General features: G+C 41.8%; 1 protein-coding gene across 1 annotated transcript; it reads left to right on the top strand.

The window, feature by feature from the left end:
- Nucleotides 1-22,621: 22,621 nt before the first annotated feature.
- Nucleotides 22,622-59,902, top strand: LOC141134061 (uncharacterized). Its single transcript, XM_073623646.1, has 2 exons — nt 22,622-23,342; nt 59,016-59,902. Exons 1-2 carry the CDS (start codon nt 22,622-22,624, stop codon nt 59,900-59,902), a joined length of 1,608 nt encoding a protein of 535 aa, XP_073479747.1.
- Nucleotides 59,903-72,089: the final 12,187 nt, after the last annotated feature.

Here is a 72,089-nt window from a genome sequence, read left to right as displayed (position 1 = left end):
AGCGCTGTACAACAAACTGCAATGCAACCGGAGTTAACCGTATGATGATAGAAAACAACCCTGTGTTATAAACGGTTGCAGTACAGCAGAAACATAGCAAAACATGCGGTGACAAAGTGTGGCAGTGGGCCATAGATTCCGTCTCTTACATTTTCCTTTTTCTATGAAATAATAGAAACCTGAGAAGATAGCGGTATTAGATGAAGAGAGAAATATAAATTCAGAGGGCTAGTGAGATCAGAAAGTAGTAGGAAGAGAAGAAAAAAAAGGGGAGGGAGGGAGCATGGGGGAAGGAGCGGGGGGTGACTATGCATATGGGTTTGTAGAATGGGTAGTGTGGCAGTGGGCCATAGATTGCGTCTCTTACATTTTCCTTTTTCTACGAAATAATAGAAACCTGAGACGATAGCGGTATTAGATGAAGAGAGAAATATAAATGCGGAGGGCTAGTGAGATCAGAAAGTAGTAGGAAGAGAAGAAAAAAAGGGGGTGGAGAGGGAGCATGGGGGAAGGTGCTGGGGGGGGGGGTGACTATGCATATGGGTTTGTAGAATGGGTAGGGGGTGCCATTTCCAGTGAAATTTTCATATGGGTAGAGAGTCAAAAGGTAGTGTCACTAGAATCATAACCCTAGAGTGCCTGTCCCTCGTCAGAGTATTTAAACATGTTCCATACAGTTCATGTCTTGGAGTATTGGTCCTGTCGGTGTGTGGGTGTGAGGATGAGGACTTCCATTTTGTTTATTTCCTCAACCTTATGCATCCAGAGGCTTATGGCCGGTGCCCATGGGGATTTCCACAGAATGCATGCTTTTGCAGCATCGAGGAGGTGGCGTATCACCGATTTCTTATAGATTTTCTCTGGTGTGGTAGAGGCGTGAAGGAGAAAAAAGGCTGGGTCATCCGGGATATGACGTTCTGTAAATTTCTGTGTGATTTGACTTCCTCCCTCCTCCTCGCATTGCCAGCATTGTTCTGACGTTGAGGGAAAGAATTGATGTATTCGAGTGGGGATGCGATACCACCGTGTTCAACAGGGTCATGTATTTACAATTCTTGATCTAATATTTCACAGCAGGGCCCTGTGAGGGCTTACAGTGTTGTGGCCACAACAACACCTAAAGCCCAAATTTCTGCTGAGTATATAGGGCAGGCCCCTACTTTCAAACATCCAACTTACAAACGACTCCTACTTGCAAACGGAAGGAGACAACAGGAAGTGAGATGAAATCTACCCCTAGGAAGGGAAATTCTCTCCTGTAATAGGGCGTACACACGGTCGGACTTTGTTCGGACATTCCGACAACAAAATCCTAGGATTTTTTCAGACGGATGTTGGCTCAAACTTGTTTTGTCTACACACGGTCGCACAAAGTTGTCGGAAAATCCGATCGTTCTAAACGCGGTGATGTAAAACGCGTACGTCGGGACTATAAACGGGGCAGTGGCCAATAGCTTTCATCTCTTTATTTATTCTGAGCATGCGTGGCACTTTGTCCGTCGGATTTGTGTACACACGATCGGAATTTCCGACAACGGATTTTGTTGTCGGAAAATTTTATCTCCTGCTCTCCAACTTTGTGTGTCGGAAAATCCGATGGAAAATGTCCGATGGAGCCCACACACGGTCGGAATTTCCGACAACACGCTCCGATCGGACATTTTCCATCGGAAAATCCGACCATGTGTACGGGGCATAAGAGTTAATATGGGAAAAACGTTTCTCCTTTCCACTGATGCTTTATCACCAATCCTTGTTTCACAAAAACCCCAAATTTTCAAAAAACATTTGTCATTGGGAAAAAAAAATAGGTGAAATCTTCTGAAGAGGAGCACAGACAGCAAAACAAATGTCACAGGGGTGAAATGTTTTCCAAAAAGCTTAAAATAGATTTTTTGGCTGCAGCTAAACACGTTAAAAATGTACCCGTTCAAAATTACAAACAGATTCTACTTAACAACAAACCTACAGTCCCTGTCTTGTTTGCACCGCCTGTATATTGCTGTTCAGAGTATATAGGGCCTGGTGGCCCCACGCCTTTCCTTTTTTTGATTTAGGTGCGGGGTTCCCCTTAATATCCATACAAGACCCAAAGGGCCTGGTAATGGACTGGGGGGTACCCATGCTGTTTGTCTCACTGATTTTCATCCATATTGCCAGGACCCGACATTACATTAAAGCCGCAAGCAGTTTTATATGACTTTTTTTCCTTTAAAAATGACATTTTGTGCAGGGACTGTTCTAAGCACGGGAAACACGTGCCACTTTACAGGCATACTATAGACACCCCCCAGGTACGATATTTAAAGGAATATTTCACTTTTTTTTTTTTTAACTTTAAGCATCATTAAAATCACTGCTCCCAAAAAAACGTCAGTTTTTAAAAGTTTTTTTTGCATTGATACATGTCCCCTGGGGAAGGACCCGGGTCCCCAAACCCTTTTTAGGACAATACCATGCAAATTAGCCTTTAAAATGAGCACTTTTGATTTTGAACGTTCGAGTCCCATAGACGTCAATGGGGTTCTAACGTTCGTGCGAATTTTCGCTCCGTTCGCAGGTTCTGGTGCGAACCGAACCGGGGGTGTTCGGCTCATCCCTATCGACAAGTATGAAAGTTATGCGGTTATTGATTTCAAGATAACATAAATTTAGCTAAACCTGAAAAAACGCATGTTTCATTATAAATTAATTTAAGCCCAGGGGGATGCATATATAGATCTTGAGTAGTCGAATAACAGCTGCCTGAAGTGTACAAAGAGATCACATACTTCAGATGTATATCAAATACAGACAAAAAAATATATAAATATAGTTGGGCCCTAATTATGCGACTATTAATTGCTATGCAGCATTTTTAGCAAGCAGTCGCATATATCACTATGAATTGATTAGGGCTGAAGGACTGTATATGTATATGCAAAGGTTATAGCATCCACAAGCTATGGGATATATTTATGGAATTTTTATTTTTTTTTGTCCTAGTAATGGCGGCAATCAGCAACTTATAGCGGGACTGCGACATTGCAGTGCACAATCCAGATACTAAGTGACACTTTTGACACTTTTTTGAAAACCAGTGACACCAATACAGCGATCAGTGATGAAATAATGCACTTTCACTGTATTAATGACACTGGCTGGGAAAAGGTTAACATCAGGGGCGATCAAAGAGGTTAAATGTGTGCCTAAAATGTGCTTGGTTACTGTGGGGGTGGTGCTTATACTAATGGGAAGGCAGAGATCCATATTCCTGCTTTGCAGAAACGCAGTATTGCTACTTTCCCTACTGACAAAATGGCAGTCTGCCTGTTTACATCATTCTGCTTGTGGGACAAATGGTCTGCGAGTGTCAGCTGACATCTTACATACTGGACCTGCTGATTGGCTCCTGCTGTAGTCCTGCTGATTGGCTCCAGTATGTAATCCTGCAGAGGAGAGCCGCCTTGCCGTCATATATGTACAGCATATGGTGGGCAAGCGATTAAAAGAAGATTTTGTTGTCAATGCGTGTCCACACAAGCCTTATCATAAATTAAATAAGGATGGTGTTTTACTCAGGTAAGCTACACAGTCATATGACTAAAAGATGGAATATTCAAACTCTTGCGGCCCCTTTTAATGCATTTGAATACAGTGTAAAACATTTGAACAGCCAGTACATTTTTCATGTTTCATTTTTATCCACTTTTCCAATAAGGACGTAGGAGGAGATCTGTGTGAAATATTTGCCTTCTTTAGTGTTTGGCTGCTTCTCAGTTTGAAAACTTTGAGTAAAATAGCTGTAAAAATTCAATCCCAAAAAAAAAGAAAAGATTGTGGGGTGTCTTATGAATAATTTCACCCAAGATTCACATAATTTTTTCAACCAACAATTACACATTTTCAGACAACATTCAAATGTGTGCATTCAATTTATTTATCACAGTGGTTTTTTCCCATTTTCAAACCAGATTTACTCAATATACACTGGGGAGAATAGAATAAAACAACTTTTAACAATGTATACCACATCTTTTTTCCAATGGAAGAAGTGCTTTTTTGTATTATTCATCCTATTTATCACTTAGGGGATGTAGATTTGTTAGAAAATTGACCCAACATTAATTTTTTTTCCTTGTGCAGTATCCATACTCCTTTGTGGTTTGAGGTGGGGGGTCATGCATTTTTAAGTGCTTTCTGCTCTGGAGCTGTGTTTTATCTCTCATCAATTGGAAGTGTGAAACCTGTGCTTTTTCTAACAAGAGATTTAGCAATTTTTATATTTACATTTTTTATATTTTTTTTTATTTTATTTTTTACATGTCCTGCCCCCGCCCCAGAGCTAAGCAGCCCTGTGTGCCAGGCATGTAAGCTTGTATCCCCATAGCAACAGAGCAGTGAGCACAGCCCCCTCTACTACCAGCCCCTAATACCAGCCCTCAATTTCATTTCCATCTGACCGCCTCATAGAGAAAATCAAGCTGTGTCCGCTCTGCATCAGCGGAATGGACATGGACCTGTCATCCGCCTGCTCAGCGGGGATCAGCAGACAGATCCCCCGCTTAGCAGGCGGATCTGCTTGACAGTTTGCTCCATGTGAAAGGGGTCTTATCAGGAGCAGCTGGTCCATTAGGGGTGCTGGGGCGCCACTCCCCTGCTTCGGACTCCTTTTTTTTTTTTCAAGCCACATGATTAGAGCCTGAAGCTCTAATTGGTTCGAAAAAAGTTGGTCTCGGGGCACAGAGCATTGCACCCCAAACCCACCCACTTGTGAGTTGTGACAATAGCAAATTAATATTTGATATCATCTTCCGGCTTCTCCTCTTGGCCAATCAGGATGGATTGTGTTGGCTGGGAGGAGAAGCTGAGGTATCCATGGAGGGGTGAGTGCGGGGGGGGGGGGGGCGTCACCATGGAGGGGTGTGTGTGGGTGGACCTGGGGGGGTCTTACTAGGGTTTGTTTTTTTTTTTGGTCTTTTTATTTTTTTGGGGGGGTCTTTGGTGAAATATCAGAGGTCTAAACAGACCCCCATATCACTTTTTGTAAGACAGAGAAAGGGACTGAAGATACAGTAATCCCTTTTTCTCTGCAGTACTTTACTTGAATGAATGAGAACTCTGTATAGAGATTCCATTTCATTCGGAAAATGACTGTCGGATGCATTGCAACACTTGCGGTTACGATATATCATCTGTCAGTGGGCATATAGCAGCGATCAGTAGTGATCGCTGCATGTGCCCTCTCTTCTACGGGGGGAGATTAGTAAACGCATGTTTACTAACCCCCCCAAGCCCCAACTTTACCCCCACCTGCACCGCTCCCCCATCTCCCCCCGCTGCACTCTCCAAGCTGACAAATCATGGAGATCTGTGCAGGGAGCAGCTGCAGGTGGGGGCAGGGAAGGAGAGATGCCGCTCAGAACGGCAATGAATTGGTGGTGCGGAGCAGTTGGGGAGATGATCTGACCTGCGGGGGGGACACATCTGGACCCCAGCCCCATGCAGCACCTGAAGCCAGCGGGAGCGGCAGAGGAGGGATGCCGGCTAATGATGGTGGCTGCAGGGAGTGAGTTTGCAGGAGCATCAGATCGGGTGTAGGGCGGTAATTAGTGCTGGGGGTGAAGGGGATGGGAGAAGGGAGTGGGGGCAGTTTTAGATGGAAAGGAGCTGCGGGGGTGGAGAGGCAGGGGACAGGGAAGTGGCGGCATGGGTGGGGGGGTCAAATTAAGGGTTAATAACTCTGATCAGCGGGTTGTAATCCACTGATTAGAGTTATAGAATTGTTCAGAAGAGTCTGCTGAACAATTCTGATATAAGCTTATGGTCAATGAAATGACCATAAGCTTATAGGAGAGGGAGAAAAAGGTCCGTATGCCATACTGACCTGGCCACCTGCAGGCACTTCTGTAGGTCCGTATGGCGTACGGACTTGGCAGTGAAAGGGTTAAAGCAGATTATTACATCTGGATAAAACAAGAAAAACAACATCACAGTATCATGTTTTTTTTATTGAAAAAAAAAGTTTTTTTGTGTTAAAAAATAAAGCATTTGTACAGTCATAACATTTGTACATGTACTGAGCATAATGAATTCAACTGTAAGTATAACAAATTAAACCATTAGAGTTGTCGATAACGGTTGTCTCAACGTGAGAAACATGTGTGGTATCTAATCTTAGATGAGGTATGATGTGATGATCAGCCGATCGTTATTCTATAGAGTTAAATTATGTACAGTTAATTAAAATTCCTTTGTCGTGGTGACCCTTTTTTATATTACCATTTTGTTTGTTTAGAAGAATCTGTTTGTGTCTTCTGTATATTGAATGGAATAGTACTCCCACCATTGTTATGTATCAACACCCCTGATCCCCCTACTGGGGGGTTTCTGCACCATTCACCTATTCCATTTAGTGGGACATACATGTGTTAAAGGGAGCAGAACATGTAAATGTACAATATATACATATATAACCATTCATTATGTTTGTATGTAGAGAGATGTTTACTATATAAAAGTTATTGCAGTACTTGACATGTTGTTTTTAATTCCGGTTAATTTTAAAGTGTTTTATTATAGAATATAGAAAAGTAGTTTCAAATGTTATCTTTTTTTATAAATAACAATTTTTAATGATTTTTCAATTCAAAGAAGGAAAGAGTAACAAACAATATACATTATACAGGGCCGGCATCAGACCAGTATATAGAACACAATGGGTCAAAAGGACAAAAGGGTGCAACAACCAAATGACTTCAGACAGTGTTTGTAGAAATAGCAACTTCAGATTTGTCCAACACAGAGAGATAGCTAACCGCAGCTTAACTCACAAGGGTTAGGTCCAGCAAAGAGCCCTATGAAAGCATCCACAAAGCAACAGGAGAAAAAGATAGGGAAAGAAAGAAAGGAGAGAGAACAAAATTGTGTAAAATCCTGAGCATGTCACTCCTGGGAACAGAACTTTAGTTAGGTGGGTAGCAATGGATATAGAGGCCTCATGAGGAGCAAATGTTACTCTTAAAGGACTGTAATGTACATGGGAAGCGCTTTATACCCACTTGGTAAAAATTGTAAGATAACTGCAGCACACAAACTAACAATTAGTGCCCATTCACACCTTTTCAGCACAGTGCATTGCAGTAAGGCACGCTTTAAGGTGCATGTTACTGCAATGCATGTTAGCTCATGTTGAATGATACCTCAATGCTCAAAGGTTACACAACTCCAATGCACATAGTTTGCAGTGCAAAAGTATGTGGTGTGCTGCATTGCCAGAAGTGGTGCATGTCTTTTTGTTGCACATTTTGCCACCCAATTATGTTGCAAAAAAGCACACATTAACAGACCTGTGTTAATGCAATGCACTCAGGCTTCAAGGTCTTGAAGGGCCCTTAACCATTAAGTGTGTATGTATGTATGTATGTATGTATATGTATATGTATGTATATGTATATGTGTGTTTATGTATGTATATATATATATATATATATATATATCCCAAAATAAATATGAGTGTAGATGACATATTCAATATGAGACACCTGTTCTAGTAAAAACTAGGGGAGATATAATTTCTCCTCACTTTAGAGAAGTTTTCTTTCACTTACCTTTTCTTGCATTATTTTAACCACTTAAGGACCGCCTAACGCCGATTTACGTCGGCAAGGCGGCACGGGCAGGCAAAATCACGTACATGTACGTGATTTGCCTCTCGCGGGTGGGGGGTCCGATCGGACCCCCCCCCGGTGCCCGAAGCGGTCCCGTTCTGTTCCCCGGCGATCCGAGATGAGGGGGAGGCCATCCGTTCGTGGCCCCCCCCTCGCGATCGCCGCCGGCCAATGGGAACACTCCTTTGCTGCTGTATGCTAAACAGCAGCAAAGGAAATGATGTCATCTCCCCTCGGCTCGGTATTTTCCGTTCCAGCGCCGAGGGGAGAAGACATCAATGTGAGTGCACAACACACTACACACACAGTAGAACATGCCAGGCATACAAAACACCCCGATCCCCCCCCCGATCGCCCCCCGATCCCCCCCCAATCACCCCCCCCCCTGTCACAAACTGACACCAGCAGGTTTTTTTTTTTTTTTTTTTTTTTTTTTTCTGATTACTGCATAGTGTCAGTTTGTGACAGTTACAGTGTTGGGACAGTGAATATTACCCCCCTTTAGGTCTAGGGTACCCCCCTAACCCCCCCTAATAAAGTTTTAACCCCTTGATCACCCCCTGTCACCAGTGTTGCTAAGCGATCATTTTTCTGATCGCTGTATTAGTGTCGCTGGTGACGCTAGTTAGTGAGGTAAATATTTAGGTTCGCCGTCAGCGTTTTATAGTGACAGGGACCCCCATATACTACCTAATAAATGTTTTAACCCCTTGATTGCCCCCTAGTTAACCCTTTCACCACTGATCACCGTATAACCGTTACGGGTGACGCAGGTTAGTTCGTTTATTTTTTATAGTGTCAGGGCACCCGCCGTTTATTACCTAATAAAGGTTTAGCCCCCTGATCGCCCGGCGGTGATATGCGTCGCCCCAGGCAGCGTCAGATTAGCGCCAGTACCGCTAACACCCACGCACGCAGCATGCGCCTCCCTTAGTGGTATAGTATCTGAACGGATCGATATCTGATCTGATCAGATCTATACTAGCGTCCCCAGCAGTTTAGGGTTCCCAAAAACACAGTGTTAGCGGGATCAGCCCAGATACCCGCTAGCACCTGCGTTTTGCCCCTCCGCCCAGCCCACCCAAGTGCAGTATCGATCGATCACTGTCACTTACAAAACACTAAACGCATAACTGCAGCGTTCGCAGAGTCAGGCCTGATCCCTGCGATCGCTAACAGTTTTTTTGGTAGCATTTTGGTGAACTGGCAAGCAAGCACCAGGCAGCGTCAGGTTAGCGCCAGTACCGCTAACACCCACGCACGCACCGTACACCTCCCTTAGTGGTATAGTATCTGATCGGATCAATATCTGATCCGATCAGATCTATACTAGCGTCCCCAGCAGTTTAGGGTTCCCAAAAACGCAGTGTTAGCGGGATCAGCCCAGATACCTGCTAGCACCTGCGTTGTGCCCCTCCGCCCGGCCCAGCCCAGCCCACCCAAGTGCAGTATTGATCGATCACTGACACTTACAAGGCACTAAACGCATAACTGCAGCGTTCGCAGAGTCAGGCCTGATCCCTGCGATCGCTAACAGTTTTTTTGGTAGCATTTTGGTGAACTAGCAAGCACCGGCCCCAGGCAGCGTCAGGTTAGCGCCAGTACCGCTAACACCCACGCACGCAGCATACGCCTCCTTTAGTGGTATAGTATCTGAACGGATCAATATCTGATCCGATCAGATCAGATCTATACTAGCGTCCCCAGCAGTTTAGGGTTCCCAAAAACGCAGTGTTAGCGGGATCAACCCAGATACCTGCTAGCACCTGCGTTTTGCCCCTCCGCCCGGCCCAGTCCAGCCCACCCAAGTGCAGTATCGATCGATCACTGTCACTTACAAAACACTAAACGCATAACTGCAGCGTTCGCAGAGTCAGGCCTGATCCCTGCGATCGCTAACAGTTTTTTTGGAAGCTTTTTATTGAACTGGCAAGCACCAGCGGCCTAGTACACCCCGGTCGTAGTCAAACCAGCACTGCAGTAACACTTGGTGACGTGGCGAGTCCCATAAGTGCAGTTCAAGCTGGTGAGGTGACAAGCACAAGTAGTGTCCCGCTGCCACCAAAAAGACAAACACAGGCCCGTCGTGCCCATAGTGCCCTTCCTGCTGCATTCGCCAATCCTAATTGGGAACCCACCACTTCTGCAGCGCCCGTACTTCCCCCATTCACATCCCCCAACGAAATGCAGTCGGCTGCATGAGAGGCATTTTTATGTGCTCCCGAGTACCCCTACCCAACGAACCCCCCCCAAAAAGATGTTGTGTCTGCAGCAAACGCGGATATAGGCGTGACACCCGCTATTATTGTCCCTTCTGTCCTGACAATCCTGGTCTTTGCATTGGTGAATGTTTTGAACGCTACCATACACTAGTTGAGTATTAGCGTAGGGTACAGCATTGCACAGACTAGGCACACTTTCACAGGGTCTCCCAAGATGCCATCGCATTTTGAGAGACCCGAACCTGGAACCGGTTACAGTTATAAAAGTTAGTTACAAAAAAAGTGTAAAAAAAAAAATATATATATAAAATAAAAAAAAATAGTTGTCGTTTTATTGTTCTCTCTCTCTATTCTCTCTCTCTATTGTTCTGCTCTTTTTTTACTGTATTCTATTCTGCAGTGTTTTATTGTTATTGTTATTGTTATTGTTATTATGTTTTATCATGTTTGTTTTTCAGGTATGTAATTATTTATACTTTATTGTTTACTGTGCTTTATTGTTAACCATTTTTTTGTCTTCAGGTACGCCATTCACAACTTTGAGTGGTTATACCAGAATGATGCCTGCAGGTTTAGGTATCATCTTGGTATCATTCTTTTCAGCCAGCGGTCGGCTTTCATGTAAAAGCAATCCTAGCGGCTAATTAGCCTCTAGACTGCCTTTACAAGCCGTGGGAGGGAATGCCCCCCCCCCCCCCACCGTCTTCCGTGTTTTTCTCTGGCTCTCCTGTCTCAACAGGGAACCTGAGAATGCAGCCGGTGATTCAGCCAGCTGACCATAGAGCTGATCAGAGACAAGAGTGGCTCCAAACATCTCTATGGCCTAAGAAACCGGAAGCTACGAGCATTTTATGACTTAGATTTCGCCGGATGTAAATAGCGCCATTGGGAAATTGGGGAAGCATTTTATCACACCGATCTTGGTGTGGTCAGATGCTTTGAGGGCAGAGGAGAGATCTAGGGTCTAATAGACCCCAATTTTTTCAAAAAAGAGTACCTGTCACTACCTATTGCTATCATAAGGGATATTTACATTCCCCGAGATAACAATAAAAATGATTTAAAAAAAAAAAAAATGAAAGGAACAGTTTAAAAATAAGATAAAAAAGCAAAAAAATAATAAAGAAAAAAAAAAAAAAAAAAAAAAGCACCCCTGTCGCCCCCTGCTCTTGCGCTAAGGCGAACGCAAGCGGCGGTCTGTCGTCAAACGTAAACAGCAATTGCACCATGCATGTGAGGTATCGCCGCGAAGGTCAGATCGAGGGCAGTAATTTTTGCAGTAGACCTCCTCTGTAGATCTAAAGTGGTAACCTGTAAAGGCTTTTAAAGGCTTTTAAAAATGTATTTATTTTGTTGCCACTGCACGTTTGTGCGCAATTGTAAAGCATGTCATGTTTGGTATCCATGTACTCGGTCTAAGATCATCTTTTTTATTTCATCAAACATTTGGGCAATATAGTGTGTTTTAGTGCATTAAAATTGAAAAAAGTGTGTTTTTTCCCCAAAAAATGCGTTTGAAAAATCGCTGCGCAAATACTGTGTGAAAAAAAAAAATGAAACACCCACCATTTTAATCTGTAGGGCATTTGCTTTAAAAAAATATATAATGTTTGGGGGTTCAAAGTAATTTTCTTGCAAAAAAAAAAAAACTTTTTCATGTAAAAAATAAGTGTCAGAAAGGGCTTTGTCTTCAAGTGGTTAGAAGAGTGAGTGATGTGTGACATAAGCTTCTAAATGTTGTGCATAAAATGCCAGGACAGTTCAAAACCCCCCCAAATGACCCCATTTTGGAAAGTAGACACCCCAAGCTATTTGCTGAGAGGCATGTCGAGTCCATGGAATATTTTATATTGCGACACAAGTTGCGGGAAAGAGACAAATTTTTTTTTTTTTTTTTTTTTTTTTGCACAAAGTTGTCACTAAATGATATATTGCTCAAACATGCCATGGGAATATGTGAAATTACACCCCAAAATACATTCTGCTGCTTCTCCTGAGTACGGGGATACCACATGTGTGAGACTTTTTGGGAGCCTAGCCGTGTACGGGACCCCGAAAACCAAGCACCGCCTTCAGGCTTTCTAAGGGGCGTGAATTTTTGATTTCACTCTTCACTGCCTATCACAGTTTCGGAGGCCATGGAATGCCCAGGTTGCAAAAAACCCCCCCAAATGACCCCATTTTGGAAAGTAGACACCCCAAGCTATTTGATGAGAGGTATAGTGAGTATTTTGCAGACCTCACTTTTTGTCACAAAGTTTTGAAATTTGAAAAAAGAAAAAAAAAAAAGTTTTTTCTTGTCTTTCTTCATTTTCAAAAACAAATGAGAGCTTCAAAATACTCACCATGCCTCTCAGCAAATAGCTTGGGGTGTCTACTTTCCAAAATGGGGTCATTTGGGGGGGGTTTGTGCCACCTGGGCATTCCATGGCCTCCGAAACGGTGTTAGGCAGTGAAGAGTAAAATCAAAAATTCACGCCCTTAAAAACGCTGAAGGCGGTGATTGGATTTCGGGGCCCCGTACGCGGCTAGGCTCCCAAAAAGTCCCACACATGTGGTATCCCCATACTCAGGAGAAGCAGCTAAATGTATTTTGGGGTGCAATTCCACATAGGCCCATGGCCTGTGTGAGCAATATATCATTTAGTGACAACTTTGTGCAAAAAAAAAAAAAAAAAAAAAAAAAGTGTCACTTTCCCGCAACTTGTGTCAAAATATAAAATATTCCATGGACTCAATATGCCTCTCAGCAAATAGCTTGGGGTGTCTACTTTCCAAAATGGGGTCATTTGGGGGGGGGTTGTGCCACCTGGGCATTCCATGGCCTCCGAAACTGTGATAGGCAGTGAAGAGTGAAATCAAAAAGTTACACCCTTAGAAATCCTGAAGGCGGTGATTGGTTTTCGGGGTCCCATACGCGGCTAGGCTCCCAAAAAGTCCCACACATGTGGTATCCCCGTACTCAGGAGAAGTAGCTGAATATATTTTGGGGTGCAATTCCACATAGGCCCATGGCCTGTGTGAGCAATATATCATTTAGTGACAACTTTTTGTAAATATTTTTTTTTTTTTTTTTTTTTGTCATTATTCAATCACTTGGGACAAAAAAAATAAATATTCAATGGGTTCAACATGCCTATCAGCAATTTCCTTGGGGTGTCTACTTTCCAAAATGGGGTCATTTGGGGGGGTTTTGTACTGCCCTGCCATTTTAGCACCTCAAGAAATGACATAGGCAGTCATAAACTAAAAGCTGTGTAAATTCCAGAAAATGTACCCTAGTTTGTAGACGCTATAACTTTTGCGCAAACCAATAAATATACGCTTATTGACATTTTTTTTACCAAAGACATGTGGCCGAATACATTTTGGCCTAAATGTATGACTAAAATTGAGTTTATTGGATTTTTTTTATAACAAAAAGTAGAAAATATCATTTTTTTTCAAAATTTTCGGTCTTTTTCCGTTTATAGCGCAAAAAATAAAAACTGCAGAAGTGATCAAATACCATCAAAAGAAAGCTCTATTTGTGGGAAGAAAAGGACGCAAATTTCGTTTGGGTACAGCATTGCATAACCGCGCAATTAGCAGTTAAAGCGACGCAGTGCCAAATTGGAAAAAGACCTCTGGTCCTTAGGCAGCATAATGGTCCGGGGCTCAAGTGGTTAATGACAAAAAACAAAGTGTAAAAAAAACAGTGTGCACCTAAACTTCTACACGTTATATCACTTACATACACCACACCCATTATCCCCATATGTAAAACAAAAGTTACACCAGTATAAAAATAAACCAATTAGCCATAGTATCCCTGATTACAACTGTCCTGATGGTCAATTTTACACTGCTGTATCCTCTGCAGTATCGTAATTCTTGTAGTAAAGCCCCAGCCAGTGCCCTTTGTCTCTTGTAAATTTGGGCCCAGCCTTGCTATTTCTAATTGTCTTGCTGCTGACCTGTTTTACACTGCCGTGTCATCTGCTTTATCTTAATTCTTGTAGTAAAACACCTCCTTGTATTCTTTTTTCTCTAGTACAAATCAGCCAATTATCCCTTAATAAAAATGAATTGCTGCTAGCCAATTGTACACTGCTGTATCATCTGCGGTCTTTAAATTCTTATTGAGAGTTTGATATAAATTGTCTGACAGGACAGTTTTGCATTAGGGACAAGAGGGGCAGCTTCAACAGACTAAAGGTAAACTTCTATCTGCTGGACAAAATAGGTCTAATTATTATTTTATGAATAAACACGTCTCACTACTACCGGAAAAAAAAACTTATTTTTTTTAAACAGAAATTATTCCGATTGAGCTGCTGTAATATGTAGGGCAAGCCAATTGTAAATGAAGAAAAAAACAATTCCACTGCCATTGTATGCTGTTGCTGTGTACTGTACTGTAACACCACATATAGCTTTAAGGCATCTCACAAGCATATTACTGTACTTAGGGCATTCCTGTATTTTAAATATTGCCCATGGCAATGTCCAGCTACCCATTTCATTTTGTACAGTAGTTTGCAAATTGGTTCTACAAATAGCCAGATTTTACTACCAGGATTCACCCTCCACTGACTGGGATTTGCCACTAAGGTTGGGTTTACTGAATTGAACCAAAACAGATCCCCCTATACCAAATGGTCAGCTAACTGGTACTAATTTAATTTCTCTGCAGGCAGTTGATCTGATTTTATTTTTTATGTTGTGCAAACCAAGCTGATAGTTTGATATTTAATTTTAAAAATAAATTTAGCATTACAAATGGCTGCCTAAGTAGACATTTATCTGCAGAGACAGAACAGTATGGTTACACAACTTATGGGATCATGTCACTGAATCTTAATGAGGATCACAAAACATTGCTTTACCATCTCCAGTCCCTTTTGTCATTGATAATATATGTCTAGTGTCAACTGTTTGTGTTAATGATGGGAGACAGCAGCCATTCATTTTCAATGAAGGTACACACCTATAGTCTTCCCTCCACATATTAGAATGTTAATGAACTTGTTCTGGCTGTGATTGTGATGGAGAGCTGAAACAAAGAGAAGCTGAAACTATCTATGTAGACTGTGAAGATGCCTTTTGTTAAGTAGATCACACCTTTTTAACCAATGGGAAGCGAGCACATGTTAGTGAATGGTGGTGAAATAAATAAAAGGTAAAGCTGGGCTCAGTCACTTACAAGAACTGCTGGTGAAGGGAAATACTAAGGAAGCTACTAAGGGATCCTATACTTCTGATAACTACATTATACCAGGTGGGTATACTTTTTATGATTGTACACTTGTACGGTTTAGATGATTGTATACGTTTATCTATGACCATTGAACCTGTGATCTATGGTGTCAGCAGGTGGACTACATTGTAGCACTTTTTTTTTCTGCTGGGTTTCAATACAAAAAAATCCAAGCAACATATGCAATCAAATTGTACAGTATATACTTCACATAATAGGATTGTTATTTTTAAAATAGAAGTTTCTATACAGCAACATTTCATAACATACCATATATACTCGAGTATAAGTCAAATTTTTCAGCACATTTTTTTGTGCTGAAAGTACCCCCCTCGACTTATACTCGAGTCAAGCACTTTTCTGCAGCAAAAAATTTCATTTTCCGAACTGACTTTGGGGCCCCGTATCTCAGGGCCACTTGGTGCTAAGAACCCCACATTTTGTGTGCTAACCCAGTGGAACTGGGTCCACAACATATCCAAAGCTGGAGTTCCTAGCACCAAGTAGCCCAGAGATACGGGGCCCCAAAATAGGTTCGGAAAATGTCATTCTCTGCTGCAGAAGTGCTTGACATTTTCTGAACCAATTTTGGGGCCCCGTATCTCAGGGACACTTGGTGCTAAGAACCCCACATTTTGTATGCTAACCCAGTGGAACTGGGTCCACAACATATCCAAAGCTGGAGTTCCTAGCACCAAGTAGCCCCAAGATACGGGGCCCCAAATTAGGTTCGGAAAATGTCATTCTCTGCTGCAGAAAAGTGCTTGAGATTTTCTGAACCGATTTTTTGGGCCCTGTATCTCGGGGCCTCTTGTTGCTAGAAACCCCAGCTTTGGATATTTTATGGTGCTAGTTCCACTGGGTTTGCACACTAAATGCACGAGATACGGGGCCCCAAAGTCGGTCAACTGTGTCCATCTGCAGCAATGTCATTTCGGGACCCTTTGGGTTCAGAGACCCCAAATTTTGGCTGCAGCTAGGGGGCATCTAGGAACCCTTAACTACCGAGTTTGAAGTTCGGGGGACCTATGGCTGCAAATGGGCACAGTGAGGCATGCAAATGGGCACGGTGAGGTTGCAAATGGGCATTGTTGACCCTCTTTTCCACTTACAGTATCTGTGCATTTCTCACCCTCGTCTTATACTCGGGTCAAAAAGTTTTTCCCATTTTTTTGTGGTAAATTAGGGCCTCGACTTATACTCGGAACGACTTATACTCGAGTATATACGGTATGTAGTTTTTTCATATTAAAACTGGAAAAGTATTAACTCTTTAAATATATTTGTGACCATTTCATCTTGATCATTTTGCTGTCTTTTGATACACTTCTTGTTTGTATGACACCCAAATATTACATTTATCATTTGTGCATCAATACGCATTCATGGGTTCTCTCATCAGATATATTTTTATATTTATTCACCATCATTTTCTAATGACATTTATTCATACTGGAACTTGTGATGGTTTTGTCATGTATTTCACAGGTAACTCTGATTTATAAGGACCAACAGTCTTCTCAAATTTGTTTTGCACGTTACTTGGTAATTGAAGTAACATTCATACAACTTATTAGGTGACAATTATCAAGTATTTCAGTAAAGCAGCCTCACTGTATCAGTGTTATCATTTTTGTATACTATTATCTTCGCTCATATAACATTGTATCACATTAGATGTAGCATTCATATGTTAGAAAGTTATACATCACTGTTTATCATGATCTTGCCCCTCACCTTTATACTTTTTCATTTTACAAGCATACTCTGGGGGTTATTTACGAAAGGCAAATCCACTTTGCACTGCAAGTGCACTTGGAAGTGCAGTCACTCTAAATCTGAGGGGTAGATCTGAAATGAGTGGAAGCTCTGCTGATTTTATCATCCAATCATGTGCAAGCTAAAATGCTGTTTTTTTTCCCCTTGCATGTCCCCCTCAGATCTACAGTGACGTTACTTCCAAGTGCACTTTTAGTGCACTTTCAAGTGCACTTGCAGTGCAAAGTGGATTTGCCTTTAGTAAATAACCGCCTCTGTCTATTAGGTCTCAGCTGTAAGAATAATATAATGTATAGAGTATATTGTAAAATGGGTAAACCAGGAGCTCAACCAAATATATACCAGTCCCCATGAAATACGTATAAATACTGAGACAAGGTGGTGATGGAGCGAGAGATTGGGAGTAAAAAAATCCATTGTCCATTTAGAAGGGTTTGAAAAGATCACTATACAGTTCCTCTAAATTTATACAGTATATGAAACTATCTCTCTTAGGATCTAAGATTTGTGATTTTGTTCATATACCATATTTATCGGCGTATAACACGCACCGGCGTATAACACGCACCCCAATTTAGGAGGGAATTTTAAGGAAAAAAAAACTTTTAGGAGGGAAGTTGAAGGGAAAAAAACTTACATTTAAGTGCCCATCATTGCAGCCTTCTCAGTGCAGCCTTGCCCCAGTGCAGCCATGTCAGTGCAGCCTTCCCCAGTGCAGCCTTGTCGGTGCAGCCTTGTCGGTGCAGCCATGTCAGTGCAGCCTTGTCAGTGCAGCCATGTCAGTGCAGCCATGTCAGTGCAGCCTTCTCAGTGCAGCCATGTCAGTGCAGCCATGTCAGTGCAGCCATGTCAGTGCAGCCTTGTCAGTGCAGCCTTCCCCAGTGCAGCCTTCCCCAGTGCAGCCTTGTCAGTGCAGCCTTCCCCAGTGCAGCCTTCCCCAGTGCAGCCTTCCCCAGTGCAGCCTTGTCAGTGCAGCCTTCCCCAGTGCAGCCTTGCCCCAGTGCAGCCTTCCCCAGTGCAGCCTTGCCCCAGTGCAGCCTTCGATCCCCTGTCCCTGCCATCCTGGGCTTCAAAATCGCCGACTGCAATTTGAAAATGGTGCCGCCGGCGCAGAAATACACAGAGCCGGTCCTCGGCTCTTTCCGGCGGCTCTCGTTCACTTTCGGCTCCACTCGTAGTCCCGAGCGGAGCTATCCGAGTAGGTTCGGATAGCTCCACTCGGGACTACGAGTGGAGCCGAAAGTAAACGAGAGCCGCCGGAAAGAGCCGAGGACCGGCTCTGTGTATTTCGGCGCCGGCGGCGCCATTTTCAAATCGCGGTCGGCGATTTTGAAGTTTTGACAGCTCGGGATCGCAGGGGATCGGCGTATAACACGCACCTGCGACTTTCCCCTGATTTTAAGGGGAAAAAGGTACGGTAAATATTACAGCTGTCTTAAGGCGCAGTTAACTGATTACTTTTTGATACATACAGCAAGTAAAATAAGTATTGAACACGTCACCATTTTCCTAGGTAAATCTATTTGTAAATGTGCTATTGACATGAAATTTTCACCACATGTCGGTAACAACCCATGAAATCCATACATACAAAAACAAAAAAATAAGTTCACAAGTTATGTGTAATATCCTGGAATGACACAGGGAAATAGTATTGAACATGCTAACTGAAATGTATTTAATAATTGGTACAAAATAATTTGTTGGTAATGACAGCTTCGAGATGGCTCCTGTATGGACAAACTAGTCGCATGCATTGCTTAGGTGTAATTTTGACGCATTCTTCTACAGTCTCCAGATCTTGAAGGTTCCGTGGGCCTCTTCTATGAACTCTGAAATTTAGTTCTCTCCATAGATTTCGGATTCAGGTCAGGTGATTGGCTGGGCCATTCTAGCAGCTTTATTTATTTTCTTTGAAACCAATTGAGTTTCCTTGGCTTTGTTTGGGATCATTCTCTTGCTGAAATGTCCACCCATGTTTCATCTTCATCATCCTGGTAGATGGCAGATTTTTATCAAGAATGTATTGGTGCATTTTTCATTCATCCTTCCTTCAATGATATGTAGTTTTACAGTACTGTATACTGAAAAACAACCCCATACCATGATGTTCCCACCTCCAAACTTCACTGTTGGTATGGGAGTGTTTTTGGGGTGATGTGCAGTGCCATTTGGCCTCCAGACATGGTGTATATTATGGCATCCAAAGAGTTCTATTTTGGTCTCATTTGACCAGACCATATTCTCCCAATATTTCACAGGCTTGTCTAAATGTTGTGCAGCAAACTTTAATTAATTTTCAACATGCTTTTTCTTCAGCAATGGAGTCTTACTTGGTGAGCGTGCATATAGGCCATGGTGGTTGAGTGCGTTACTTATTTTCTTTGAAACAATTTTACCTGCTAATTTCTTCTCTTCTGATAATCATTTTCACTCCTCTGTCTGAAATCTTGCGAAGAGCACCTGGTCATGGCCGGTTTATGGTGAAATATGTTTCCAGATTATGGACCCAACAGTGCTCAATGGAACATTGAGCAATTTAGAAATCCTTCTGTAACCAATGCCATCAGTATGTTTTGCAACAATAGGTTTGCAAAGGTCTTGAGAGAGCTCTTTGCTTTTACTCATCATGAGATGTTTCTTGTGTGACACCTTGCTTAGGAGATACCTTTTATTGGTCATCAGTTGAGATTGAACCAGCTGATATTAATTTCCACTGACAAGAAATAGGATTGCTTTCTAATTACTGATAGATTACAGCTGGTGTCTTGGCTTGCCACGCCTTTTTTGAACCTCGTTTACTTAATGTGTTTAATACTTTTTCCCTGTGTTATTCCATTTTATTACACATAACTTAATTTTTGAACTTATTTCGCGAGTAGTTTTAAATGGGTTTTTTCCTTCGAAATGTCATTTTGCTGTCAGACTGTTCTAAACACGGGAAACATGCGCCCCTTTACAGGCATACTATAGACACCCCCCAGCTACGAAATTTAAAGGGATATTACACTTTTATTGTTTGACTTTAAGCATTTAATTTTATTATTATTATAATTGTACAGGATTTATATAGTGCCAACAGTTTACGCAGCGCTTTACAATATAAAAGGGAGACAATACAGTTATAATACAATAAGATACAAGAGGATTAAGAGGGACCTGCTCAGAAGAGCTTACAATCTAATAGGGTGGGACAGGTGGTACAAAAGGTTGAACTGTGGGGAATGAGCTGATGGAAGTGGTAAAAGATTAGTTAGAGACGTTATAGGCTTTCCTGAAGAGATGAGTTTTCAGGGATCGCCCAAAGGTAGCAAGAGTAGGGGATAGCCGGACAGGTGGAGGTAGCGAGTTCCAGAGGATGGGAGAGGCTCTGGAGAAATCCTGGAGACGAGCATGAGAGGAGGAGCCGAGAGAGCTTGAGAGTAGGAGGTCTTGAGAAGAGCAGAGAGGACAATTTGGGTGATATTTGGGGACAAGATTGGTGATGTAGCTTGGGGCAGAGTTGTGAATGGCTTTGTATGTTGTGGTTAGTATTTTGAATTTAATTCGTTGGGTGATTGCAAGCCAGTGTAGGGATTGGAGGAGAGGGTTGGCAGACACTGAGCAGTTGGTAAGGTGGATAAGTCTGGCAGCAGCATTCATGATAGACTGAAGAAGGGATAGCCTATGGAGAGCAGGCCCATGAGAAGGGAGTTGCAATAGTCAAGGCGAGAGATAATGAGGGAGTGAATGAGGAGCTTGGTGGTTTCATTTGTTAAAAATGGGCGAATTTTAGAGATGTTACAGAGGTGAATTCTACAAACTTTTGACAACGATTGGATTTGAGGCTGAAATGACAAGTCAGAGTCTAGGATTACACCTACTACCCTGGCGTGAGGGGAGGGACTGATAGTTGCATTGTTGATTTTGATGCAAAAGTCATGGAGGGATTACCATCTAATGATTGGTAATCTGAAATATATATTTAATTTTTGGTTTGGGGTTTAAAACTGCCAATACATATTGGCATAAATTTCTGAAGACATTTTATTTTGACTTTTTTTTGGATGTGTTTTGTATTTTTTTTCAATTTTTTTTTTTTATAGTGCAAAGAATAAAAACTGTCTAGGTGATCAAATACCACCAAAAGAAAGCTCTATATGGTAAAAAAAGGAATTACATATTATTTGGGTACAATGTCGCATGACCACGCAAATGTCAGTTAAACGAATGCAGTGCTGTATCGCAAAAAATTACGTGGCCATGAAGGGGGTAAATCTTCCGGAGGGCAAGTGGATAAAGTCCATTCCAAAATTAAACGTTAAAATCTTGAATGTTCTGACAATTTTTGTACGAATTTTCATTTTGAAATACTACTAGTGTATGTCCAGCTTTTTTTTTTTTTTTTTAATCCACATCAGTGAGCACCACCAACTGGCCTAATCAGCGTAATAATCATTTATTGTCGCCAACTTAGATTCACATCATTGTGGTTTTCTTTGTTTATTTATTTATTTATTTTCCTTCTTACTTTTATCAATGTCCAGCTTTACTTTGAAATAATTTGCTCGTGAACTTGATGAAGGTCAGTCACCAGAAATTGTAGCTCCTCATAATGATAACTTGTGCATACATTTCCAGTAAAGAGCATTGCAAAACTAGTTAATGATGTGTATGTATGTGTAAATACATATATATAATAATATATATAATTTATATATATACACACACACACTATATTGTCAAAAGTATTGTGACGCCTGCCTTTACACGCACATGGCCTCCCAGTCTTAGTCCGTAGGATTCAATACTGAATTGGCCCACCCTTTACAGCTATAACAGCTTCAACTCTTCCGGGAAGGTTATCCACAAGGTTTAGGAGTTTTTCTATGGGAATGCTTGACCATTCTTCCAGAAACGCATTTGTGCACTAGTGCGAAGTCATGTTGGAACAGGAAAAGGCCATCCGCAAACAAAGTTAGGAGCATGAAATCATCTAAAATGTTTTGGTTTGCTGACGCCTTAAGAGTTCCTTTCACTGAAATGAAGGGGCCAAGCCCAACTCCTATAAAACAACCCCACTCCATAATCCCCTCATGACAAAATAATTTGTATCAGTGCACAAAGCAAGATCCATAAGCACATAGATAAATGAGTTTGGGATGAAGGAACTTGACTGGCCTGCACAGAATCCTGACCTCAACCCTATAGAACACCTTTGGGATGAAGTAGAGCAGAGACTGTGAGCCAGGCTTTCTTGTCCAACATCAGTCCCTGACCTCACAAATGCTCTTCTGGAAGAATGGTCAAACATTCCCATAGACACACTCCTAAACCTTGTGGACAGCCTTCCCAGAAAATTTGAAGCTGTTATATCTGCAAAGGGTGGGCCAACTCAATATTGAACCTAAGACGCCATTAAAGTTCATGAGTAAAGGCAGGTGTCCCAATACTTTTGACAATATAGTGTATATACATTTGTAATGTGAATAAATTCTGGTTTAGAATTCCATAATGTTCTTCCCAAATTGATAGTCATCTGTATTCAATATTTGTTCCATAACCATTTATTTTCATTTTCCTATAGATCTTAATTGGCGCAATATGATCCATGAGAAATCCGTCAGCAAAGCTCAGTAATCATCAGAGAATTAACACAGGAGAGAGAATTTTTTCAATACTCAGAATTTAACAAGTGCTTTTCAGAGAAGACATTTTTTTTGCCACCAGAAGAAAATTCAAGTAGGGAAAACATGTTTAAATGTTTGAAATGTGATAAGAATTTCTCAAGGAAGGCAAATTTTATTATACACATGAGGAGTCATACAGGAGAGAAGCCATTTGAATGCTCAGAATGTTTTAAGTGTTTCCCGGTAAAGGGAAGTCTTACTAGACACCAGAGAATTCACACAGGAGAGAAACCATATAGATGTTCAGAATGTACTGAGAGCTTCTTACGATCGGCATCTCTTTCTTACCACCAGAAGAAGATTCACCAAGGAGAAAATACATTTAAGTGCCCAGAATGTGACATGTGTTTCTATAGAAAGTCACATCTTATTCCTCATCAAATGAGTCACACAGGAGAGAAGCCATTCAGATGTTCAGAATGTGACAAATGTTTTGCTGAAAAATCTAAACTTGAGCAACACCAAAGAATTCACACTGGAGAAAGGCCATTTATGTGCCCAGAATGTGACCAATGTTTTAAACAAAGTATTCATCTTATAAACCACAAGAAGATTCACACTGGAGAGAAGCCATTTAGATGTTCAGAATGTGACAAATGCTTTGCGCAAAAATTTTATCTTATTGAACACCAAAGAGTTCACACAGGAGAGAAGCCATATAGATGTTCAGAATGTGACAAATGCTTTGTAAAAAAACAGTACTTAACTCAACACCAAAAAGTTCACACTGGAGAGAAGCCGTATAGATGTCCAGAATGTGACAAATGCTTTGCGCAAAAATCTCATCTTACTCAACACCAAAAAGTTCACACAGGAGAAAAACCATTCAAATGTTTGGAGTGTGACACGTGTTTTAATCAAAATTCAAGTCTTACTCGACACCAGAGGATTCACAAAGGAAAAGAAGCTGATTCATTTAGTTAAATATGAATGTTATAAATATTTCAGATGTTGTATATATCTGCTTAAAGCTGATCTCCAGCTTTTATTTAATTAACATATTTAATTTGGAGCAAGCTGGTCCAAACAAACTATTCATTTCACTAAGATATGCATTAGGCACTTCTCAACCACTTACAGACAACTTTGTATTTTCTGAATGAATGCAAAGCTTCCTCTGACTGGCTGAGGCATAGAATTTGATATCATCTGCCCACCTCTCCACCTTAGTCAATCAGAGGAAGCTTTGTATTCCTTCAGAAAATGCAAAGCTTCCTGTGAATGGCTGAGAAGCTTTTGTTCTTGGTGTGGGACAGGAAGATCCCATCTCTTTTCCAGAACACAGCACTTTATCCTGTATGTAGCTGAGGATACATGCAGCGCTAAGAGCAGCTGCATGTCTTAGTGATGCAAATAGTTTGTTACACCCAGTTCCAACAAACTATTTAAACATCACTAAAAGCAGGAGATCACCTTTAAATACAACAAGGACCACAAAAGAGAAAATCCCTTTGCAGAATGTATGTGATATGACTCTTTTCAAAATATTATTAGATTTTGTGCTCTAATTAGATAAAGATTATTCATAATGCTTTATGTGTACATTTCATACTTGCATGCGAGAACATTTGTTTTCTGTTTAAACATCTTTTTTTGTATTTTTTTTTCATTTCATAATAAAATGCATGAATACAAAAACATGAGTTTACAAAAGTGTGAGAACATAAAAATACATCTATGGTGTTTGTACTTTTCTACATTGCCTATAATCTGTGAATGAGGCATTGCTAAATGATTTACATGTAAAAATGAAATAAGTTTTTTTTTTTTTCAAATTTTTTATTTATTCAAAAGACAAAATCCATAAAACCAACAAGGTGTAGATCACATAAAAAACATATGAACACACTGGCATACCATACAGCGCTGTACAACAAACTGCAATGCAACCGGGGTTAACCGTATGATGATGGAAAACAACCCTGTGTTATAAATGGTTGCAGTACAGTAGAAACATAGCAAAACATGCAGTGTCAAAGTGTGGCGGTGGGCCATAGATTCCGTCTCTTACATTTTCCTTTTTCTATGAAATAATAGAAACCTGAGAAGATAGCGGTATTAGATGAAGAGAGAAATATAAATTAAGAGGGCTAGCGAGATCAAAAAGTAGTAGGAAGAGAAGAAAAAAAAGGGGAGGGAGGGAGCATGGGGAAAGGAGCGGGGGGGGGTGACTATGCATATGGGTTTGTAGAATGGGTAGTGTGGCAGTGGGCCATAGATTGCGTCTCTTACATTTTCCTTTTTCTATGAAATAATAGAAACCTGAGAAGATAGCGGTATTAGATGAAGAGAGAAATATAAATGCAGAGGGCTAGTGAGATCAGAAAGTAGTAGGAAGAGAAGAAAAAAGGGGGTGGAGAGGGAGCATGGGGGAAGGAGCTGGGGGGGGGGGTGACTATGCATATGGGTTTGTAGAATGCGTAGGGGGTGCCATTTCCAGTGAAATTTTCATATGGGTAGAGAGTCAAAAGGTAGCGTCACTAGAATCATAACCCTAGAGTGCCTGTTCCTCGTCAAAGTATTTAAACATGTTCCATACGGTTCATGTCTTGGAGTATTGGTCCTGTCGGTGTGTGGGTGTGAGGATGAGGACTTCCATTTTGTTTATCTCCTCAACGTTATGCATCCAGAGGCTTATGGCCGGTGCCCATGGGGATTTCCACAGAATGCATGCTTTTGCAGCATCGAGGAGGTGGTGTATCACCGATTTCTTATAGACTTTCTCTGGTGTGGTAGAGGCGTGAAGGAGAAAAAAGGCCGGGTCATCCGTGATATGACGTTCTGTAAATTTCTGTGTGATTTGACTTCCTCCCTCCTCCTCGCATTGCCAGCATAGTTCTGACGTTGAGGGAAAGAATTTATGTAGTCACGTGGGGGTGCGATACCACCGTGTCAGTAGCTTATAATTAGTTTCCTGTATTTTCTCACAGATGGTGGATCTGTGTGTGAATCGGAGAATGCGGTGTCATTGGTGCGGGCTAAATTGCCGGTGCAAGTCCCTTTCCCAACTGAGCAGGCTTGGTGGTTCGTAGTCTGCTGGCGGGATGATCAGCATGTGATATGTTAGGGACAGTGCGTGCGGGAGGACACCAGTGTCCGAGCAATATTATTCTTGAGGTGAGAGGTTGTTGGGCGGCACTATAGTTTTTAAGAAATGGCGTAGCTGAAACGCTCTCCAGGAATGCAACTGGAAAGGACCCAAGGGGTCTGTAAGTTCCGGCATGGGCCTCCACCTCCCCGCAGTCCTAAAGTGAGAGGTTTGAAAGCGGTCGGTGTTACTCAAGTTCTGGAAGACAGCATCGTTGACTCCTAGCGGAAACGCCGGGTTCCCCAATACGGGGAATAAAGGTGAGCTCCAGGAAGAGAGCGATGCTTTGGGAAATAGGTGGGTGCATATACGTGTAGTGGAACCAATAAGGGGGTGTCTCTTTAGGTTGGCTGGAAGTGATGCATAACACCAGGGAGCTCGCCTGAGGGGGATGTCACTTTTAGCTTGCTCCAACTGGGTCCATAATTTGGTGTCCCGGTGATGGCACCAGTCTACAAGTCTGCTTAAATGTGTTGCGTAATAGTATATGTGGACGTCTGGCATTGCCAGGCCTCCAGATTTTTTGGGTAGGGAGAGTAATTTCCTGTTTAGGCGTGGTCTCTTTTTGGCACAGATGAAATCAATGAACAGGGAATGTGTCTGCCTAAAATAACTCATTGGGATGGAGATGGGAAAGGTCTGAAAGAGGTATAAGAACTTAGGGAGAATGCTCATTTTAAGTATACAGCGGCTGAACCACGAATGAAACCCCGTGTGCCATGTATTGAGAAGGGACTTGACCGTTTTCAGTAGTGGGGGGAAGTTTAGTTCAAAAATCTTTGAGAGCTTAGGGGGGATGAGCGTGCCCAAGTATTTCAGAGCGGTCTTCATCCATTTCAATCTAAAGCTGGCTTGTAACTGTGAAATGAGGTGTTGTTGTATGCCCACCCTCATTGTCTCGGATTTGGTAAAATTAATTTTCAGATTGGACAGTGCTCCATATGTTTCAAATTCACGCAACAAGTAAGGGATTGAAATCCAGGGGTTTGTAAGTAGACATGTGCACACTGAAATATTTCGTTTCGGAATTTCGTTTTCGTCCGAAAAATAAATTTATTTAGTTACTCCCGAAATTTGTTTTTATTTATTTTGTTTTTCGTTAAAAATTGCAATCATCCGAAAATCCAAATTAAGGTTGAATCTGTCATTGAAGGCTTATTGTGTCTGTCGAATGTTCAAAGAAGATTCGACGGAGCAGCTAAACTGTACGACGCTGTATAGTTTACCTGCCCGTCGAATCTTCTTAGAACTTTCGACACCATAAGCCAAAGTACGTGTGTACTTAGTTCTAGCTATTTTACTGCTCCTCCTCTTTGGTTACAATCAGCCAATAACATTCATCATCATCATTATTTTTATTCATCTTTTCTCCCCTACGTCGAATCTTTTCTCCCCTACGTCGAATCTTTTCTCCCCTACGTCAAATCTTTTCTCTCTATGTAGAATAATCTTGGACTAATAGAGTTAAGGTTAGGCACAATCGACCACAGGTTTGATGGACACAGATTGTTATTGTCATCATCATGTCGAATCTCCTATCTATATCGAACTGTTGTAGCAACGAAAATAAAGCATTTGTTTATGTCGGATCTTTCGTTTTTCGGATTCTGAACTTTCGTTATCGTTTATTAAAACGATAACGAAAATACCTGAAATTCAGACGAAAATGCATTCGGACGAAAACGAATGCACATGTCTACTTGTAAGTGTGAATATCATTTTAACAGCGTAAGCTGACACTTTTTGTTGGGATTCCCCCACTGTGATGCCAGTGATGTCGTGATTTAGACGTAAATGGCTTAGGAAGGGTTCCAGTGTTAGGGCAAACAAGAGAGGTGACAGGGGGCAGCTCTGCATCGTTCCGCTGTTGAGTGCAAAGGGATCCGACAGAACTCCATTGACCTTAACCCTGGCTGTTGGGTTCGAGTAGATGGAGGATATCCAGTGGAGCATGGTGCGTCCCAGCCCTGCATGCTGCAGGACCGAGAACATAAAAAGCCAGTGGACCCAGTTGAATGCCCTCTCTGCGTCTGTCCCCAGGAAGGCACATGGGTCATTCATGGTGTTGGCAACATGTAAGAGATTGAGGACTTTGGTGTTGTCCCTGGATGGAACAAAGCCCACTTGGTCCAAGTGGACCAGGTGGGGCAAGTGTTTCTGCAGTCTGGTCGCTATAATTTTGGTAAATAGTTTGAGATCAGTGTTCAGTAGGGATATGGGCCGGTAACTCCCACATGAGTTCGGATCCTTGCCCTCCTTTGGGATCACCGAGATGTGCGCCTGGAGGGTGTTCTCATGAAAGGAGATCCCTGTGCCCAGATCATTGAAAAATTCCATGTGAGTTCCTAGTGAGGGGAGAAGAGTTTTGTAGTACTGGATCGTGAGGCCGTCCGGCCCCGGTGCTTTCCTTGGTTTGGTATGCCCTAAGGCTAGTTGAAGCTCCGGTATGATAATGGGGTCGTCTAAGAGTGTACAGACGTCTGCAGGCAGGGAAGGCATCTGTGAAGAGGAAATGTAGTCTGCAATGCAGTTTTGGGAAGGGGATGCTGTTTGTAGGTTGTAAAGAGATTCATAGATTAATTTAAATTCTCGTGAGATATGGGCTGGTAAGGTGGATTTATTGGCTTTGAAGTGCAGTAGATCAGTGATTTGTTTATGAACGGTGTTCAGTTTGCGTTCCAGAGGTGGTGACGGCACGTGATTGTGGCAGCTTCAATGTTATGTAGGTCTCTTATTAGGGAGGTCAGTTGTAATGTGCATTGCCGCTTAATTCTGGATCCATGTTTAATAAGGACCCCCCTTATTACCGCCTTGTGGGCTTCCCAGATAGTGCCTTTGGCACAGTCAGGAGTGGTGTTGTTGTTGAAGTAGCTCTCTAGCTCTTTGACTACATCGGCCAGTACTTCCCCATCCTGAAGAAGGCTCTCATTCAGTCTCCGTGGTCTATTTGGAATCATGGAGTTACCAGTGAGGGAAAAGGTCAGTCCCACCAGAGCATGATCCGACCATGTTATGGAGCTTATAAAGGTGTCTTGGACAGTATGTAGTTGGGCATATGGGACAAGGAAGAAGTCAATGCGCGAGTATGTTTTATGTGGCGGGGAGTAAGGTATAGTCTCATTCCCCATGGTGGAATTTGCGCCATACGTCTACCAATTGGGCATTGTGTAGTGATTTTGCAATTCGCCTACGGGAGCCAGGAGGAGTTGAGGAAGAGCCCACTGAAGTGTCTTCCGCAGGGATCAGAGGGGTATTAAAATCCCCACCTAGGATTAATTGACCTTCGGCAAATTCCAACAGTTTCTCAATATGTCGGCAGAGGAAAAGGTCTTGTTGGCTGTTGGGGACATAAAGCTTGGCCAGTGTCTCACTCTGATGTCACCAATCTTGCCTTTTTAGAAACAGAAATCTGCTCGCAGGGTCTGTAACCATATCGAGATATACCCAGGGCACCCGAGCGGCCATTAAAAATGGAGACACCTTGTGCCTTCGCCTCTGGATATGTAGAGTGATATGCCTTAGGGAAGTATTTGTTTCTAAGGATCGGTAGTTTGTCATTTCTAAAATATGTCTCTTGTACAAAAGTGATCTGCGCAGTCTGTGCATGTCATGTAGGTACATCCGTCTCTTTTCCGGGATATTCAAACCTTTAGCATTTAGTGAGATCACCCTGAGAACATCCATGGTTTAGAGGACGTCAAGGGGGGGGCGGAGGTGAGATGGAGCGGGGAGGGGTATTAGGGATGGGGGAGGTAAGACGGAGAAGAAATGCAGAGTAGAACAGAAAAAACTGTGAAGAAAATCAGAGTACCAAAGGCCAGGCGGCCGTGGCAAAGCACAGCGACCTTAAGCTAAACTAAAATTGTGGCAATATTTGCCAAGATGCTCGCCAGCAAATGGCTGGGGATTGAGCGCAAGACCTATGTAGGGGAGCGGCTAAACAGAACCAAGGGGGAGCCCCTGGTCCGCCCCGCCCACCCCAGCAATATGTAGTGATCAGTATAATATAACAACATGAAAACAGAACTTATAGTGCAAAACATGTTAACATGGGAGAATGGCTACATCAATTTGCAGGTTCAAAAACCAGCATAGGTATGAGCATGAGTCCCCCCAGACCTCCCAGGTACCATGTTGCAACGGTATCCATGCCGCTCCTCAAGAGCAGCCCGGGTTCCCCGCATACCACTTTGGGTCCCCCCTGCGGGCAACAGGCGAGGCATGCCTGGCTCGCAGCCGCGGGTGACAGTCCCCCAACTCTCCAGTGTTCATCTAGAAACTCATTCCTTCCCCGGGACAGCTCAGCTATACTTGTCATCTTATTCAAATGAGGAGGAAAGGCAGCAGGTTGGTAATTGCCCGGAAACCCTTTTCACGGTAGTCGTCTCAGAGGGGTGTTTGCATCTCCCACCTCCCTCCCTTCCGCAGTGGTAGGGGATGGCATCTCCAGCCCCCCTCATCCCAGGCTTGCCACTAGGGTTAGTACGTATCTATGTCAGTACCCACGATGTGTTCTTATTTTAGGACCACATGGAGGGCAGTCTAGCCTAGCAGCTAGAGGGGACCATAAAAACAGGAGATGATAGGTGGAGCGCATCCCTCCACCCACCCAGAGTCCCCCATGGTCGCCCTCTGACCACTCTGCATGTTAAATTACACCATCACCATTCAGGTACCGAAAACAGGGGTAGGCAGTTCTATACTGAACAGATTGTCGCTTCAGCGTATCACATAGAGCTCACAGAAAAGTAAGGTCCAGTGGCAACTTATGGGTCCCGAGCTTCTGAGGTGTATAGCGATGTGCACCTGTGACAGTGATGTCTGTAGTCCGATAACTGCAAGTACATAATTGCGGTGCAAGTAAGAAGGAGGGTGGCAAACAGGGCAACTCGGCGTGTGAACGAGGGGGCTGGTCCCCCTGTAGATCGGGCAGTGAGTTTAGTGGGAAGCCAGAGACAGTTCAGGATGGGGGGAAGTGGTGCCTCGAGGGAGGGTTCCGCAGCCGCCTGCCAGCAGCAAACAGGCAACAGGGTGAACAACGGCCACGTGGGGACCAAAGACATGGGGTGGCATGGGGATAGCTCACAGAGGGTAGCGGCAGACATAGGACTCATTGGGTTGATCCAGGGAGGATGCCCGGGACCTTCTCTGTACTCTCAGCGGGCGGGCTGACATAGGACCTCGACTCACAGATGTGCCCGATCTGCCGGTAGGTCTTGGGAGGTACTGGAGCCAGTCAGGGACCTGAATGGGAGCTGTGCCCAGGAAGGAGAACAAAGCTGGTAGGTCTGCCTTTGTGTGGAGTGTGAAAGAGGTAGAATCCCTTCTAATCATGACTGCCAGTGGATACCCCCAGCGATAAGTGCAGTCATGCTGTCTCACCAGCTCCAGGACCGGGCGAAGGAGTGCTCTGTGGCGCAGTGTAGCTCTGGAGAGGTCCGGTAAGATCCTAATTCGGGCCCCATCGAAATATACTTCTCCATGTTCCCAGGCTCTGCGTCAGATCTCCTCTTTTTTGCGTATATCGGTGGAGTCCACAGACCACATCTCGGTCTGGATCGTTGGATTTCAGGCCCAAAGCCCTATGCACTCTGTCAAGTTCCAGCGAGGGCGGCGGGGTATCCATGACCATGTGAAAGATGGCTGTAACAGTAGCCCCCAGGTCCTCCGGGATGACTCTTCACCTCCGTCCCCAGCCCATCGGCCTCATCAACCTGCCTCTCAGGGACCCTGGCCACCTTCAGACCAGAGCTGTCGGCATCCCTGCATCCACCATGTACAGGTCAGCTAGACCAAGACATCCGTGCCCTGATGCAAGCCCTCCCCACCAAAACGGAGATCGAGGCCCCGATCCTCCGACACCATCGGAGGGACATTCAGGAAGTGAGAGATGAGGTTCATGGGCTCCCGGATAGGATGACTGTGGGAGAAACTTCTCTCTCCACTTTGGAACAGAGAGTAATGGCCCTGGAGCGATCCCAAGATACACACACAGACACGTCCAGGGAGCTACAACTACACCTGGATGACCGGAGCCGCTGGTTGTCCTGGCGGCTCCGGTCCTCAATGTCTTCCAGGTGTAGTTGTAGCTCCCTGGACGCGTCTGTGTGTGTATCTTGGGATCGCTCCAGGGCCATTACTCTCTGTTCCAAAGTGGAGAGAGAAGTTTCTCCCGCAGTCATCATATCCGGGAGCCCATGAACCTCATCTCTCACTTCCTGAATGTCCCTCCAATGGTTCTCCTCCAGCCAGAGGATCAGGGCCTCGATCTCCGTTTTGGTGGGGAGGGCTTGCAGCAGGGCATGGATGTCTTGGTCTAGCTGACCTGTACATGGTGGATGCAGGGATGCCGACGGCTTTGGTCTGAAGGCTGCCGGGGTCCCTGAGAGGCAAGTTGATGAGGCAGAGGGGCTGGGGGACGGAGGTGAAGAGTGTAAGGACGGGGCCTCGTGGGGAGAGCCACGTGCGGCCGCCATTGTAGTACCTGGAGAGTTTCTGGAGCTGCGAGAAGAAGTGCTGGATGTCACTCCAGGAGATGCTGGAGCGGGTAGCTCTAGTTGTAGCTCTAGTTCTGTGTCTTTTTGCCGAGCTCATACCGGTGATAATAGAGTAAAAAAGCTAGGGTAGGCAGGGGGAGGCCAGGAGCTCACCAGAAATGCGACCTTACTCAGCAATGTCCAGGCCACGCCCCTCGAAAAAAGTTTTTTTTTACTTGTGTAATAAAAAGTTCAAACACTTAGGGGTTCATTTACTAAAACTGGACAGTGCAAAATCTGGTGCAGCTGTGCATGGTAGCCAGTTTCTAACTTCAGCTTGCTCATTTAAGCTTTGAAAAAAAGCTTAAAAAAGTTGAAGCTGCATTACATTTTGCACTCTCCAGTTTTAGTAAAGCAACCCTTTAACCCTTTCTCTGCCAGGTCCATACGTCTTGCGGACCTGACAGCAGGGGGTTTAGCACACAATTCTGCAGCCACTGAGATTGTGTGTGAAACTGACAGGCAGACTTTTGAATGAATGTCAGGTGAAAGCATTCAGGCGGCAGCGCTATCGCTCAATTGCTCACTAAACCCGGTACTGGTGCCCCCCCATGTGCAACCCCTGCAATGCTTTCTGGGCTTCGCTTGCCTATCTGCAGGAGCGGCGGCTGGGGGGGAAGCAGAAGAGAGGACACATATCTGCTCAACGTCCATCACTTCCAGGTCAGCATCTAGGTTTCCCCCATCTAGTTAGCCATGAAGTAATGTTTTGGAATGCAGATCGCGAGTCCAAATGAGACATGCAGGGTCTTTTAGGCCTTGCATATCTCTAAAGAGAACCTGTCACCTATAAATCATCACATTGGGGACTTTTTGTCCCCATGTGATGAAAACAAAAGTTGCGAAAACATTTTTGCAAAAAAAGAAGTTACTCCCAAGCACATAAAATCCCCCCCAAAAAATGTTGAGGCCCCCTACCTCCACATATACACACATATGAACGTAAATACATGTGTCGGGCGCCTCTACATGAAAAGATCGATTGCATCACACTTGTTACATAATGCCATGCATGCCGGAGTTAGAGCAATAATTCTTGCATAAGACCTCCTCTGTAACACGAAACAGATACTTATAGGGGGCTTTCGAAACGTCACTTATAGATAATATATGGTACTGAAGTTTGTCGCCATTTCACAGTTACAAACAAATTTTAAGGTTTGGCATGTTGGGTAACGCATTATTCGGCACAACCTAATATTTTACCAAAACTTTGGATAATTCATTGCATTTGTTTGCCCTAAAATTTACTTTAGTGTTTTTTTACTGAAAGTTTGCATTTCCTAGACCTTTTGCGGTAATATCGTGTGACATAAAAATTAGAACTACCACTATTTTTTTCTATAGGGTGTCTGCTTTCAGAAAATTTAACATGTTTGGGGGTTTTACATCATCTTTAGAGCTAAAATAATTTTTTAAACATTCAGTAGATGTCCTGAAATCTTTGTGGAATTTCAGCACCATTGGTGCCGGTTTCCTTATAACCCCGGTAACGTTTTTTGTAGCCAGTGTGCGGCCTTCTCATCAAACCATTCTGAGCAGCTCATGAGCCGCCAAAATGGTTTCCAAAGCAGTGGGAGGGGATGTCCCCCCCACTCTCCAGAAATATTTGAGTTTTTCCCCAGATCTCTCCATAAAGAGGACCCATCATCATTACCCTTCTATTAAAATACATTATTAAAGGGAAAGTGTAAAACTAAAAGGTGAAATAAATAATAATAAAAAAATGTAAACCCCCATCACTCTGTGCTCACGCACATAAGCGAACACTTATGTAAATCAGTCACATATATGTAAACGGTATTCACACCACACATGTGAGGTATGGCTGTAAACATTAGAGCAAGAGCAATAATTTTATCACTAGACCTCCTCTGTATCCAGTAACCTGTAAAGGCGTTTAAAGTATTGCCTATAGAAATTTTTAAGTACCGTAGTTTGTCACTATTCCACGAGTGTGTGCAGTTTTAAAGCATGCCATTTTAGGTATTTATTTATGCGGCGTAACATCATCTTTCACATTATAAAAAAATAGGGGTAAATATTGTATTTGTTTGTTTTTTAATCATTAAAGTCTATTTTTTCTGCTGTGCAAGTACCATGTGAGGTAAAAAATTGCAATGATGGCCATCTATTTCCCTAGGGTCTCTGCTAAAAAAAATGTATAATGTTTGGGTGTTATAAGTAATTTTCTAGAATAAAATATTGATTTAAAGTTATAAACAAAAAGTGTCAGAAAAGTCTGGTCGGCAAGTGGTTAAAAAAATGCCTCCCTCGCAGAGTTAAGCAGACCTGAAAGCCAGCATGCAAGCTTGTATTCATAGAGCAAGAGAGCAGTGAAAGTGCAGCGCCCTACTATTTGTATACCAGCCCTCATGTCCTGCAGCTTTGGGGGTTGCTTAGAGAGGAGTAAACAGAAATGAGTTGAAATAACCCTTTTAGTGAAAAAAGTACCCAGCCTGTTCCATAGATTTCAGGTTTTGATGAGTCTTCCATTCCACCCCTTCCACACAATGCATGTTAAATTTATGAAAGGGATACTTCAAAACCTTAAGGTAAAATGTTACATAATATGGACAATCACCTGTAAAGAAGCTAAATATCCATTATGATGTCACTTTCGGAACTACTGTATCTTCTGTGATGAGAAAAAAGGATATTAGATATGGGATAAGAATGATATGAAATGTGCACCTTTTCATATTGATGCTATTTGGGGCAGTGTAGAAAGAGAGCTCTGTAACACAGACCCTACAAGCAAAGTTGAACATAATTTGCAAAATGTTAGGTATAAAGTTGTTATAGTTGCGCAAAAGGGCCCTAAAAAATGCAACACAAACTTTGCACTTTTTTAGTGGGTGCCCTTTAATAAGAGAGACCAGGGACGGTCGATTCATTGTGGGTGCACGGACACCGCCACCCTATCCCTGGTGCCGCCCTCCCCCTACCAGGACGTCGGGTGCATAAATTCCTGTGGCGGGGATGGGTGGGGTCTAAGGCTCTAATAGGCTTCAAAATAGGGTGGGCCCAGGGCACAGAGAATTGCATCTGGAGCCCACCCAGGTGTGTTGCAACAGCGAATGAATATTCACTGTTGCAATACTGATCCTCCTCCTAGCCAATCGGGAGGCGGGTCTGATACCTGTCACCCAATAGGACAGGCGAGCCTATTGGATGCCTAGGAGGAGGGGAGGAGACACACAGAAAAGCGGGAATGAGAAGACATGGGAGACGCTAGCCGATGCCTGGATGCCCACCGCAGCCTGTTCGCTGCCTGATCCTTGCCACTCCTCGGATGCCCACTGATGCCCAATCCCCACCGCTGCCTGGTGCCACGATGCCCGATCCCCACCGATGCCCGCCGACCAGAAAAGGTAAGTGCCGGTGGATTTACCGGCAGACAGTGGTGAGGGGGTTTGGGTTGTCGCAGGGGGGGAGTTTGGGTTGTTGCCGGGGGGCTGGTTGTGTGCCGCTCCCCAAAAAAAAACCCACCAGCCACCACTGAGAGACTAATATCTTAACCTCCCTGGCGGTATGAGTATTTCAGCTTTTTGTTGCACAAAGCAGTACTATTCTTTTGCATGGAAATTTGGCATTTTATATTGTAGGCCTGTAATTCTTAGAAATAAAACACTTAAATCTGTCCAAACAAGAGTCTAGTAGACATCCCGGGTATGATAAAGTTTGAAACACGAAATCATAAATTATAATATAATAAATAACTATAAATAATTATAACAAATAATAATATAATAATAATAAAAATTATTCAATAATGTAATCAAATCAAAAACACTGAAATTTGTCGCTGTCATTACTTTTAGTGTTTGACGATGCATTTCCCCACAAATCACTATCACTCAATTCTGCAAGTGATTCTAATTTATTATCACTGTTTTCTAGCTGGTCTAAAACCGCTTTTGATGTAAAGGGACGGTTTTGGTTGCTATGGACGATCTCCAGTGTTCCAGGCAGAAAGAACAGTATTTATAATATAAAACTGCATGCAGGGCACTGGACAAACCACTAGGGACAAAAGGGATGTGAAATTATTTGATACAGTAATGTAATCTGTAAGATTACAGTGTACTGTATGTGTTGAGTGTGTATTTCACTTTTTGAATTTGGCGCCCTGCTCCGTCCCCGTGTGTCGCAACGCTCGCAGGGAACGGAGCTCAGCTCTGTGATACATCGAGCGGAGACACAGCCGCTGCACGCAGCGGGGAGACAACGCAGGATCCTGGGGACAAGGTAAGTAACTGTACCTGGATCCTGCAATGCAATCCCGAGTGTGGCTCGGGGATACCGATTTTGGTACTTAAAATCCACCCCGAGCCACACTCGGGAATACTGTCAGGGAGGTTAAACTACTGTAGTTAAGGTTGCATAAAGCAGATTATAACATGGATAAAACAAGAAAAAACACCATAGTATAAAGTAAATCTATATACAGTAAAATATAATTATTTTGTGATGTTGATCTTTTGGATTTAGATTTTCTTTATTTAGAGGGTCTGTTTTTGCATCATGCATAAAGCATGCAAAGTATATTTGTAGAGCGGGTGAACCTCATTCACACCTTTATGTACTATCATTCCAAGCTGAGTTTCTACACCATAACTTCATTGCATTTAGTGAGCTGTACATATTTTAACCACTTCAGCCCCAGAAGGTTTCACCCCCTTCATAATCAGGTCATTTCTTGCAATACGACACTACGTTGTTTTAACTGACAATTGTGTGTACATGTGACGCTGTGCCCAAACAAAATGTATGTCCTTTTTTTTCCCCACAAATAGAGCTTTCTTTTGGTGGCATTTGATCACTTTTGTAGTTTTTATTTTTTGTGCTATCAACAAAAAAAGTCTGACAATTTTGAAGAAAAAAAATATATTTCTTTCTTTCTGTTATAAAGCATATCCAATTAAAAAAAATGTAAAAATTCACCAATTTAGGCCAATATGTATTCTGCTACATGTTTTTGGTAAAAAAAATCTCAATAAGTGTATATGGATTGGTTTGTGCAAAAGTTATCGCGTCTACAAACTATGGGGTATTTTTATGGCATGTTTATTTTTATTTTTTCTAGTAATGGCGGCGATCAGCAATTTTTAGTGGGACTGCGACATTTGGGACTGTGACACAAATTGGACACTAAGGCCCCTTTCACACGGGACGGATCCGTGTTGATCCGCCCCGTGTTTATCCGCTGCTCAGCGGGGATCGCTCCGTTTTCCCCAGCTGAGCAGGCAGATGACAGGGCGGGACCCGCACACTGTGCAGGGACCGCCCTGTCAGATCTCCGCTCTCCCCTATGGGGGATCGGAGGAACACGGACCGTCTGTCCGTGTTCATCCGATCCGCTCTGCAGACGGATAGAAAAATAGGATTTTCTTCCGTCCGCAGAATCGGACGAGAGCGGAGCCGGACAACATCGGGTGTTAGCGGATGTACATCCGCTGACACCCGCTATCCCATAGGGATGCATGTATGTCCGTATTTCATCCGAAAACGGATAGATGAAATACGGACATACTGTCCGCATGTGTGAAAGGGGCCTTAGGGGTTGATTTACTAAAACTGAAGAGTGCAAAATCTGGTGCAGCTGTGCATAATAGCCGATCAGCTTCTAGCTTCAGCTTGTTCAATTAGCTTTGACAAAAAAAAAAATGGAAGCTGATTGGTTTCTAATCTGAGCTGCACCAGATTTTGCACTTTCCAGTTTTAGTAAATCAACCCCTAAGTGACACTTTTTGGGGACCAGTGAGACTAAAACAGTGATCAGTGCTAAAACAAATGCACTGTCACTGTATAAATGACACTGGCAGGGCAGGGGTTAACATCAGGGGCGATCAAAGGTTTAAGTGTGCCTCTAGGGAGTAATTTATAACTGTATGGGGGATGGTTTAAAGTGAAGTTCCAGCATTTCTGTGTTTATTTAAAGTCAGCAGCTACAAAAAGTGTAGCAGCTGACTTTTATTAAACACACACTCACCTGTCCCACGGTCCAGCGATGCGGCCGACTGAAGCCTCGCTTGTTTTCTTCCCCTATCCGCGGTGCCGGCAATGCAAGTGTGGGCACCCAGCTGTGACAGCTTGCGGCTTCACAGCTGGGTGTGCACTGCGCATGCGCGACTTGCACTGCACGTCCTGAATGGCAAGGCAATCTTCTGGACCTGTGACGTGTCCCAGAAGATTGCCGGGAGGGAGGGGAGAGAGTGGTTCCCCTAGTGAAAGTGGGAGCTGGGTACCTGTCAAAAACTAGGTACCCACCCCCCAAAAAAATTGCATGCCAAATGTGGCATGTCAGGGGGTCAGGAGTCCTTAAAGCGGAAGTTACACATTTGGGTGGAGCTCCGCTTTAACTGGAGGAAGCGAGAGATCTGTGTTTCTGATTAGCAAGAACACAAGATTCTCTCTTCCTCTCTGACAGAATGGTGGTCTGCCTCTCCAGTGCATGATTGGCGGGTCCTGGCAGCCATTACGGCCGCCGTACCTGCTGATTGCTCCTGCTGTGTCCAATCACAGTGGGTCGCTGGTGATTCACGCGCATGCCCCAGACCCCGAAGTGGAAACAACATACAGGTACATTGTTTCACACAGCTGGGCCGCCCTGCTACAGTAAATGTGCAGTGGGCAATCTGAAAGTGGTTAAAAGGGGGAATAACATGTAAACAATGCTATTCATTAAACTTGTATCTAGAGACATTTCTATACCATAATAAATACTGAAGTATTTGACTTTTTTTGTATTTAAACCCAGTTAATTAAGAAAGGCTTTTAATAGGATGTAGAAAAAGTTGTTTCAAGTGTTCTGAGATGTTATTCCTAAAGGTGTGTAATGTTCATTAAAAGCACTAGAAACAGCTTGATAATAAAGCTAAAAGCACATATATGTTTGAGATAACTGCAGGACATGCTATAAAACTAAGGGACCATTCACATCTTTTCAGTGTGCTGCTTTGCAACAAGGCACACGTTAATGTTACCGCAATGCATGTCAACGCCTAACATTGAATGGCACCTCAAATGCACTAAGGTACGCAGATCCACAACACGTGGCAATGCACTTGTTTGTGTTGTGGTGTGCTGCATTGCCAAAAATGGTGCATGTCCTTTTTTGGGCATTTTGGTACATTTCCAGCCATTCATTTTAATAGGGTGACTTAATGCAATACATGGTAATGTAAAATGTCAAAAAAGCACATTAACAGATGTGTAGTAATGCAGTACACCAAGAGCCATCATCCATTAAATATATACTTACCAGAATAACTGCAATATTAGTGTGATGGAATACAAAGGACATAAAGAACACACTTGTTCTGGTAAAAACTGTCCAAAATGTGATTTCCCCTCACTTTAGAGAGATGTCCTCTTACCTCTTACCTTTTCTTTCATCATTTAAAAGACAAAAAAATAAATGCAAAAACAGTGCGCACTTAAAACACCTCAAGTTTTATCACTTGCGTCACTTATCCCCAATGATAGAAGAAAAATACTGTATTTATCAGCATATAACACACACTCTTTTCCCCTTAAATTCAGGGGAAAATCGTGGGTGCGTGTTATACACCGATCCCTGCCCTCTCTGAGGGAAGAGGAACAAGCGCCGCTGAATTATTTAGAGCCGCGATCTCCTGTATACCCGGCACTCCGTCAGTCACAGCCACTCCTCCTGGCCCCACATTGGGCCACTGTTCTGTCTATCATATGAGCAGGGCCAGGAGGCGTGGCTGTGAGTGACGGAGCACCGGGTACACAGGAGATCGTGGCTCTGTGTATTTCAGTGGCACTCGCTCCTCCTCTTCCCTCAGAGACAGCAGGGATAATCCAACACTGGTGAGGCTACAATGATGGGAAAGGTGAGGCTGCAGATGGGCACTGAACAGGCTGCATTGTTGATCAATTTATAGGCTGCAGATGGGCACTGAACAGGCTGCATTATTGGTCAATTTATACAGTAGGCTGCAGATGGGCACTGAGTAGGGTGCATTGATGGTCAATTTAGAGGCTGCAGATGGGCACTGAGCAGGGTGCATTGATGAGCTGTGACCCTAATTTTGCTTCAAAGTTCTTTATTTGAAATGTAAGGGTTTTTTTCTTTAAACTTCCCTCCTAAAACTGGGGTGCGTGTTATACACCTGTGCGTGTTCTACGCTGATAAATACGATATATAAATCACTGTAAAAATAGACCAATCAGCCATAATATCCCTGATTAAAGTTGTCCTGCTGGTCAGTTTTACACTGCTATATCCTCTGCATGATCCTAATTCTTGTAGTAAAGCCACAGCCAGTGCCCTTTGTCTCTAGTACATTTGGACCTAGCCTTCCTATTTGAAACTGCCCTGCTGCTGGCTAATTTTACATTGCTGAGTTATATGGGGTCTTTTAATTTGCAGTAAACACTGTCTGTATACTTTTTCTCTAGTACATTTTGGACAATTCTTCCTTATAAAACTGTAGTTTGTGGAACTTCAGTACCAACCCTGCCAGCTACCTTATTGTCCCTATATGTTCTTCGGCTGGTAGGGAATGCATTGCATTTTAGTTATAGAATAGCTGGAGATTGATAGACTTCCTCTCAATGTTATATACAAATATTAACTTAAATAATTGTGGCAATTGGGGATGTTTAACCACTTACGGATTGCCCACGGTCGATATACGTCGCTACTTTGATGTTAAATACCGTTGTTGTTATGGCAGCAGATAGCTGCCTTAACCCCGGTATTTTTTTCAATGGCAGGTGGTCCACTTAAAGATAAGTGGTCTCTATGGCGCATTCGCTGTGAGATCACTTTTATCTTCCCTCCTAAAATTGGGGTGCATGTTATACACCTGTGCGTGTTCTATGCTGATAAATACGATATATAAACCACTGTAAAAATAGACCAATCAGCCATAATAGCCCTGATTAAAGTTGTCCTGCTGGTCAGTTTTACACTGCTATATCCTCTGCATGATCCTAATTCTTGTAGTAAAGCCACAGCCAGTGCCCTTTGTGTCTAGTACATTTGGACCTAGCCTTTCTATTTGAAACTGCCCTGCTGCTGGCCAATTTTACATTGCTGAGTTATATGGGGTCTTTTAATTTGCAGTAAACACTGTCTGTATACTTTTTCTGTAGTACATTTTGGACAATTCTTCCTTATAAAACTGTAGTTTGTGGAACTTCAGTACCAACCCTGCCAGCTACCTTATTGTCCCTATATGTTCTTCGGCTGGTAGGGAATGCATTGCATTTTAGTTATAGAATAGCTGGAGATTGATAGACTTCCTCTCAATGTTATATACAAATATTAACTTAAATAATTGTGGCAATTGGGGATGTTTAACCACTTACAGATTGCCCACGGTCGATATACGTCGCTACTTTGACGTTAAATACCGTTGTTGTTATGGCAGCAGATAGCTGCCTTAACCCCGGTATTTTTTTCAATGGCAGGTGGTCCACTTAAAGATAAGTGGTCTCTATGGCGCATTCGCTGTGAGATCACTTTTATCAGGGATGGAAGAGGTGCCGTCAGTAGCAGCGGAGACGATCCGATGCTTTTCTCTGATGGGCAGGAAGTCAAGTGAGGAAATGATAAAAAATAAAAAATAAAAAGTAAAATAATTAATAAAAAATTTTTTAAAAAGCCCCCCGTCCCTAAGTGTTCGCTCGCAGAAACGAACACATACGTAAGTCACGTCCGAATATGAAAAACAGTCTTCAAACCACACATGTGAGGTAAAGTTTGAAACGTCGCCAATGGAGATTTTTTAAGGTTAAAGTTTGTTGCAATACCACAAGCGGGTGCAATTTTAAAGCATGACATGTTGGGTATCATTTTACTCGGTGTAACATTATCTTTCACAATATATAAAAAAAATTGGGCTAACTTTACTAATTTCTTATATTTTTTTTCAAAAAATGTATTCTTTCCAAAAAAATAGCGTTTGTAAGACCGCTGCGCAAACATAGTGTGACATAAAGTGACAACGACCACCATTTTATTATCTATGGTGTCTGAAAAAAATATATAATGTTTGGGGGTTCTAAATAATTTTCTAGCAAAAAACTGATTTTAACTTTAAACACCAAGTGTAAAAAAATAGGTTTGGTCCTTAAGTGGTTAAAATAGAAGATTTTGGATTGTCTTATTATTTGATTTAACCCAAGATTCACACAACTTTTCTAACAAAAATTACACATTTTCAGATAACATTCAAATGTGACCAATCACTTTTTTTATCACAGTGGTTTTCACCCATTTTCAAAACAGATTTACTCAATATACGCTGGGGAAAAAAGAATGAAACAACATTCACCCATGTATACCACATCTTTTTTCCAATGGAAGACATAGTATTTTGTATTACTCATCTAATCTATCACTTATGCCGCGTACACACAATCGGAAATGCTGCCAGCAAAACTCAGATGAGAGCTTTTTGTCGGAAAATGCTCCATCGGTCTTTTGCTGGCGGAATTCCAGCCAACAAAAGATTGAGAGCATGTTCTCTATTTTTCGGTCGGGAAAAGTTCCTATCCGAAAATGCGTTTGTCTTTATGCAATTGGGACACGCAAAGAATCACGCATGCTTGGAAACAATTTGACGCATGCTCGGAAGCATTATCTCGGCTCGTTGTAGTGTTCGTCACTGCGTTCTTGATGGTCGAAAGTTCAGAGAACTTTTGTGTGACCATGTGTATGCAAGGCAAGCTTGAGCAGAGTTCCGTCGGAAAAACCATCCAAGTTTTTTCTGACGGAAATTCTGATCGTGTGTACGCGGCATTAGAGAATGTAGATTTATTATGAAATTGACCCAGCAAACAATTTCCTATTTTTTTTTCCTTGCACAATATTCAAACTCTTTTCTGGTTTAAGGTGGGGATAGGGTATTCTTAGGTACTTTTTGCTTTGGAGCTGTGTATTTTTCCTCTCTCGTCATTGAGAGTTTGAAACCTGTGTTTTTCATATACAGTAGAATTTTAGCAATTTCAAATATCCATTTTTTCTTTTTCATTTGTCCTGACCCCCTTCCCAGAGCTAAGAAGCCCTAAATGCCAGGCATGCAAGCTGGTATTCCCATAGCAACAGAGCAGTGAGAGCACTACCATCCCCCAATTCCAGCCCCCATGCCCTGCAGTATTGGGGTGCTTAGAAGGGGGTTCCACCAAAATTCAGTATTCAACATTTAGTAGAGTTAAACCTGTATTTCAGCATTCTGTAAATAGACGTAGATTGAAATAGCCCTTTTTGGTAAAAAATAAAATACCCAAGCAGTAACATAACATAGATTTTATGCTATGTTATCTGTTCAAGTTATTTATTCTGCATGCATATTTACTTATTGGTATGAACGCTTTTAAACCTCTAGTATATATAATGTCAATATATGTTATTGCGGGGGGGGGGGGTGTAACCCAACACCGAAACAAAAGAAGAATATTTTTAAAATGTCTTTCATGCTACATTTTTCATATTATGGCAATCACAATTAAATCAGTTCAATATTATTTATGATGTCACCTTTAGGAGCATTTTATCTTCTATGTAAAGGAAAATGGATATTAGATATGGAATAACATCGATATGAAAGTGTACTTTTTCATATCCTTTTATACAAAGTTGAGCTAGATTTGCAAATTATTGGAATCAAAGTTGATACAGTTAAGTGAGAAAGCTCCACAAAATGAAAAAAAAAGTTTACACTTTCACAGTAGGTTCCCTTTAAAAAGAGAGACAAATATAATCTGAAACTATTTAAAGCTTCAATATTAAAGGAGATTATAACATCTGCATAAAACAAGAACATCACAGTATAGAGTTAAATTATGTACAGTAAATTAAAATGTCTTTGTCGTGGTGACCTTTTATATTAACATTTTCTTTGTTTAGAGGATCTGCTTGTGCCTTCTGTGTAATGAATTGAATGCAAAATATAGTACTCCCACCATTGTTATGTTCCAACACCCCTGATCCCCCACTGGGAGTTTCTGCACCATTCATCTACTGCTTTACATTTAGTTGGACGTACATAGGGTAAAGGGGAGCATACATATGATTGATATATTAAACCATTCATTATACATGTATGTAGAGAGATTTTTACTATATAAAAGATAATGAAGTTTTTGTTTTTAACTCCAGTTAATTTTGAAAGGCCTTTTAAAGGATATAGAACAGTCATTTCATGTGTTCAAATGTAGAAATATAAATTGTAAAAGTTGTTTAAAATATTTCAAATGTTACTCTTAAAGGAGTGGAATTTTCATGGGAAGCGTTTTAAAGCCACTTGCTAATAGAGACAAAAGCACACATATTGTGAGATAACTGCAGCACACAAACTAACAATAAGCACCCATTCACACCTTTTCAGCACAGTGTATTGCAGTAAGGTACACTTTAAGGTGCATGTTACTGCAACACATTTTAACTCATGTTAAATGGTACCTTAATGTTCTAAGGTTACCCAACTCCAAAGCACATGCTTTGCAGTGCATCAGAACATGTGATAATGCACTAGCATGAGTTGTGATGTGCTGCATTGCCAGAAGTGGTGCATGTCCTTTTTTGAACATTTTGTTTAATTGCCACCCATTCATGTTGTAAAAAAGCACACGTTAATAGACATGTGTTAATGCAATGCACAAGGGCTTCAAGGTCTTAAAGGGCCCTTAACCATTAAGTATATATGCACCAAAATAAATATATTATGAGTGTAAAGGACATTTTCTAAAGCAGACACCTGCTCAAGTAAAAACTGTCTAAAATTTCATTTCTCCTCACTTTGGAGAAATTTCTTTTCACTTACCTTTTCTCACATCATTTTAAAGACAAAAAACAAGTGCAAAAACAGTGTGCACCTAAACTACCTCATATTATATCACTTACATACACCACACCAATTATCCCTATAGGTAAAACAAAGGTTACATTGGTATAAAAATAGACCAATTAGCCAAAGTATCCCTGATTACAACTGTCCATCTGATTGTCAATTTTACCCTGCTGTCTCCTCTGCAGTAAACTTATTCTTGTAGTAATGCCCCGGCCAGTGCCCTTTGTCTCTTGTAAATTTGAGCCAAGCCTTGCTATTTTCTCTTTTTTTTTTAACCAATTTTTTATACAATTTTTTATTTTTATTATAATACATACAAACATGTAAAATGTCAAATCAATTTATAAAGTATCATGAAATAAGAAAACACAAACCAAACAAAACTTTGCACCTCTTGGAATAACTTGGCAAAAAACAAAACAAAAAAAATAGTAGAAACACAAATATATTCTAATATAAAGTTTAATGTAGCAGTGCTATAAAAAATAAAACAAGAATAGTGAATGATCCAAAACAGTGAATGTGTGAACTACAACACACAGCAACGTACAGTATCTCACATAAGTCAGTACACCCCTCACATATTTGTAAATATTTTGTTATATCTTTTCATGTGACAGCACTTAATTAATGACACTTTGCTACAATGTAAAGTAGTGTGTGTACAGCTTGTATAACAATGTAAATTTGCTGTCCCCTCAAAATTACTCAACACACAACCATTAATATCTAAACCGCTGGCAACAAAAGTGAGTACACCCCTAAGTAAAAATGTCCAAATTGGGCCCAAAGTGTCAATATTTTGTGTGGCCACCATTATTTTCCAGCACTGTCCAAACCCTCTTGGGCATGGAGTTCACCAGAGCTTCACAGCTTGCCACCGGAGTCCTCTTCCACTCTTCCATGATGACATCACAGAGCTGGTGGATGTTAGAGACCTTGCGCTCCTCCTCCTCCTGTTTGAGGATGTCCCACAGATGCTCAATAGGGTTTAGGTCTGGAGACATGCTTGGCAAGTCCCTCACCTTTACCCCCAGCTCCTTTAGCAAGGCAGTGGTCATCTTGGAGGTGTGTTTGGGGTCGTTATCATGTTGGAATACTGCCCTGCGGCCCAGTCTCCGAAGGAAGGGGATCATGCTCTGCTTCAATATGTCACAGTACATGTTGGCATTCATGGTTCCCTCAATGAACTGTAGCTCCCCAGTGTCGACAGCACTCATGCAGCCCCAGACCATGACACTCCCACCACCATGGTTGACTGTAGGCATGACACACTTGTCTTTGTACTCCTCACCTGGTTGCCGCCACAAACGCTTGACACCATCTGAACCGAATAAGTTTATCTTGGTCTCATCAGACCACAGGACATGGTTCCACTAATCCATGTCCTTAGTCTTCTTGTCTTTAGAAAACTGTTTGCAGGCTTTCTTGTGCATCATCTTTAGAAGAGACTTCCTTCTGGGATAACAGCCATGCAGACCAATTTGATTTGGTGTGCGGCGTATGGTCTGAGCACTGACAGGCTGACCCCCCACCCCTTTAACCTCTGCAGCAATGCTGGCAGCACTCATACGTCTATTTCCCAAAGGCAAAATCTGGATATGACGCTGAGCACGTGCACTCAACTTCTTTGGTCGACCATGGTGAGGCCTGTTCTGAGTGGAACCTATCCTTTTAAACCGCTGTATGGTCTTGGCCACTGTGCTGCAGCTCAGTTTCAGGGTCTTGTCAATCTTCTTATAGCCTAGGTCATCTTTATGTAGAGCAACAGTTCTTTTTTTTAGATCCTCAGACAGTTCTTTGCCATGAGGTGCCATGTTAAACTTCCAGTGACCAGTATGAGAGAGTGAGAGCGATAACACCAAATTTAACACACCTGCTTCCCATTCACACCTGAGACCTTTGTAACACTAACCAATCACATGACGCCGGGGAGGGAAATGGCTAATTGGGCCCAATTTGGACATTTTCACTTAGGGGTGTACTCACTTTTGTTGCCAGCGATTTAGACATTAATGGCTGTGTGTTGAGCAAATTTACACTGTTATACAAGCTGTACACTCACTACTTTACATTGTAGCAAAGTGTCATTAATTAAGTGTTGTCACATGAAAAAGTATAATAAAATATTTACAAAAATGTGAGGGGTGTACTCACTTTTGTGAGATACTGCATGTGGTAACAATGAAAATGAATAGACAGTCCATAAATTGCACATCAGTGAAGATACTTGTGATAAACACCTCTTTAAGACAGTGCACCTCCACCACATAGAATGCGCGCTTACCAAAAGGCAAGCTCCTATTTTTTATAGTGTTGCTACATTGAACTTTATATCTGTACATGTGTGTATCTCACGGTTTTAGCAGCTGCTTTATTTATTTTCTGTTGTTTTTACCTTGTTTCTTTTTTTTTTTCCTTTTTATGTTATCTTACATGGTATTTTACATTTTTCTAAGCAAATATATTCTACACATCAGCTTGAGCTCCCCCAGTATCAATCATCGGGCTATGGCATCTTCCTTCAAGCAGTAACAAACTGTCTTTCTCTTCCTTTTTTTCTTTTCCTTTTCTTTCCCTCCCCTCTTTTTATTATACGTTCTTCTACTCCTTACCCTTCTACCTCGGCTCTTTTCTCCCATCTATGCCTACTACCTTTACTCCTCTATACTAGATAGACCATTATATAATTTATTACTAGGTTCTATCCAGCTTGACCAGACCTTTGGGGTGTACCTTTATGCTTTATATGTTTAATTTTTCTCTTTTAAGTATATAATTGAGTTTCTCAACCCATTGTTTATGAGTTGGAGGATCAACAGATGTCCATTTTTTTAGAATAACTTTGCGTGCTAAGTATAAGGATCTTATCCACATAGTATGCATCTCTAATGATATTGCTCCATCATGTATTATACCCAATAGTGCAAGTTTGGTCGTCCCTGTTGTCTCAGTGAAGCATAATAAGTTTAGGGTTATAAATACTTTTTCCCAATAGCGATGAAGCTTTGGGCAGCGCCATAGCATGTGGATGAGAGAGCCATTAAATAGAGAACATTGCTGGCATAACGGTGTTGTATATTTTCCCCAAGCATAAAGTTTTTGTGGAGTATAATGAGCTCTATGTATAATAAAAAGCTGAGATAGCCTTTGGGAGGGCGAGAGAGATGTCCTAGGAAATGTTTCCAGGGCACGTGTCCAGTCCTCCTCATCTGAATCATCTATATCTCCTTGCCACCGACCCCGACTATATTTTTTGGTATTATCCATTATTTGTAAATTAGAATAAAGATCTCCTATTAATCCTCATTTCCTATAGGCAGGCAAGGTTGCCTTTGTTAGTATTTTAGAGTGCTCATACTGTAATTGGATTTTTGAACTTTGGATTTGTAATGCATGACGTATTTGAAGGTATTGATAAAAATTATTGTTTGTTAGCTGATAACGGTCTATTAATATATTAAAAGGGAGTAAAACATCCCCTTCATATAACTGATACAGAAATATAATACCCTCCTTTTTTCCAGTCTGAGAATTCCAGGAGTTTATTTAATTCATAAATAGTTATCCCATATGGGCATCTGTTTTGTATAACCCTTATGTTGAGTAATATTTTGTACTGCTTCCCATACTCTATGAATCAAATAGAAAGTAGGGAACTTTTTTTATTCTAAAAATGGTGAGCTACTATTAGTTGAACTAAGGGGTATTTTTTTAAATTGGGATGTTATTATCTTTTGTGTAGGGTCCTCCATGTCCACTGCCTCCCAACCATACCAATGTTGTAGTTGTGATGCAATAAAATATAATCTTGCATTAGGTATCGCAATTCCCCCCTTATCAGTGGGTTGACAAAACAGGGAAGGTGATTCACTGCTCAGGTAGACTTGCTCCCAGGTTTGTGTTGAGTGGATCCTTCAGAGGAGGGGAGTCCCAGGTGCTGGCTAAATGCAAATTGAAGCAAGGTTTAAAATAAGAGAATCTGGATGCCGCACACTGGATACAGTTGAAAATTCTTCTTTATTGTAAAAATAGGATCATCAAAAATACAGGACAATCAGGCAGATGGTACAGACACAGCTGACGCATTTCGCACTCTAGTTTGAGTGCTTACTCATGGGTTACCCATGAGTAAGCACTCAAACTAGAGTGTGAAACGCGTCAGCTGTGTCTGTACCATCTGCCTGATTGTCCTGTATTTTTGATGATCCTATTTTTACAATAAAGAAGAATTTTCAACTTTATCCAGTGTGCGGCATCCAGATTCTCTTATTTCAAACCTTATCAGTGGGTTGTTGTAATATTTCAAATCTAATTCTAGGTTTTCCTCCCTTCCACACAAAATCCTTAAAAACTGAATCAATAGTCCTAAACAGTCATAACGTCAACCATATGGGGCAATTATGTAACACATACAACAACCAGGGCATCCTTACCATCTTCACCAGATTTGCCCTCCCTACCATAGACAATGGAAATTTACTCCATGTTTTACTCAATTGTCTAAATTTAACAATAAGAGAGAGTATATTCCTATCTGTATATTCTATAACATTCAGTGTGATTACCACTCCCAGGTATTTAAACAATGTAACCAGGGCGCTCTGATGAGTCTGGCACGGATGTCCTGTAGGCTCAGGATCCACAAGCAGCATTACAAATTTGTCACAGTTAATATTAAATCCTGAAAAGCATCCATACAAGTCTATCAAGGACATAACTGCTGACATGGATGGCCCCGTGTCCCCCAAAAACACTAAAGTATCATCGGCTAGAGTGCTATCTTATCTTCACCTGTAGATCTGTGAAGTCCAACAATATCCACAGAAGAACGGATAGACTCCGCCAATGGTTTTATGGCCAGAGCAAAAAGAAGCGGGGATAGGGGACATCTCTGCCTCGTCCCTCTGGTCAAAGAAAAAGGGGCCTATACACATCCATTCACCTGTACACTTGCGCTTGGGGAATCATACAAAAGTTGTATCTATTTAATACATATGGGGCCAAACCCATATAGTTTTAAATAATTCCACAAAAGCACCCACTCTATACTGTCAAATGCTTTAGCTGCATCAAGTGACATAGCCCTGTTTCCCATATTATCTGTTGTAATAGCCGTCTAATATTGTTTGCTGTAGATCTATTAGGAATAAAGCCTGATTGGTCACAGTGAATTAGTTTGGAGATGTATCTTAAAATCTAGTCGCCAGCACCTTTTGCCAACAGCTTAATGTCTGACGTTAGCAAAGATATTAGACGGTATGAGTCAGGGTTACTTGGTTCCTTATCTGGTTTCAATAGAACAATAATTAGAGCTTCATGCTTTATTATTAAGTAAATTAACTGCTGCATTTCTCAACTCATTCAATGTTAATGGGCCCTCCAAAGCCTCCCTTTTATGCTTTGAGATATTTGGTAATTCAATAGTATCAAAGAATCTATTGAAGGACTCCTCCGAGTAGGATACCCTACTCTTATATATTACCATATAATATTCCCTAAATACCGCTAGTATCTCTGGGGTAGTATCAACCCTCTTATTTAAAGATGATTGTATTTCAGATATATATATGATGCTGGTCACTGAGCTTTTACAATAGTTGCCAATAAATGTCCTGTCCCCTTTCCCTCTTCAAGTATGGTTGTTGAAGGAAAAATCTCTTTTTTTCTGCCTTCTCCTTAGCCACTGCTGCATAATGCAGTTGACTATGAAGCTATTCTTTTTTTGTATCTTCAATTGGATTAATTATATATATATATATATTATCAGCTAGGGTTTTTTCCCATTTGCCTAAATTTTTTCTTAATGTTTGATATTTGCGCAATAAGGAGACATCGAAGATACGCTTTCATTGCATCCCAATATATTAAAGGTGAGACCGAAGTTCTATTTATATTCTGATAAGTGATTAATTCAATCATAATTTCTTCAGAAGAGGGAAAAAGTGAAAACCAATATGGATTCACCTTCCATAGAGTACATCCCAGATTAGTCCTAAAAGAAAAATGTAATATTTTATAGGAGAGTGGTCTGAGATACCCCTAGCCTCATATTTGGTATCACAAAGATATGGTAACATGTTCCCATCACTAAATCTAATCTAGAGAGGGTTTTATAACTACTGGAAAAGCAAGAAAATTCCCTATTTGTTGGATTACGCTGTCTCCAAAGATCTATCAATCCCAATTCCGCTATATATCTAGCAAAGGCCGTAGGCCCCAATGGAGTTTGTTTATACGTTATGTTGTATTTATCTATTGCAGAGTCCAAATTGTTATTAAAATCACCAACCAATAGGCATGCACTATCTATTTTATCAGATATGAACTGAATACAGTATATTCTTTAAATACCTCCATTGAATATGGTGGAGGCATATATATATTTACTATCACATATGAACGACCTGATAATATACAGTACAAAAAAAAATCGACCTTTACTATCCCTCTTAATTTGTCTACTCCTAAAATCCAATCCAATCCATTGGATACAAGTATAGACACTCCTCTGGAGTATGATGTATATGTTGAGTGATACTGAGTATTGAACTGGTTTCGTTTTAAATAATGTAATGTCTCAGGGTTTAAATGGGTTTCCTGCAGACATATTATCAAGGGTGCGAATTGCCCTAATGAGCTAAACACTGCTTGCCGCTTAAACAAAAACATATAAAACATATACAATGAATATATATACACAAAGACATAATCAACATAACAAAACACAAACATGGGGGCTATATGTTTGAGAGGTCTAAAAAAGAAAAAAAAAGCGCTCTCTCCACCCCTCTCCCCCTCACAAAATGTCTAATCATGTTCCTAAAAATAGCGGAAAAGAAAAAAAAGAGAAAAGGAAAAAATAAGTAAAAAGAAGTCAATTTGACCGTTTATAGTTGTCCAGCCACTGGGTCACTAGTTCCGGAGATGAAAAAAATGTGTGGTGCCCTGTGCTGTTACTCTGAGTTTAGCTGGGAAAAGTATAGAATAGGGCAAGTCCAACTGCCTCAGTCACCGCTTCACCTTGATAAATCCCACACTTTGGTGTTGCACTGCTGCTGAGAAATCAGGAAAAAAGCTTATTTGTGAACAGTTCATCTGTATCTCTGTACCGTCAGATGTTCTCTCTTTATCTACTCCCTGCGGTGAGGTAGATACTACAGACAAAGTTTCTTCTTTATCCATCTCTGGTACATGTGCAAATTTCTAGAGGCAAGTAACGATGTTTTGAGATTTATCTTTCACTGTGTTCTGTGTTTTCTTTTCTGTACTATTCTGAGCAATACTTTCAGATACAGACTGGTCTCCCCAGATCCTTCTTAGTCTTTCGTGTCATCCTGACACTCTCTTTATCCCTATTTCCCTTTTTCCAATAGGAAATTTATAAATATGGCTGAGGTTTTCAATATATGCTGCTGAAAAAAGAAGGGAAAAAAAAACACTGATACCACCTAGATACCTGTTAAAAGAAAAATTGACGAAAAACCCCATCAATTAATCAGCTTATAATATAGCAATAACAAGCTTAAAAGCTGAAGCAGTCCAAAAGCAAGCTGGATGGGTCGCTTTAATAATGAACATACAGCCTGAAATAAACTGGTAATCAATATGTTAAGCGGCACTTATATCTAGCAGGCAATTCATAAAGCAATCATCTAATATAGCAGGTTTATGCATAGGATAAATAACTAATATAACAAGCAGCAGCCATTATAGGAAGGATAGAAAAGCAATGATAATGATGATGATAGCAGCAGCCAGTGTTTTCTTTTCTTTTTTTATAGCCAACAGCTGATGATTAATAAACAGCAGTTATCAAAAAGCAGCATGTAGATCAAACAGTCACTCTAATTTTTTAATGTAAAACACGCTAGATAGTCAAATTTGCCAGAGAGTGTGTCCTGGGGTATCATAGATCCTAAAATATCAGGGGGCCGTAAGATGGCCACGCGGGTCTGCTCAGTCACTTGATGTCATTTACTGTGGAGCCGGTTTGAAGATGCCAGGAGAATTCTCAAACCGAGGAGCCAGGAATTTATCGTGAAGATGTAAGGAAGATGTAAGGAGACCGTAGAGGAAAACTACTGATATGCTAATTGTTCCACTGGTTTATCAGACACTTCCTCCAAGATCCACAGCTCAGCCACGTCCAGGGAGCAGACAAGACGGGACACACTGAAGAGCAACAGATACCACTGCAAATGTGACACCGCCAACAAACATCAGCGAGCCAGCTGACACCCCAGCAATGGGAGGAGGGAGGGATTCACCGAAGGAAAGCCAACGCTCAGAGCCAAGCATTCAGAGCCGAAAACAACACTGGAGGTCACACGCCCCAAGATGCACTACTTTGGAGGATTTGTTTCATCTCTGTGTATCACCTAGCTATTTTTTAATTGTCTTGCTGCTGGACTGTTTTACACTGCTGTGTCATCTGCTTTTTCTTAATTCTTGCAATAAAACACTTCCTTATATTCTCTTTCTCTAGTACAAATCAGCCAATTATCCCTTAATAAAAATGTATTGCTGCTGGCCAATTGTACACTTCTGTATCATCTGCAGTCTTTAAATTCTTATTGAGAGTTTGATATAAATTGTCTGGTGACAAGACAGTTTTGTATCCAGGAGAACAGGGAGCTGTGATCAGTGACAGTGTCACTAGGCAGAATGGGGAGATGTTTGTTTACATTAGCAATTCCCCGTTCTTCCTCACCGTGAGATGATCGTGGGTATCTCCATGAACAATTAGTCTGCGGGACCCATGATCATGGTCACGGAGCTCCCAGCAGGCGCTTGTCCACAAGCCGCCTCTTAAAGGCCAACGTACAGGTACGTTAATCTGCCTGTACGTGCCCTTCTGCTGCAGTATATCTGCATGAGGCGGTTGTGAAGCGGTTAAACAGAAATGATTCATATTGAGGTGCTGTAATATGTAGGGCAAGCTGATTGTAAGAGCCCTTTCGCACTTTGCCACCCCGGGCGTCAGCAGTAAAGCGGCGCTATTTTTAGCGTTGTTTTTAGCCTCGCTATTCGGCTGCTAGCGGGGCAGTTTTAACGGGGTTTAAAGGGGTTAAATCCACCCGCAAAATGCTGATGCAGTGGCGTTTTGCAGGCGATATAGCAGCGCTGCCCCATTGTTTTCAATGGGCAGGGGTGCTTTAGGAGAGGTGAGTTCACCACTCCTAATTCGCTGCAAAGAAGCTGCTTGCTGGACTTTTTCTGACGCCCTGCCAGCACAGCGCCCCAGTGTGAAAGCACTGATACTAATTTAATTTCTCTGCAGGCACTTCCTCTGTGAATTATTATTATTGTATATTACTCAAACAGGGCTGATAGTTTGATATTAAATTTAAATATAAATTTAGCATTATAAATGGCTGCCTAAGTAGACATTTATCTGCAGAGACAGAACAGTATGGTTACACAGCTCATAGGATCATGTGACTGAATCTTATTGAAGATCACAAAACATTGCTTAACCATCTCCAATCTCTTTTGTCATTGATAATATATGTATAGTGTCACCTGTTGTTTATGCTAAAGATGGGAGACAACTGCCATTCATTTTCAATTAAGGTACACTCCTATAGTCTTCCCTCCACATAATAAAATGTTAATGAACTTGTCCTGGGTGTGACTGTGATGGAGAGCTGAACAAAGAGAAGCTGAAACTATCTATGTAGACTGTGAAGATGCCTTTTGTTAAGTAGATCACACCTTTTTAACCAATGGGAAGTGAGCACATGTTAGTGAATGGTGGTGAAATAAATAAGAGGTGAGGCTGGGCTCAGTCACTTACAAGAACTGCTGGTGAAGGGAACTACTAAGGAAGCTACTATAGGATCCTATACTACTTTATACCAGGTGGGTACACTGTTTGTGATTGTACACTTGTATGGTTTAGATGATTGTATATATTAATCTATGACCATTGAACTGTGATCTATGGTGTCAGCAGGTGTACTACATTGCAACACTTTTATTGTGCTGGGTTTCAATACAAAAAAATCCAAGCAACAGATGCAATCAGATTTATACAGTATATCCTTCACATAGTAGGATTTTTATTTTTAAATTGGCAGTTTCTATACAACAAAATTTCATAACATATGTATTTTTTCATACTAAAACTGAAAAGTATGAACCCTTTAAAATACATTTGTGACCATTTCATCTTTATCATTTTGCTGTCTTTTGATACATCTCTTGTTTGTGTGACACCCAAATATTACATTTAACATTTGTTCATCAATAAGCATTCATTGGGTTTTCTGATCAGATATATTTATATCCATATACCATCATTTTATAATGACATTTATTCATACTGGAACTTGTGAGGGTTTTGTTAGGTGTTTCACAGGTAACTCTGATTTATAAAGACCCACAGTCTTCTCAAATTTCTGTACTTGATTTGATTGTAGCCGTATTAGTGCAATTGTACAAATGAAAAATGCATAAAAGTTCTATAGTAACAGAAATACACCAGCATGCAGGCTAATTTACTAAATTTCTTTAAGGTTATTGTAGCTTAGAATGTTCACACAATAAATTGCCAGTCATGTGCAGAAGAAATACGTAAACATAATATAATTATTAACCACTTGCATCCCCAGGACTATTTCGCCCTATTTGAGTGTTTTTTTTTTTTTTTTTATTTTGGTGGTGAATCATTCCAAACATTTTATCTCATAGCAGTATTAAACCCAAAAGAAAACATTTATTGTATTGCAGCTTACCAATTCTTAGATGTGATGGCTGCATTTGTTTTCTATTTTAGACTTGCTTTCTTTTATTTTCATTTGGTGATCCAGTCAGTAAGTCTAATCTTTTTCAAAAGAACAAGCTCTCTTTCAGTTACAGGGATGAGACAAAGAATTTAAAACTGGCAGAGGTGCTTACAATGGTTTTATTTTATTCATTTATTTATATGCCTGTATGTGCCCTTGAGTTTGACATCAGTTTATTAGTGTATTTAAATATGCTAGTCCATCTAACCCCCCCCCCCAGACTGACAATACTGCCGTCCAAAAAAAGCCTGAAAAGGGAACTAATGCAGCCACCACATATAACAATTGTTAAGCTGCAATATATTCCATTTTTGGTTTTGGGTTTAATACTGATTTAAGCTGACCATCCACTGACAAATTTCAGCCAGTGTAGTAGGGACTGACTGAATTTTGATCATTGTGTGGCCATCAGTGTTCATTTTGGCAGCAAATTCAATTTAGTTTTAGTCTTATGCCCCGTACACACGGTTGGATTTTCCGATGGAAAATGTGTGATAGGACCTTGCTGTCGGAAATTCCGACCGTGTGTGGGCTCCATCACACATTTTCCATAGAATTTCCGACACACAAAGTTTGAGGGCTTGCTATAAAATTCTGATCGTGTGTACACAAATCCGACACACAAAGTGCCACGCATGCTCAGAATAAATTAAGAGACGAAAGCTATTGGCTACTGCCCCGTTTATAGTCCCGACGTACGTGTTTTACGTCACCACGTTCAGGACGATCGGATTTTCCGACAACTTTGTATGACCGTGTGTATGCAAGACAAGTTTGAGCCAACATCCGTCAGAAGAAATCCATGGATTTTGTTGTCGGAATGTCCGATCAATGTCCGACCGTGTGTACGGGGCATTAGTCTTTTGACTAAAATGCCATTTTAGTGTTAGTCCCATCTGCAATTGTTTTAGTTTTAGTCGTATTTAGTCGACTAAATCTGCAGTACATTTTAGTCGACTGAAATGCTCTACATTTTTTTTTTACCAAAAATATGTAGCATATTACACCATACACATTGGCATAAATTTATTAAGAAATGTTATTTTTTACATTTTTTTATTGTGTGTGTTTTACAGCAAAAAGTAAAAAATATAGTTTTTTTTCAAAATTGTCGGACTTTTTTGTTTATAGTGCAAAAAATAAAAAATACCACCAAAAGAAAGCTCTATTTATGGGGAAAAAGGGACATACATTTTATTTGGGTATAGCGTCGCATGACCACGCAATTGTCAGTTAAAGTAACGCAGTGCCAAATCACAAAATATGGCCTGGTCATGAAGGGGGTAAATCTTCCAGAGTGCAAGTGGAAAAAGTCCATTCATTCCAAAATTAAACGATAAAAGCAAACAAAATCTTGAACTACTTTTGAATAACAATTGAATGTTATGACAATTTCTGTATGAATTTTTCTAAGGACTTTTTGTACGAATTTTCATTTTGAAATATTACTAGTGTATGCCCAACTTTACATTGAAATAATTTGCTTGTGATCTTGAAGAGTTGGTCACCAGAAATTGTAGCTCCTCATAATGATAACTTGTGCAAACATTTCCAATAAAGAGAGAGCATTAAAAAAACTTGTTAATGATGTTACATACTTATGTCATGTGGAAATCGCTCAGTCTTTCAGTCATCCTGTCCATATATATATATATATATATATATATATATATATATATATATATATATATACATACATACATACACACACTATATTGTCAAAAGTACTGGGATGCCTGCCTTTACATGCACATAAATTTCAATGACTTAGTCCATAGGATTCAATACTGAGTTGGCCCATCCTTTGCAGCTACAAGAGCTTTAGCCCTGTTTCACACTTGTGCGGTGCGAATTGAAGCTCAGGTTTCACTGGTGAGATAAAAATCTCCTGTTCAAAGGATTCATTGCGTTTTTGCTCAGGATTAGAGAGCAGGGAGAGGGGGAGGGAGGAGGGGGGGAGAGGGGGAGGTGTAGTGAGGAGAAGTAGAAATTCCTTGTTCAGAACGCAATGCATCTGCGAATCAGATGCATTCCCATAGGAGATAATAGGCTTGTAGTTCGCACCGCAATGCCCAAAAAACGCACACGTTTTTTGTGCAATGCGCAGTGCGAATGCAACGCACATATGTGAACCAGATGCATTCATATGAATGTATTTTAAAATGTCCTGCAAATTAGATGTGGTGTAAGCCGCATCTAATTAGCATAGGTGTGAACCCGGGCTTAACTCATCTGGGAAGGCTGTCCACAAGGGTTAGGAGTGTGTCTATGGGAATGTTTGACCATTCTTCCAGAAGTGCATTTGTGCACTGGTGCGAAGTCATGTTGGAACAGGAAGGGGCCATCCCAAAACTGTTGCCACAAAATTAGGAGCATGAAATTGTCCAAAATGTTTTGGTTTGTTGACGCCTTAAAAGTTCTCTTCACTGGGATGAAGCAGCCAAGACCAACCCCTGAAAAACAACCCCACACCATAATCTCCCCTTCACCAAATAATTTGTACCAGTGCAGAAAGAACGGTCCATAAAGACATAGATGAGCGGGTTTGGGGTGGAGGAACTTGACTGGCCTGCACAGAGTCCTGACCTCAACCTGATAGAACACTTTTGGGATGAATTACAGTGGAGATTGCGAGGCCTTCTTGTCCAACATCAGTACCTGACCTCACAAATGCGCTTCTGGAGGAATGGTCAAACATTCCCATAGACACACTCCTAAACCTTGTGGACAGCCTTCCCAGAAGATTTGAAGCTGTTATAGCTGCAAAGGGTGGGCCAACTCAATATTGAACCCTACAGACTAAGACTGGGATGCCATTAAAGTTCATGCGCGTGTAAAGGCTGGTGTCCCAATACTTTTGCCAATATAGTGTATATACATTTGTACTCTGATTGGAAAGCAATCAATTCTGGTTTAGAATTCAATAATGTTATTATCAAATTGATATTAATCTGTAATCAATAGTTTTTCCATAACAATTTATTTGCATATTCCTATAGATCATAATCAGTGCAAATTGATCCATGAGAAATCCTTCAGCAAAGCTCAGTAATCATCGGAGAATTAACAAAGGAGAGAAGATTTTTTCAATACTCAGAATTTAACAAGTGCTTTTCAGAGAAGACATTTATTTGCCACCAGAAGAAGATCCAGAAAGGGAAAACATGTTTAAATGTTTGAAATGTGATAAGAATTTCTCAAAAAATGCACATTTTATTATACACATGAGGAGTCACACAGGAGAGAAGCCATTTGGATGCTCAGAATGTGATAAGTGTTTCTCGGAAAAGGGAAGTCTTACTAAACACCAGAGAATTCACACAGGAGAGAAACCATATAGATGTTCAGAATGTACTGAGAGCTTCTCACAATCGACGTCTCTTTCTTACCACCGAAAGAAGATTCACCAAGGAGAAAATACATTTAAGTGCCCAGAATGTGACATGTGTTTCTATATAAAGTCAAATCTTATTGCTCATCAAAGGAGTCACACAGGAGAGAAGCCATTCAGATGTTCAGAATGTGATAAATGTTTTGCTGAAAAAGCTACACTTAAGAAACACCAAAGGATTCACACTGGAGAAAAGCCATTTATGTGCTCAGAATGTGACCAATGCTTTAAACAAATTTCTCATCTTATGCAACACAAGAAGATTCACACAGGAGAGAAGCCATTTAGATGTTCAGAATGTGACAAATGCTTTGTGCAGAAATTTTACCTTACTCAACACCAAAAAGTTCACACAGGAGAGAAGCCGTATAGGTGTTCAGAATGTGACAAATGCTTTGTGCAAAAAATTTATCTTACTCAACACCAAAAACTTCACACAGGTGAGAAGCCATATAGATGTTCAGAATGTGACAAATGCTTTGCGCAAAAATCTAATCTTACTCAACACCAAAAAGTTCACACAGGAGAGAAGCCATATAGATGTTCAGAATGTGACAAGTGCTTTGCAGAAATGAGGTTTCTTGTTATGCACCAGAGGGTTCACACAGGAGAAAAACCATTTAAATGTTTGGAGTGTGACAAGTGTTTTAATCAAAAGAAAGCTCTTACTCGACACCACAGGGTTCACACAGGAGAAAAACCATAAAGATGTTTGGAATATGACAAGTGTTTTACATGAAAGACAATTCGTACTCAACACCGGAGGATTCACAAAGGAAAAGAAGCTAATTCAAATAGTTAAATATGAATGTTATAAATATTTCAAATGTTGTATATATCTGCTTATAGCTGATCTCCAGCTTTTATTGAATTCAAATATGTTATTTGGAGCAAGCTGGTCCAAACAAACTATTCATTTCACTAAGATTTGCATCAGCACTGCTCAACCACTCACAAGCAGCTTTGTATTTTCTGAATGAATGCAAAGCTTCCTCTGACTGGCTGAGGCAGAGAATTTTATGTTCCCCACCCACCTCTCTGCCTCAGTCAATCAGAGGAAGCTTTGTATTCCTTCAGAAAATGCAAAGCTTCCTGTGAATGGCTGAGAAGATTTTGTTTTGGATGTGGGACAGGAAGATCCCATCTCAGGGCCAGAACACAGCACTTTATACTGTATGTAGATGAGGCTACATACAGCTTATACAGCGCTAAAAGCAGCTGCATGTGATAGTGATCTAAATACTTTGTTACACCAGGTTTGTCCAAACAAACGATTTAAATAACACTAAAAGTAGCAGATCACCTTTTAAATACAACATGGACCACAAAAGAGAGAATAGCTTTGAAGAATGTACATGATATGACTCTTTTCAAATGATCTATTAGCTTTTGTGCTCTAATTAGATAAAGATTATTTATAATGCTTTATTTAAGCGTACGTTTAATATTTGCATTATTTCAATAAAATGCATGAATACCAAAACATGAGATTACAAACATGTGAGAACATAAAAATACATCTCTGGTGTGTGTACTTTTCTACATTATATATGAAAAAAATGCGCCGCGCCTAGGGGTGTAACTGAATAACTATAAATCTAAGTACAAATCATAGATAATAAAGCGTGCAAATCAAATAGAGCCTAAAGCTCTGATCACTTACTAAGATCACCTGCTGTGTGAGTCCTAAAGCTCTGATCACTTACTAAGATCACCTGCTGTGTGAATCCTATGACCAAACACACTAAAAAATAACTAGTGCAATAAAACACAAAGTGCAATGTGCATAGAAAAACGTAATAAGATAAATATACAATCCACAGTGATTAAAATATAATCATTCCTAATAAGGTGTATATGCTAAAAAATGTTACACATATGTAGATCCACTGTGATTAAAATGAAAAAGAAAAAAAATTAAATAAAACAATATATATATTCGTAAAACACAAACAGAGTAAATGATCGTTCCGTAGCTCCACGTTGGCCGCACATGCGCAGTAGGTAGGCCCGTCCGCTCACGGTGAGTGCCTGTGACCACTTGAGACCAGGAAGCGGAAGACATCCAGACAGTGCATAAACTCGGTCCTGTCGGAGATCCTCTCAACCCCTGGAAAGCTCCTTCTGACAACATGTTCAAGAAACTCAAGCAGAAGATCACCGAGGAGCAGTCTCCTGTGAGGAGCTCTCTGAGCCCACAGCAACAGTGAGTGGAGCCATAAAGAATCTAGTGTGGGAATCAGCTGTACCTAATACTGAGCCCAGGGGTGGCTCCAAAAGCGTGTATTGACACAATTAAAACCTGTGTCACACGCTCCAAGGTGAGCGCAATCACATTGGGGGTCACCAAGGCACTTCACAGCATGTTTTTCTTTGGGCACGTTTGATTCAAAACCGGAACTTTTTCTTTGAACCATCACCATTACACTGACTTTTATTTGAACTTGGTCACTTTATGTTACTGGATTGGAAGATTCTTTCACGGATGTGATTTGAACACTTTTATTAGGGCGATTATAGTTTCAATTCGCCCATGCATGTGATTGATTTACTCTGTTTGTGTTTTACGAATATATATATATTGTTTTATTTAATTTTTTTTCTTTTTCATTTTAATCACAGTGGATCTACATATGTGTAACATTTTTTAACATATACACCTTATTAGGAATGATTATATTTTAATCACTGTGGATTGTATATTTATCTTATTACGTTTTTCTATGCACATTGCACTTTGTGTTTTATTGCACTAGTTATTTTTTAGTGTGTTTGGTCATAGGATTCACACAGCAGGTGATCTTAGTAAGTGATCAGAGCTTTAGGACTCACACAGCAGGTGATCTTAGTAAGTGATCAGAGCTTTAGGCTCTATTTGATTTGCACGCTTTATTATCTATGATTTGTACTTAGATTTATAGTTATTCAGTTACACCCCTAGGCGCGGCGCATTTTTTTCATATATCATTTATCGCACGGTCATGAATACGTGATCTGCGCCTGCAGCCGGGTAGCTGTTTGGTTGAATTTCCATTAAGGCACTGGATAATTGTGGCTCGCAGGATTTTTTTCCATAATACTTTTCTACATTGCCTTTAACCTTGAAACAAGTTTTGTCACTTGTATAATAAAAAGTTCTAATATTTAGGGGTTGATTTACTAAAATTGCAAAATCTGGTGCAGCTGTGCATGGTAGCCAGTTTCTAACTTCAGCTTGCTCATTTAATCTTTGAAAAAAAGCAGAAAAAAGTTGAACCTGCACTAGATTGGGTGCTCTCCAGTTTTAGTAAAGCAACCCCTTAACCCTTTCACTACCAGATCCGTATGTCTTACGGATCTGACAGCAGGGGGGTTTAACACACAATCCAGTGGCTGCAGCCACCGAGATTGTGTGTGAAACTGACAGTGCTCACAGAAACTGCTCACACACACCCACTGTACCGGCGCCTCCCGCAATGCTTTCTGGGCTCTGCTTGCCATCTGCAGGCTGGCAGCTGGGGGGAAGGAGAAGAGTGGACACACGTCTGCTCTTCTCCCCTTCTTGCTGTGACCCGTAAAGCGATGTCTGTGACGTCACTTCCAGGTCAGTATCTGGGTTTCCCTATATAAAACCATTCATTAAGTTTGTATGTAGAGAGATGTTTACTATATAAAAGTTATTGAAGTACTTGACATGTTTTGACATGTTTTTTGCTTTTAATTCCAGTTAATTTTAAAATGTTTTTTTTATAGACTATAGAAAAGTCATTTCAGATGTTCGAATGTAGAAATATAAAATGTAAAAGTTGTTTCAAATGTTACTCTTTTTTTTATAATTAATAATTTTTAATGATTTTTTGATTTAGAGAAGAAGAAAAAAGAGTAACAAACAATAGACATTATATAGGGCCAGCAACAGACCAGTATATATTATATTGTCAGTTTTATTAATCATACCTATTAAATTAGTCTTTGTTTAACCATAATGCCAGCGTAATCTGGTTTCATCTATTTCCTGATAAGTACCATATATATGTTAGCCAACACTGATTTACACCAACCTGTTATAATAAACAATATATTAAACTAGTGTTTAATAGGGTACAGTTTGTCACGATAGAGTGTGTGTGTGTGTGTGGTGTGTGTGTGTGTGTGTGTATATATATATATATATATATATATATATATAAAATTTATCTCTGTCAAATCACATCGTTTTTTTGGAACAGGTCCCATATTTTAAGGTGAGCACATGGTGTTGAAAAATAGGAGAGTGCACATAAGGAGGAGAACTGATTTTAAATTTGAAGGCACCGTTTTATGTGGAGTATATTGGTTAAGGGTCAAGATACACAATTTATTTAAACACTAAACGCTACAATATGTTTGTTATAAATTTTTTCTGAGTATATCCTGCCTGAAATGTTGGAGCTTTGTAGATCTGAGGGGGGGGGGGTGGAGGATATCTGTGTAACAGAGTGTCTGCATCTGAACTGAAAATAGGCTAAGGCAAGCCAAAGATTAATTGGCTTAATTCGCTCAATTCCCCCATCAACACAGTCGGTGTTGATGGAGGAATCCCTGCTGTGGAGCTATTGTGCTCTCCAGACGGGAAGAGGGCTGGGAGCCATCCCTTCCAGGAGATCACAATTATTATTGGTAGAGGCTATAGCCACTGGCAATAATCACATGCTAGAAATCTGACATGCTGATTGTACCCAAGTTGATTGATCGACTTTGGTATTATCAGTCTGCCCGTAGATGTATCGAATCTCGGCTGGTCCTTGCTGAACTGGCCAAAGTTCGAACCTCTATGGCCGGCTTTAAGTATAAGTTCACCTTTCTGAACATGTTACATGCTACACCCATATTTAGGGTATAACATGTTCAGCATCTGTCTACCCTTCCCCAATCCTCCTCTTCCCTATGACATTGGGCTGGGGATTTTCTCCATGCACTCACTGTCACAATTCAATAGGAGCATGCCTGTGTGGGGCTCCACCCACATGGTCAAGCGCGTCATTCATTCATAGATCCCGGTGAATCAGTGAACTACAGTTACTGTCAGCCTTTGCAGCTGATGGCTTGTAGTTTTAAATGAACTACCAGGGCACTGATAAACGCGCTAAGTAGTTAATTGAGCTTCCTGTCATTCAGTAACTGCCTGCCCTTATTGGAGGTACAGGCAGACCGCTACACTGACAGTCTGCAGGAGCCTGCCATTGTTTTAATTCAGGAGCCTGTAAAGATCATGGGTGCAAGGCCATCTCATACTGATCAGTTTTTGATGCACTTTTGGGGTAAAAAAAACAGTAGAAAAAAATGTATTCCTTTAGGCTAGGTTCACATCTATGAAGGTGCAATTTTTTCCGGTGTGTTTTGTGGACTGTTTGGTGCATTTTGCTTCTTCTTTTTTTTTTCCTCTCCTTAACAAACTGAATAGCCGGTTGTTAAGGAGCGGGTGGCCACCATGTCTTTAACATCTGATCACTCATCAGCTGTCAGCAGGATTTCCCGCTGACAGCTGAATGTAAACAAAAGAATGGCGGCATTAAAAAACTTTAAAAAAAATACTGCATGGGTGTCCCCCTCAATCCATACCAGGCTCTTCAGGTCTGGTATGGATTTTAAAGAAAACCCCACATCAAAATCTAAATTTAAAATGTTACACTTTTTCATTCAGCTGTCAGTGGGGAATGCCACTGACAGCTGATGAGTTATTGGTTGTTAAGGGCGTGGCGGCCCACTCCTTAAAGTGATACTAAAGTCTTGTTTGTTTTACTCAAGTCGTCTTCCAGGACGTCATCCTGAGAGATGACTGGTCCACCTAACAGGAAACGCAATCAATCTGGCGGCTGGTGCTTCTAAGCGTGGGGCTTGCTGCAGCCTGATTGCTCTCCCTGTGTCTCGTGCAAGCTGGTTGCTAGGCATGTGCATTCGCTTTCTTCCGAATGCATTTTTGTCCAAATTTCAGGTATTTTCGTTATCGTTTTAACAAACGATAACGAAAGTGCAGAATCCAAAAAACGAAAGATCCGACATAAACAAATGCTTTATTTTCGTTTTCGTTGCTACAACAATTCGATATAGATAGTAAATTCAACATGATGCTGACAATAACAATCTGTGTCCATCAAACCTGTGGTCGAATGTGCCTAACCTTAACTCTATTAGTCCAAGATTATTCTACATAGAGAGAAAAGATTCGACATAGAGAGAAAAGATTCGACGTAGGGGAGAAAAGATCAATGCTGGAATTGGGTGGGGAAAGTAAAATAAAAATACTGATGATGATGAATGTTATTGGCTGATTGTAACCAAAGAGGAGGAGCTGTAAAATAGCTAGAACTAAGTACACACGTACTTTGGCTTATGGTGTCTGTTGAAAGTTCTAAGAAGATTCGACGGAGCAGGTAAACTATACGGCGTCATACAGTTTAGCTGCCCAGTCGAATCTTTTTTGAACATTCGACAGACACCATAAGCCAATGACAGATTCGACCTTAATTAATTTGGATTTTCGGACGAATGCAATTTTTAACGAAAAACGAAATAAATAAAAACAAATTTCAGGAGTAACTAAATAAATTTATTTTTCGGACGAAAACGAAATTCTGAAACGAAATATTTCGGTGTGCACATGCCTACTGGTTGCTGAGGATGGCGCAGCTAGTTTGACCTGAGAACGCCGGCGTCATCTCCTCGGCGTCTGGGAGGACTGACATTGTGACCTCCAGAGCGTCATTTCCGGTTCTGGTCTCCGGCAAAGTGGCGGCGGCATCTGAGGAGGAGGAGGAGAATGCTGTCTTCATCTGGGGGCAGAGCAGATAAAAGGATAGAGGCCAGGAGGAGCAGGCGCCCACTTCTCCTGTACAGCTGAAGGTATGTCAAAAGGCTATTTTCTATAGACTGACACCAGCAATGGAATGTGAGGAGAGGCCCACAGGGTCCACGGCCATGGAAGAGACCACAGGGGGTGAGTCAGACCGGCCACCAGGGGTTTTTATGGGGGAGGGTACCCCGACTCTTTCCTCTGTGTGACACAGTGTCGTTTTTAACCATTGTGCCTGTGTATCCTTTGTTTCAGGGGAGGACGCCACTGCCCATGGGGTTGCCAACCATCCTGTTACATCCTCTGCCCACTCTAAAAGATGCGGAATTTACAATGAGAAATTACCCCTAGAGCATTTAAAACCCTTTTGCTTTAGATGTATTCAGAAGCTAACAGGGAAGGAAACTTCTCAAGTGATAGATTTTCTTACAGTCGAAACTGAGATGCTGTCTACGCTTAAAGATTTTTAGATCTCTCTCAAATCCAGGGACCCAGAACCTCGTACCAGTAAAGAAGGTTCCTCCACCCAGGAGGGCTCTGCCTCATCCAGGGGTTCTAAGAGGTGGCCAGAACCCCTGAGATCTTTCCTTTACCAGGATTCTGAGGAGGAAGAGGAGTCTGAGGCCCCTGATCAGGGTTTTTCTGATGAGGGTCTACTTGACAGTCAGGAGGAGGGAGAGGACTCCAAGTTGGGCAGACATATTTTTTCAGCCAATGAGATGGAGGGTCTTCTTAGAGCTATTTATGTGTCTGAAGAGATACAGGAGCCTGCGGCTCAGGTATCTGCTCAAGACAAAATGTACAGAGGCTTAGTCAAGCCTCAGTCCAGAGTCCTTCCAGTTCATCCAGCCCTGAAAGATATTATCCTGAGGGAATGGAAGGAACCTGAAAAAAAGCTCCTAAAATACAAGACTTGGAAACGTAGGTGCCCCTTTTGAAAAGGAAGATGAGGAAAAGTTTATTTTTTAAACTCCCAGACTAGACGCTTCCTTGGCACAGGTTTCCAAGCAGTCCGATCTTTTCTTTGAAGACGCAGGCAACATCAAAGATCAGATGGATAGGCGGGCTGAGATCATTTTGCGCAGAGCTTGGGAGGCTAATGTTGCGGCTATGAGCCCCGCATTAGCTTCAGCTTGCGTAGCAAGAAACGCAGATATGTGGACCTCCAAGGTAATGGATCACGTATCCCACACTTCCAAGTCTAAAGAGGTCTTGGATTCTTTAGAGGTGATAGGTAGTGCGGTTGTCTATTTAGTTGATGCAGTGGTTGAGACAGTGCATACAACTGTCAAATCTGGTGCTTTGTTAAACTCAGCAAGGAGGGCCCTGTGGGTCAAGGCTTGGGATGGGGATAATTTGTCTAAAACCCATTTATGTGGTCTCCCATTTGAGGGTTCCCTCCTGTTCGGTACTAGTTTAGATCAGGCTCTGGCTAGGCCTACCGAAAAAGGAAAAAAGTTTCCTACTAAGCCCAAGAAGGACAAAAAGAAATGTTTTTGAGGCCCCCAGGTGAAGAACCATTTCCCAGATAAGAAGGGCTCTGTTAACAGACGTTTGGGGGTTGGAAAAGACAAACAGAAGGGAAGTATTCTCTTTTCCAGCCAAAAGTCGGCTGACAAATTCCCTAAGTGACATAAGAGTAGGGATGAGCTTCGAGTTCGAGTTGAACCCATGTTCGACTCGAACATTGCATGTTTGACCGTTAGTCGAACTGCGAACGTTATGGGCCATTCGCGCCAAATTCGAGTGGCGCGTCACGGCCCATAATTCACTGCGGCATCACAGTGCATTGCTGGCTGATGATTGGCCAAGCATGCACTATGACCCGCATGCTTGGCCTACCACAACGCCGTCTGCACAGAGAGCCATAATTGGCCAAAGCCATGGTGGCTTTGGTCAATTATGGCTCAGGGGTTTAGTACATGCCCCACACTATATAAGGCCGCCTGCGTGGCGGCCTTGTGTAGTGTGTTGCGGCGGCAGAGAGAGATAGACAGAGAGACAGTGTCATTTGATTTAAGTTAGAGTAGGCAGGTGAGTCAGTTAGCTGCACTTACAGTGTATTGTATATATATATATATATATATGCATCCTAGGTGTTGTGTGTATATACACTATATTCAGTTCAGTTAGATCTGTTCCTGTTATTCTCTTCCTACTGGCAGGCAGGTGTTTTTTACAGTATTTACAGCTACCTGAAGAAAATTGGTGGTGTTCTTCTGATCCTATTAGTACCACAGGCAGGCAGCTGCAGTATTTACAGTTAGTGTACTGTGTCCTCTGCACAGTGTGCACCTAAAGCTACCTGAAGACAATTGCTGGTGTTCTCATACTAATAATACTACAGGCAGGCAGTTGATTCTGAGATTGATATATATATATATATATATATATATATATATATATATATAAAAATATATATATATATATATATATACACTACCGTTCAAAAGTTTGGGGTCACATTGAAATGTCCTTATTTTTGAAGGAAAAGCACTGTACTTTTAAATGAAGCTAACTTTAAACTAGTCCTAACTTTAAACAAATATACTCTATACATTGCTAATGTGGTAAATGACTATTCTAACTGCAAATGTCTAGTTTTTGGTGCAATATCTACATAGGTGTATAGAGGCCCATTTCCAGCAACTATCACTCCAGTGTTCTAATGGTACAATGTGTTTGCTCATTGGCTCAGAAGGCTAATTGATGATTAGCAAACCCTTGTGCAATCATGTTCACACATCTAAAAACAGTCTAGCTCCTTCCAGAAGCTACAAAACTGACCTTCCTGCGAGCAGATTGAGTTTCTGGAGCATCACATTTGTGGGGTCAATTAAACGCTCAAAATGGCCAGAAAAAGAAAACTTTCATCTGAAACTCGACAGTCTATTCTTGTTCTTAGAAATGAAGGCTATTCCATGCGATAAATTGCAAAGAAATTGAAGATTTCCTACAACGGTGTGTACTACTCCCTTCAGAGGACAGCACAAACAGGCTCTAACCAGAGTAGAAAAAGAAGTGGGAGGCCGCGTTGCACAACTAAGCAAGAAGATAAGCATTTTAGAGTCTCTAGTTTGAGAAACAGACGCCTCACAGGTCCCCAACTGGCATCTTCATTAAATAGTACCCGCAAAACACCAGTGTCAACATCTACAGTGAAGAGGCAGCTGCGGGATTTTGGGCTTCAGGGCAGAGTGGCAAAGAAAAAGCCATATCTGAGACTGGCCAATAAAAGAAAAAGATTAAGATGGGCAAAAGAACACAGACATTGGACAGAGGAAGACTGGAAAAAAGTGTTGTGGACGGATGCCAAAGGTGTGCAATGCTGTAATTGCTGCAAAAGGAGGATTCTTTGATGAAAGCAAAGTTTGATGAAAAAAACAATGTTATTTCAAATACAAATCATTATTTCTAACCTTGTCAATGTCTTGACTCTATTTTCTATTCATTTCACAACGTATGGTGGTGAATAAGTGTGACTTTTCATGGAAAACACAAAATTGTTTGGGTGACCCCAAACTTTTGAACGGTAGTGTATATATACCAGCTTTGTGCAGCTACATCTCACTGCAGGCCATTAGTATGTCTGGAAGGCCAACAAGGAGAGGCAGACAGTCACAAGCCAATAAAAGAGGGCAAGCAGGCTCTGTGTCTAGAGGCAACAGTGCTGATCGTGGAGACGGTGCATCCTCATCAGCACGTGGCCGTGGGACACGCTTGTCCTTTTTTTCAGCAGCTGGCCGTGTTGAGCCGCAACATGCGGAAGACTTGGTAGAGTGGATGACCAAGCCTTCCTCATCCTCCTCATCCTTACTCACCCAGGCTCAGGGTACTTTGTCTGGCAAAGCAGCTGCCAACGCGGCCTCTTCCCTCGGGTCAATGGCATCAGTCACTCCTTCCCTAGCCCCACCATGTCCTCCTGAGGAGTCTCCCGAACTGTTTGACCACAGAGTTGGGTACATGCTCCAGAAGGATGCCCAGCGTTTTGAAGGCTCCGATGATGGTACCGAGCTAGAGGAAGGCAGTAACGTGAGCCCAGAGAGAGGGGGTGCCCAAGAAGAACAGCAATCTGGCAGTCATTTTCCCCCAGCTGCAGCATACTGCCAGCTTTGCTCCAGTGATGAGGAGGGAGGGGATGATGAGGTCACTGACTCCACCTGGGTGCCTGATAGGAGAGGAGAGGAGGAGGTACATCTCCAACGAGGCAGGATGCCCTCCAGGGGCCAGCTTAAGGGCAGCACACCGACTACATCACAATGCAGAGCTCCGCATGTGCAGGACACTGCTGTCTCTGCGCGTTATTCCAAAAGTTCTTTGGTGTGGACCTTTTTTGAGATGAGTGCATCAGATCCCACCGCTGCTATTTGCAACATATGTCTCAAGCGTATCTCGCCAAAACATCACCCGCTTGGGCACCACATGCTTGACCAGACATTTGTCGACCTGCCATGCAGTTCATTGGCAAGCGTACCTAAAAGACCCACACCAAAGAACAAAGCAGACCTCTCCTTGCTTCTCATCAGCTGGGATCTCCAACCCCACTATACCTTCAGTCCTCTCTGAAACCTGCACTGAGAGGAATAAAGGTGTAGAATTAGGTGTGTCACAGCCAAGTACTTGCAGGCAATTTGCTATCGGTACACCGATTTCAGATTGTACCAGGCAAATTTCCCTGCCCCAGCTACTGCACCACCAAAAGAATTTTGCTCCCAGCCATCCACATGCCCAGTGGTTGAATGCTAGCTTGGCTAAATTGCTAGCACTTCAACTGCTGCCTTTTCAGTTGGTAGACTCTGCCCCCTGCCCTGAGTTTGTGGAATGTGCGGTTCCTCAGTGGCAGGTTCCCAAACGCCACTTTTTCTCATGGAAGGCAATTCCGGCTCTCTACCGGCATGTGGAAGGCAATGTCTTGGCCTCGCTGGACAGGGTGGTCAGCGGTAAGATGCATATTACCGCTGACTCATGGTCCAGCAGGCATGGACAGGGACGTTACCTATCTTTCACCGCGCACTGGGTGACTCTTCTGGCAGCTGGGAAGGATGCAGGACAGGGTGCAGTAGTGTTGGAGGTTGTTCCACCACCACACCTCCAAAATTCTACTAGTGGTGATTCTGCCACACCTCTCTCCTCCACCCCCTCCCGTTCTTCTTCCACCATGGCCTCTTCCTGTGCTGATTTGTCCTCGGAACCAGCGGTGCTCCATAGGCGTTCAAGGAGCTACGCAAGCATGCAGGCAAAAAGATGCCATGCGGTGCTTGAGCTGGTGTGCTTGGGGGACAGGAGCCACACTGGGGCAGAGATTCTGTCAGCTCTACAGCGGCAGGTTCAGAGGTGGTTGACGCCACTCCAGCTTAAGGCAGGTATGGTGGTTTGCGACAATGGCACCAACCTCCTCTTCGCCCTCTGACAGGGACAACTGACCCATGTGCCCTGTTTGGCTAAAGTCCTTAACTTGGTGGTGCAGCAGTTCTTGGGCAGGTATCCGGGCTTACAGGATGTGCTGAGGCAGGCCAGGAAAGTCTGTGTGCATTTTCCCAGGTCATATAATGCCAGTGCTCGGCTGGCTCACCTCCAAAAGGAATTTAACCTGCCCAAGAACCGCCTAATCTGTGACATGCCCTCCAGGTGGAACTCAACGTTGGCCATGCTGCAGTGGCTGCACATGCAGCACAGGGCCATAAATGAGTACCTATGCGACTATGGCACCAGGACAGGGTCAGGGGACCTTGGTTTTTTCCCCACGCCAGTGGGATATGATCAGGGATGCATGCACTGTTCTGTCACCATTTGAGGAGGCCACGAGGATGGTGAGCAGTGACAGTGCATGCATCAGTGACACTGTCCCTCTTGTCCACCTGTTGGAGCACACGCTGCGTGGAATAATGGACAGGACACTTGAGGCAGAACAGAGGGAGGAAGAGGAAGACTTCCTTACCTCTCAAGGCCCTCTTAATCCAGACAGTGTTCCTGCGTGCCCGCGGATCACACAGGAAGAGGAGGAGGATTGTGTCAGCATGGAGGTGGCGCCTGGCACTCAGCATCAGCAGCAGTCTTCAAGGGATCATTTACAGTCCAAAGA

The sequence above is a fragment of the Aquarana catesbeiana genome, linkage group LG03, assembly GCF_042186555.1.
Source record: "Aquarana catesbeiana isolate 2022-GZ linkage group LG03, ASM4218655v1, whole genome shotgun sequence".
Taxonomy (NCBI): Eukaryota; Metazoa; Chordata; class Amphibia; order Anura; family Ranidae; genus Aquarana; species Aquarana catesbeiana.
This window is presented reverse-complemented; position numbering and strand designations above follow the sequence as displayed.

Bases quoted from the DNA above. Each gene is read 5' to 3' on its own strand.
- LOC141134061 (XM_073623646.1), top strand. From the start codon at position 22,622: ATGTTTAAATGTTTGAAATGTGATAAGAATTTCTCAAGGAAGGCAAAT. The intron at 23,343-59,015 runs ATCTTACTCAAC...CAAAAAATGCAC, and splicing joins ATGCTTTGCGCAAAAATCTC to ATTTTATTATACACATGAGG.